The following is a 72,089-nucleotide window of genomic DNA, read 5'->3' on the forward strand; positions in this document are numbered from 1 at the left end:
CAACCCAGAATTAATTATTTATTTATTTCACCCCCCTCCTCTAGTTACTCCACTTACAAAGGCTGAAATTGGGTCAATATTAATATCGGATCATGCTCCGGTTATAATAGATTTGGAATTAATATCTTAGACCTCTAAACCGAATAGATGGTGCTTCAACAATATTGAAAGATAAAGAATTTTTGCAGAATGTTTTCTACAAGAGTTTTTTCTGCATAATATCACACCTGATATTCCATTTCATACAGTCTGGGATGACTTTACAGCTCCTTCTCGAGGACATACAATTAATTATGTCATGGCTAAAAATAAAAAAGCTACTAAAAAATCCTGACTATTGCTTCAATCTATTCAACAATTAGAGCATGATTTTCTTCACAACCGAGAATGATGAGGAGCTCGAACGTTTAATGAATGCCAAATTTGAATTCAATAAAAAGTCAACAGAGCAAGCTATCAGGAATATTGTTAAAAATGAATTCCAAGTTTTTTTTCGGTGGACAAAACGCGGTTGTTAAAAAATTCAGCAATTACCTGAAGGTTATATCTCAAAAGACCAACATAGTAAAGATTATAGATGAAAGCAGGATTCCTCATGTTGAAAACAATGAAATTCTGAAGTGTTTATTGCTTATTATACAAATCTTTACACTCTAGATCACTTTCCCACAGACGAGGCATTAGATTCCTATTTTCACTCCCTCCCACCAAGACAGCAAGTACAGGATCTTTCTCTTCTAAAAGACCCTATTTTAATTTCTGAACTAAAATCCGCTTTTACTGCACTACCCAAAGGTAAAGCACCGGGTCCGGATAGTTTTTCTGTTTAATTTTATTCCCGTTTTTCGCAATGTTTACTCCTGCACTTACTCACCTTATATCAGTGTTTTCTCTCACAAGATGAAGCTAAGTGTACTTTTTTCGAGGCTATGATTTGTTTAATTCCTAAAGGATAAAGATCTTTCCTCATGTGCCAATTATAGACCTATCTCCCTTATTAACTTAGATTGCAAACTTTTTTCTAAGCTTATATCTATTAGGATTTCTTCTCTTATTTCAGATATGGTTGGATTTGAGCAAACTGGATTTGTAAAAAGAAGACACATGACTGATAATTATATGGTGTTTCTGGATATTTTACATGTGGCCTCTGCTAACAAAACGCTTACAGCTGCTGTAACCTTGGTTGCCAGAAAAGACTTTTGACTTTGTCAATTGGAAATTTATGATGTGGGCTCTTAAATGACATGGTTTTAGTACAACTTTTCTCAAATATATATAATATTCCTCTCCGATGACATCTGTTTTTTTAAATGGCATTCAGTCTTCGCATTTTCCTCTCCTATGGGGTCCCAGACAGAGATGCCCTCTATCTTCTTTGCTTTTTATTTTATCTCTAGAACCTTTTTTGCATACACTATGACATTCCTCATCAATGCACGCCTTCCGACATAAAGACACTGAGATTAAATTTACAGCATACGCCGATGATGTGATCCTCTACGTTCCTGAATTGGAAGTATCAATATAGTTTTTACTAAACTTTTTTTTCTTATTCCAAATTATCTAAATATAAATTGCATTTTTCAAAGTATGAGGTACTTCCTCTTAATAAGTATTGTCAGAAGGACATGTTTGATGGTACTGTCTTCAATGGTCTCCAAATGATATTAAATGCATGGGGATTAAATATTCCACCTCCATGGCAAAAACAATTCAGATAAACTTAGATGATGTCCAACATAAACGCCTTCAAAAAATCCTGACTATTGCTTTAAATGAGTGAGGAAATGGTCTCCTTTATATATGTCTTGGTGGGGCAGGGTGGCCACTATAAAGAAGATGTTTTTACCTGTCATTAATTTTTAACTGTCCATGCTGCCTATTAAACTTCCTTTAACAATTTTTAAGTTACTAAAAAAATTGCTTGCCATATTTTTATGGAACAGGACAAAAACAAGCATTTCTTTAACATCTCTCTGTAAACCCAAAGAATGATGATGGGATGATGTAAGTTTTCCAAACTTTCAACAATACCATAACACTTTTGTTCTCAAGCAAGTCCTACCCTGTATTAGAGACACTGATTCTCCACCTAATAATATTTGGCGTAGACTGAAAGATTCACTTATGTCACCTTTTCCCTTTCAGCACATTTTATGAAACCTTCTCGGGCTATTTCCGCTCCATCTATTACATATTCTATTACAGACTCTACCTGTATCCTTACACAACTCATGTCCCCGATACAAGATATCCTGGAATCCTCTATATGGCATAAGAAATCCATAAACATTTAAATTCATACTATTTATTGGAAGCAATGGGTTCCTAAAGGCATAATTCAAATCAAACAATTATTGTGTGATATGACTCATCTTTCTTTTTTGGAACTTCAAACTGAATTTGATCTTTCCTCTGCTTATGCCATCAAATATGAGTCTCTCAAAGGTGCTCCTTTGCATGCTATTTCCATGCTCAATCAATCACAATCTCCTGCTCATTCCTCACCTATTGACTCATTGCTTAACACATCATAACTATATGTAAATAATAACATTACATTACCACTTCCCGTCCCAAATCTAAACCTGAATTAATGTGGGAGTCTGATCTTCAGCATTCCTTTTCTTTAAGGGTTTTGGGTTTAATTTGGAGCCTGATACACCACACCTCGATTAATGTCTGCACTACACACACCCTTTATTTTGTTATGATAGGTTATATATTAGCCAACTCTCTTTGCATGAGTACAACCCAAATCTTTCACCTATGTGATGGTCTTGTAACATCCTCCCCGGCATGTATCTACATATGTTTTTTCAATGTCCTCTGATTACAGCCTTTTAGCTGAAGGTTTGTAGAACTATTTCCACTATTTTCACCATTAACTTCCCTTTTGATATCCAATGCATTTTTCTGGGAATAACGACACCCACACCTTAATTAATCTCAACATGCTCCTCCTTGCCAGCCTGCATCTTCAAACCCAAATGCAATAATTCCAAAGCCAGTGTGACAGGCACCTCCACCCACTTGGCAACAATTTCACTTCATTGGACCCACACCAAGCACAACTTGAGGAAGGAGATGAACTAATGTAAGAAATTAAAAACATGGCTGTAAGCATTTCATTCACGCACCCCAGATCTTTAACATCATCCTGTATTCTTCAGGACTTTTGCAACCCTGTTCCAATTCAGAAAAGAGCTGAAGACAGCTCTTTAAAGAACTCCACAACACAGTAACAGCTAACTTTGTCACTATACCACACTCTGCTGCCTTACATCTAGGCTTATGATATATACATGCCATACACATACATACTGACACAGTGAACAGTTGACTACTATTCAATATAGATTTCGCAGGGAAAAATTATTTTACTAAAATGTTAATATCACCTAAAATATTATACATCTTGTGTACTTTCACCCACATTGTTTTAAGCATGATGAATTCATCAAGAAACTGCTGTGAAATGGTAATAAACCTCTTTTATTATGCCTAACAGGGAATTCATTGTATCTAATTTTACAAGATATTAAAATTCCTCTTTCTAGTATGAAAGCCATAGATAGTTTGAGAAATGAGATGAGGAAGATTTATTATGGGAAGGCATGCATTTCAACCGCTTTGCAGTGTTGGAATGACTTTGACACTTTAGGTACAGCCTACAGCCAGAGGATATATCAGCATGGACCAGCACTCCTGAAAGAAGAGTCCAGGAAGGAAGAAAGAAAGAGGGGCTCATTTAACAGATTCACAGAAAGGTAGTGGCATGGCTTGCCCAGAGTAAATTCTTAACCTATTTTCTTAGGGCAACGGTGGATTACATTGCCCTAATCAATGTTGAATTAGGGAGATGTTTTTTTCTTAAAGAGATGACAGGGAGATATCAAGAACAGCATAGTTCTTGGTGCAGTACGTTTTTTATGATGGTTAAGAGCAAAAACGATAGTAGTTTTCAATGCTAGAGCTAGAGATCGGACTATTCTTGATAAAGCACTAACCAGAGGCAGTGGTAGCTTTGAAGCAAGATTGCCATAACTACCTCTGGCAAAATTGGGGAAAGAGCAAGGCCTAGGAGACTCCCCTGCTGGATCTGTAGCGGTTTAGGGCCTTACTTAAAACACATCTATACACTGCATAGATCCTGGTCTTTGACTGCTGTTTTCCTATTACAGCTTCAGCGCGGGGACACGCCGTGATGGCGTTACTGAGCGCTCTATAAGCTCAATATTATTATTATGTTTGAACCTTCTCTGATGTAGAGTACCGGATGGCCATGTTGTCTGACAAACCACGCCCCCAACCTTGGCATCATCATGGACAGCATACTCACCATGAAATGCCAGGTCAATGCAGTCCACTCTACCTACTTCCACACACTCCGCATGCTCTGAAAGATCTTCAGATGACTCCCCGTCAACAAAAGGAAACCAGCAACTCAAGCCCTAGTCACCAGCCAGCTGGACAACAGCAACAAGCTCTATGCACAAATCAACACTCCTGAAGAGACTACAGATGATACAGAAATCAGCTACCAGACTTATACATGACCTCTCAAATGGACCCACATCACCCCCCCCCATCTCAGGAACCTCCACTGGCTCCTAATTCATAAAAGGTGCCAATCCACTATGCTGATACACTACATGGCCCTCTTCGACTAATGGTAAGCACACATAAATCACTGCCTGAACATCCAACAGCCCTCCAGACATCTGCAATCCACCTACCTTGTCCTGGATCCCCTCTCGAGTGATTAGCCACGCTCTACAAATCCGAGTTGATTGATTGATTGATTGTTGGTGATGTCATTTCAGATGAATTTCTCCAGAAAGAGCTGCTGGATGATCGACTGTACCAGGGCCCCCCTCCCCCTCAGCCCCCATCAATGTGAGAATTATCACCTGAAGAATGAGAAAGCAGGGGACGATTCCAGAAGCTGCTAAGGAGGCTGCTAATGTACACCCTCTTTGGTGCAATCCTCCTTTGCAATACAAAAGTGATTGAACCAAACATGACACTCCTACTCACCTGAGAGAGTGATGGAGGATGGAGGGAGTGCAGACCAAGCCCGGGACCTCATCAGGGACCCTTTTCAGATGATGGTGGGTTCAATATCAGAGACTATACAGCAGGGGAAAAGCAGAAAGGTTCTATCCATCCTGAGATTCTCCAGCCACACCATACCTGCCCCCCAGCAACACTGATCTGTGAGGCCGTTCAGCATTGAGGCACAATTGCACCTGACTATGAGATAAAAAAATAGGTCAGCAGAGTCCTCGCAACCATTCCATATTAGAAGCCTGTGACATGACATGTAAACTGTCCATACTCGAGAAGTGGGCTCATCTGGATTTTTCAGAATTGAAGGACAGAGCTACCGTTCATCTAGGTCTTTTGTGGAGTCCCATGCGAGGTTTTCAATGGTCTGAAGGTAATTCCTTAATGATTGTCTGGGGAACAATTTCAATTGTGAGTGGTGGACAATCAACGCCATGTCCTTCTTGAGCTTGAAACACAATGGAGTGGTGCACTACCAAAGTCAAATGGCATCCAGTAATGAAGCACAGTCAGTTCCTTCATAGGTACCATCTTTATTCCAGTATATCCAGATAAAAAGATAACAACCACATTACAATGCTGACAATAATGATAAAAAGACGCATACGACACAGGATTCTATTTACAAAAATGGGATTGGGGCCACAACTGTGCAACATTCCGTTAAACAAACATTGTTAACAATAAATACAAATCTGGCAGTCACCAAAGGGAAGAGTATCGATCCCATGTGCTGATTAAGTCTGTTTGTAAATAGAACCCTGTGTCGTATGCGTCTTTTTATCATTATTGTCAGCATTGTAATGTGGTTGTTTACTGTAAACTATGAATAGCACTTATGTATGTTATTTATGTTCTTTTTCCAGCCCTGACGAAGTTCCCTCCTGAACGAAACACGTTGGCTGATGTTTGTTAACTTTTTATCTGGATATATTGTAATAAAGATGGTACCTATGAAGGAACTGACTGTGCTTCATTATGAGATGCCATGTGACTTTGGTAGTGCACCACTCCGTTGTGTTTCCAGTTTTGTTTCCCAAACGGGTGGGGTGCATCCCTCAACGGCCGATGCAGGAGTAGATTGTGCACACCATCCATTAAACTGAAACTTACACCACACTTTGGGAGATTATACTGAGGCTTGTGCGGCACTTGGAGTCCACTGTTGGATCCTTCTTTCCTTCTTGAGCTTGTTCACCTTGATTTTTGCCTAGATCTTGTTATCTACATTAATTAGGAAGATAAGACTTCCGGCCCAAAATTCTTGCTCAGATTAGGGATAACGGTTCTCTCAGTTGTGTGTAGATTCCCCCTAGTGTCATGGAGTCTTCCACCTCTCCGAAAGCAGCTTGGAACCTGGGGATAACAAGTGATTTGCATGATTTGTAGAACTCTCCTTCAAACACATCATCTCCAGAGGATCTGCCTATGGGAATATCCTAGATGGCTGTCTCAATCTCCTTGTGTTAGATGCAGCTGGGGTAAACAACCTTCACAATGCGGTCAAAACACTACGGTGCCATTACGACCTGTCTTTTACAACGCAAGTTGTTACCACGACTTGTGCTGGAGGGCGCTCTAGACTAAGGAATAGTAGATTTACTATTCCAACACCTTCCCTAATGTACGTAGGCTGGAGTTGGAATATTAAATCTTACTATTCCTAAGTCCAGCACCCTACAGCGCAAGTGGTGGTAACGACTTGCGTTGTAAAAGATGCGTTGTGATGTACCGTGATCATTTTGATCGCGTTGTAACATCATACATCCTGCTGCTGGTCACAAGGTTCACCCTTCTTTGTTTAGATGCAGCAGCAGGTGTACAGGTGTTAAGAACCTGTCTGTAAGTCTTATTGTGTCATTATTTGAGGAACCATATCATGTCTCGTAGTACGTGTCAATTGTTTTGGTTACTTCTTTTTGGTGGGTAACTAGGTTGCCTTTTGAGCCCAAGCTCATTTAGGGTGCTGAGTGTCCCTAGTTGTCTATTTCTCTGATTTTATGTGAGAGATTGAAAGGAAAATGTGTGTTTCACAGATTTGTTTTTTGCTTATAAACATTCTTAGATTTAGAGAAAAAGGAAAAAAACATCAAAAACAGATTATCTACACAAAATGCATGGTTCTGCACAGGGTCATGGACATCATGGACAAGTAAAATTTTCAGGTAAATAACTAAAGGTTAACAGCAGAAGGGGAACTGAACCTGCCAACTCAGCAGCTATGGAAGGCACTGGAAAAAAAGGTAAGTACTTATGCAAAGAATACGTGGCTTAACCGGTATCATGGAAGTTATGGAAAACTTGCCAGAAGACAGCACAAGGTAGAGGAGAAGAAGGGATCTTAAGGTACAAAACTTTGCAATCAAGAAGGGACTAATATTGAAAATGGGAAGGAATTACAATCAGTTTAGATATAACAGGGAACGTGAGAATGCTTCAGACTAGGACCCTTAACGTTAGCTTCTTTCGGTAGCAAATGACCATCAGTTGGGCAAACTAATAACAAACTATAGAGAACTGTCTATACTGTATGTATCGGGAAGAAACACTGGGCCACATCCTATTTTTTTGCAAAGCATATATTAGACCAGACCCAAGTGGGTAAATCCGCTCTACAAACTTTATAGGACTTTATTATGTTCCATTAAGAATACTTAAGACCGATTCGAATCCCACTGTGGTCTTTGACGTTTCCACATTTTTATACTCGGCTTGGATTGTATGAAGTAAGTCTGTGAATATGGGCTCCAGGGACCTACTTCTACAATAATTGTATGAATAATTTTTTATCATGTGGGATTATATTTTATAGGTGTAGGTGGTGGGGTGCTATTTACCTGGCTTTATTGTTCATTTTTAATATGCTTAAAATCAAAACTCTGTCATCTTGTTTATAAATGACAATGTTGCTCTGTTTTGTCCGGGTATTAACGTCAGGTCAGAAAGGAGGACATATTTTACCGAAGATAATTCTTTTAAATTGATTTTCTGACCTACTTTTTATGTTTCAATGGGACAGATGTACGGTCGATTTTTGCATGCGCAAATTATGTTTTAGACCCGTTTGCGCATGCGAAAATCATGTGAGCCATGTACAAACCCTATTGTGCGACTCACAGAAATTTACGAATCTCACAATTGTGGTTTACGACTTCCTAATAGGAAGGGGCATTCCCTTCCTAATAGCGACCCCAAAAGCCATGTAAGAATGCTTTGCAACTGCAATTGCAGTTGCAAAACACTTGCAGTTTACAACCCTCTTAAAGAGGGTGGTAAAGCACTCGCAAACGGGAAGTGGTCCCCAGGGGACCCCTTCCTCTTTGGGTATGCATGCGCAAACATTTTTTAAGGACAGGCAGTGGTCCCGGGGACCACTACCAGCCCTATAAAATAAAAAATAAAAGTGGCATTTTATTTTTTTAAATGCATCCCATTTTCTTTTAAAGAAAACAGGATGCATTTAAAAAAAAAAAAAACATCCCTGGGAGTGCCCGCCATTCCCAATATGGTCGCAAATTGTGACAGCCTCATTATTATGCATGAGGCATGAAATTTGCAACCCAATTGGGATTTGCAAATAGTGTCTCACGCACTGTTGTGCATCTGAATTACAGAGTCGAAAACTGCTACTCGCAAATGGGACGCAATTTGCAACTCACTAGCAGGTCGTACATCTAACCCTATGTTTTTTAGGTCACTTGTAAATTTGTGACTTTATGTAAATGACAATGGGTGTTTTATCCAAACTGACAATCAATAAATAAATTAAATAGAAAATGGCAAGGGCTATAGTAAGTCACTCATGCTTGGGAAGATTGAGCTATGGGAACTGTTGGAAGGAGGGGGAGGAGAAGTAAGATAATGAGAAATAGAGTGTCACCAGCGCTTAATTTGGAAACGAATAATTGCTGGAGCCCAACATTCTGCTCAGAAGCTTTCAGCCCGTGCTATTGAGTGTTGGGTTGCCAAATACCAAGGCTGCATGGTCTACATTCCACCTCATGACCCTTTCATCCATCTTCAGACATTCCCTGCTCCTTTTTCTCACTATTTCAGTCTTTTTCACCAACTTTTTTTGTCACTGTTTATTTTTGTCTTTCCCTTCTCCTTCTTTCCTAGTTTTGTATTTCTCTCTTTCTTGCTCTGGACCAAAGCTTACTGAGGAAACATTCGTGCTGGTACTCACAAAATAGTTCCAGTGGGCCTGGCTCCCACCACTGGCTCAAATTAAGCGCTGGATCTAACATTTGCTGAATGAGGCGAATGCCATGCCTGTTAGTATTTGAAAATTATCTACTTATCTACATGATTGATTCTGGTTGAATGAAGATAACCTAGTTTATGGAAGGGGAAGTGTATACAAGACAAAGAGCTAAAGAGGGCAGAGAGTAGACTGTAAGAGGGAGGCCGGGTGTGCTGCTGTTACAATGCATGCTTTCAGAGAACCCAGACTTTGGCCTAGATGTACTAGGCCTTTGGGTCCCCCTTGCATCACACAAGGCCTTGTAGGGCACGGCAAAGGGTTATTTTGAATGTACAATGATGTGCAGGCCCTTGCATGGCTTTGTAAAGATTTGTAATGTAATGCAGCTGCTTGTACTACGGCTCGTTACATTTCAACTCGGGAGGCATTCCATAGGTGGAGTGTGGGTCTTCCCATACATCACCCATGGATTTTGGGTTATTTATTTATTTCGTATTGCTATTTATTAAGCGCGAACAAATACCCATAGGCGTCTCAGCGCTAGACTAACTACAGCATTGCCAGATTAACTACAGCTAGTAAACCTGGGAATGCATCAAAAAGCTACACATTTTTCCTGTGAGGCGTAAGGAGGAGAAATATATATATTTCACATTGTTATTTCCTCTTTCCACAAGAAGAATGCCTCTGCAGATTGCTTTTGCGCAGGACGGTGTCCCTCCGGCACAATACAATCCTGCCTGTAACACTATGGTGCAAGGGTGCCTTTCATTGGCAATGAACAGCACACGGTGTGCCAGCGCAAGGAGAGAGCAAAAATGCTCTGTATCTTAGTAAATATGGAGCATTTCTGCTCTCTCCCTTTCAGGCAATGCAGCCCAAAACTCTGCCTGCTGCCCTGCCATCCATGAAAGACTGGTAAATTTACCCCTTTGTGTCTGTATGTTTTGGGTTCAATGCAGGTGCTTGTAGTTGACATTCAAACCCTTGCCTGGAGCGGCCAAAGTGAAGGTCTCCTGCTCTCAGGGATGGTCTTGCTCTTGAGGCAGAGACAGACTCTCATAAACACCACTCTGCTGTCTTCTATATAGTTTTCTCTTTATAAGTACCAACATATAAATACACAGATACATGCCAGAGGAGAGAGTGGGATAGTACAGATAATGTAGGACTTGAGATAAGAGAGATGAGAAGGGGCAACTCTTTGCAGCCTGCGTGACAGTGGGGAGACCAAAAGGGCAGCATATAGTGAAGCACATATGTTAATTCAATCTCTACAGCCAGTATGGCAGAAGTGAGAACTTCAGAGGCAATTCTGCAAATATGAAAGCATAAGATCACTAAAGGTGCATTTAATATAGCCATTGACACAAGGAGGAGTGACCTCTGCACTGAGTGTTAAAAGGGAGGCAATAGGAGAATCTGCAGAAGTCAATCACTGCAGTCAGGCATTCCTTATCACAAGCCAACTCCCTAGATTAGGAGTGGTAAGGATTAGGCTACTGCTTTGCAGTGATTCGTACCACCTACCAACTTAAGACTAGACTGGTATGAATTTAATGGTCTGGTTTCACAAGGGAGCTGTCATCCAGACATTTATGTGAGCATCAGAGGAGAAGGGCATTGGCTAGGTCCATATGTTGGGAGCCAGGAGTACATGTTTTGTATGGGCGGAAGTTGTGCTCTTGCACAAAAAAGCACCTGCCCTCCCCAAGCTGTGATCACTTTGTTTATTTATCCAGCTGCCTGAGGTTGAAATTTCAGGACCAAGCATATGACATTGCAATGCTATTAGTGTGTCTTAATTAACTTGAAAATTGATGGTGTTTTTCTCTGTCAATAGCGCATATAGGAGTAGGGCAGTTATTAACCTACAAGAATTTTTAGGTCTGGCTTGACAGTGCAACTGTCACCTGACATTTTAGTCTACACAAAGTTATTCTACAGTTCTTTGCCTCCACACAAATGCATGTCTATTCTCACGCTATTTACTTGTAATGCGTTTCATTACCATACTTAAAAATCCTTTAAAGCAGATTTATTAGCATTGCTAGAGCCTGATGGCATTGTCAGCATCACTGAGATCATATATGTCATATTAGAATTGCTCAGTGTCTGACCACCTGGTGGCACCTTACAACATGGTCAGAGCACAGTTTCTACTCCACAGAGTTCATGCTACACCAAATCCTCTAAACAACTGAGAAGTGCACTCTGACTGATAAAAGGAAGGGCTCGTACTCAAGAAATACAAAACAAACTACTCCTTGGTGCACCGCAGTATCACTCACTGCACCCACTGCACCCTGGAAGCCTCTTGGCGCTATTGGTGGAGACCAGATCATGGTCTGTCCGCCCTTCTTCTAAGGTGTCTGTGCAGTGATCAGGGCCAGACTTGGAACTGAAACCGGCCCTGGCAAACAGCTCGGCTGCCCTGATTTCGTTACCAGAGACCTATATAGCAGGCTCCCGGTAGCTAAAATGCCTCCCCCCCCAATGTAGCCCAAACAAACCCCCCCACCCCGAAGAGCCACCGGGGAAATGCCCAATGCTATGCTCGCTGCGGCCGGCCTTGGCAGTGATGTTTGTCCACATTTCAGCCTGCACAACAGAGAAACATTTGAATTATTCAGAGCATTCATTATTTCCTTGTCTCTCTTCATTTATCAGGCACTTCTGTCAGTGAAAGGCAAATTAGGAAAGCAGTGGGTTCAATGTTCTTCTGTATGCTGGTGAGAGTCTGCGTCTGCATGTGTTCTGTTTAGAATCAGAGTGATAGTCAAGAAACCAGAGTCCAAGCTCTACCACCAGTCTGATTGTGAAGAAACAAGAGAGGCCAATCTTTGGATCCAGTGTGATAGAATAGTAGCCACATAGGCCAGGCTCTACAGCCAGTCTGATATTGATGAAACCAGAGAGGCCAATATTTGCATCCAGTGTGATAGTGAAGAAACAAGAGAGTCCAGGCTCTACAGACAGTGTGAAAGAGGAAAAACCAGAGAGGCCAGGCACTACAACCCATGTGGCAGAGGATAAACCAGAAAGGCCATGCTCTACAGCCTATGTGACAGAGGGAAAACAGAGAGGACAGGCCCTACAGTCAATGTGACAGAATAGTAGCCACAGAGGTCAGGCTTTAAAGCAAGTGTGACAGAGAGAAACCAGAGAGGACAGGCACTACAACCCATGTGGCAGAGGAGAAACCAGAGTGGCCAGGCTCTCCAGCCTATGTGACAGAGGAGAAACCGGAGAGGCCAGGCTTTACAGCCCGTGTGACAAAGGAGAAACCAGAGAGGCCAGGCTCTACAGCCTATGTGACAGAGGAGAAACCAGAGAGGCCAGGCACTACAACCTATGTGGCAGAGGAGAAACCAGAGTGGCCAGGCTCTCCAGCCCATGTGACAGAGGAGAAACTGGAGAGGCCAGGCTTTACAGCCCGTGTGACAGAGGAGAAACCAGAGAGACCAGGCTCTACAGCCTATGTGACAGAGGAGAAACCGGAGAGGCAAGGCTTTACAGCCCGTGTGACAGAGGAGAAACCAGAGAGGCCAAGCTCTACAGCCTATGTGACAGAGGAGAAACCGGAGAGGCCAGGCTTTACAGCCCGTGTGACAGAGGAGAAACCAGAGAGGCCAGGCTCTACAGCCTATGTGACAGAGGAGAAACCGGAGAGGCCAGGCTTTACAGCCCGTGTGACAGAGGAGAAACCAGAGAGGCCAGGCTCTACAGCCTATGTGACAGAGGTAAACTAGAGAGGACAGGCCCTACAATCAGTGTGATAAATAGTAGCCACAGAGGCCAGGCTATAAAACCAGTGTGAGAGAGAGAAACCAGAGAGGCCAGGCTCCACAGCCAGTGTGACAGAGGAGAAACCAGAGAGTCCAGGCTCTACAGCCAGTGTCGCAGAGAGAATCCAGAGAGCGAATCTCTTCGGCAAGTGTGATAGAATAGTAACAACAGAGTCCAGGCTTTGCAGCCAGTGTCGACGGGGGTGGGCACACTCTGCCTCCCACTCCAGCACTCAGTTTGCCCTGATGCGTCATAATAAATGCAGTGCATGACAACACTTTCTTCAGTGTCAGGCTTTAGTTTTTCACCCTTGTTGGTGCAGCCAGTGCTGTGTATCCCTAGCCACGTGTTTCAAGATAATTGTCCTTCTTCAGTAGAGAGCAACACTTTTTTCTGGGGGTGCAGGAGATGCTGCCCAACATCTTCTCAGGTCTCAGTACCACTCGCTGGGCGCAGGTGCATCAGCCAGAGCTTATCAGCTCCTTAGCTCAAGGTAGCCTTTTTCAAATAGGAGGGGGATGGGCGCACACTGTCTCACACTTCAGCACTCACTTTGCCCTGTTGCATCATAATAAATGCAGTGCATGATAACACTTTCCTTTGAGCTGACGAGCTTATGGAGATGCCCCTGTGTGCCTGTGAGAGGTACTGAGACCTGAAAGGATTGTGGCAGCCTGCTCAGCAACCCCAGATTAAATGTGTTTTTATCTCTACTGATGATGGACGATATCCAGAAACACGTGTCTAGAGATTTACAGCACTAACCTGCACGGACTTTGGTGGAATACTCCAGTAAATAATAAAGTATGCATGTACAATGAACTGCATTTAGCATAATGCTAAGGGGAGAACTGTGCTGGGAGGTAAATCAGTGTGCTCCCACCCTTTTCTGTTTGCAGCCAGTGTGATAGAATAGAAACTAGAAGGCCAGGCTCTGCCACCCGCATCATCAGGAGTCATCAGAGTCCAGGCTCTGCCTCCAGTGTGATGGTGGAGAAACTAGAGAGTCTAAGATCAAAAGCCAATGTGACAGTGAATAAACTAGAGTCCAGGCTCTGTAGCCAATGTGATAGAATATAAACCATAGAGGCCAGGATCCACAGCCAGGGTGACAGTTAATAAACCAGAGAGACAAGGGTCTGCAGCAGAATGTGACTGATGAAAATCTTGCAGGGTCAGGAGCTGCAGTGAGTATGATTGGGATTGAAGACTTTTCGAACTCAGAAATGAGGCATAAAAATAAATTATTAGATACCACCCTCTGACGGACGTGTATATCGTAGACACAGGACCATAAACCAGCAGGACAACTTTGTAAAAGAAAACATGCCATGGAATGCAGACTGCTTTTGGCATCAGTGCTGGAAATATGGGCACTTCTTGAACGAGAAAAGAACAAATAACTGTGTATTATGTTGTACTTTGTGCCAAGATTTTTATTTATATAGAAGTATCTATGCCAGCAGGTGATGTGGAATGTACGTCAGTACAGCACTCAGATAACCTCAACAGGCAGCTGCTGTTGAAAAGAGCGGAGAGACAAAGACAAAACACACAGAAAAAGTTTGGCCCACTCCTGCATGAAGCATATTCCCATAAACACACCTAGGGCCTCATTTATGAGGCCATGCGCCACTTTTACGCCGCCAGTGCGTCACTTTTTGTGATGTACCAGTGGCGTAAAAAATGCGCCTTGTTGCGCCATATTTACAAAGTGACGCATCTAGGTAGATGCGTCACTTTGTAAAGCCCTGCGCCACATTATACCTGCGCCAGGTATAATGTATGCAAGGGGGGCGTATTGACGCAAAGAAGGGTCGTAGAAGTAACGCTGTGAAATCTATGAGATGTCACCTCACAGCAGGCGCAAGACTGATGCAGGCCCTTTCACATGGGCTTGCCCCATGTGAAAGGACGCATTGCTGGAGTTGCGTCACTTTTGTGACACACTCCAGCAATGCGTCACTTTTGCGCCATACAGATACGTCAAAAATACTGATGTATCTGTAACTCCTTGCGCCATGATGCGTCATACTGTAAATAGGATGCATCAGGAATGTCGCAATGAGTGCGCACTGAAAAGTGACGCATCATTGCTTTCACGCAGCGATGCGTCATTTTTCATAAATGAGGCCCATGATGTTCACACGAAATAGCATGTTGTGCGTCATCTACAGACATTAGTTTAAAAGAGACAGAAATTTTAAAAAAGTGACCGAAGCACAGGACTTTCTGTTTTCGCCATCCACCTCATTCATCTTTACACTTTCTCCACCCACCTCATACATTTACACAGACCCGCAGCACACAAGGGTACCCTCACGAGATGTCCCCACAGACTTGCTTTGTTTAGTGCATATGGGATATGTTTACTTACTGCCAGGAGTCTAAGAGATAAGCTGGTAGAGTCTGACTGTGGGAGTGCATAAGAGAAAAGACAGAGAAAGTAGTTCCTTCTCTGATGAGGGGGAGTAGAATCAGAAATAAGACTGGCTGGATTTGCAATAATTCAGTGAGTGTGCAGGCCTGTCAGCAAGGTTTAAATTAGGGATGAAGCAGTAAGGCATCCCAGAAAAACTGGATCTTCAGACATAGAGTTGAAGGAGTAACGGTTGCAAAGCACAGAAATGAACCTGAAAGAATAAAATGTGTGCATGAAAAGTCTCTGACACAATAGAGTCTGCTCCTTCTGCTCCTTATTTCAGCGGGTTGACAGGTCCAGTAAGTGTCCTTCAAAGGGGTCACAAGGCCCTAGATAGGTGCTCTATATTTTGTAATTTCTCCCTAACCAAGCTCTGGATTCAGCTGGAATCTCAAGGTCAATCCAAAGAGGAACTCCTTTTAACATAAATAACTACAATCCCCATGACCAAGCCATGACAGAACCAATGGTTCATGTTTGCTTACGAATATTCATGTAAACAGCTCCGGTAAGTGAAACTATCCTTGAGTCTGCATTTAGTCTTCATGACAAATTAATTCCACCAAGAACCATGTCAATCTTGATCCCTCCTTGGCAACAGAAATCCCTTCCTTGTACTCCTGCATTGGCATATGGAGAACAGACATAAAACCATTTGAGATCAACCACCACCTTTGTGTTGGCCTGTTGGCTTTTCCTCCAGCATTTCTGCCCAATACATGTCTACATCTGGCTGTAGGCTGGCAAGTGTGAAGGTCATTCTAATGCTGTCATGATGTGGCAAAACCATCTCTCAATACACTATATACCTCTGCAATGGAACACGCTTTGTTTAAGCTAAAACTCCAACACATGAGTGGAGAAAAACAGGTGGATTGTAAGCTTTGCAGCCCCAACAAAGTATTCTCAGCCCAAAATGGGACTCACGATGCAACCTGGTTACCCATCACCAAAAAATAACTGAGATTTGCACCTTGTGCTATAGGACCACATATGATTTCACACCCAATGATGCTGTGAGGCTTCTTCACAGGTTGCTGGCATCTTTACTCCTATCACACAGAATCAGAGAATTTCCTGAGTAGTAACATCTAACATTGACCAGATCTCAGATTGAATTGTTGATGTGCAGATACCCAGGGGATGATGGGCTTTCAGGCCAGTTCTATAGATCATGCAAATCACACTACATAATGACGGTCTTACTTATCATTCCATATAGGGTTCTTGATTAAAGCAGCACTCATAAAAAAATAGACAGCAAAAGTCTGCATGTTGTTAAAAAATAATCATATTTTAGTTGACATTACCATTTTTGTTAACATAATTTTCCATGCACAAATCTAAACTGAATTCTAGTCTACTGTCCACCTTATCAGCTTATGTTTTATTTATTTATTATTTTTATTTAGAAAGTTTTGTATAAGGCGAACATGACATTAGAGGGAATCAGAGCACTTTACAGAGGGATGCGACACATATGAGAGGGGGCAATCGTCGCAGAATCATAGCAGTAGACAAAAATAACAATAGTTACGTGATGGCATGACGCACAAAAATAGCAATAGTTACGTGACAACATGATAGACAAAAATAGCTACAGTTACATCACAACCTAATAGTGGGTAAAATAATTAGTCAGTAGGATAAGGCGAGAAACTCATCAGCGTGATAGTATATGAGGTGACTCAGGACCCCTACTAAACTTTAGGACAGGCAAGTATTCATCAGTAGCACTTTAATTTCCTTTTTGAAGGACACTGTTGAGGGAATCAGTCTCATTTCCGTTGGAAGGGCTTTTCAGATTCCTGGGGCAATTCCTGAAAAGAAGAAACAGTTGTAAGTGTTAGTTTTTTTAAATTTCTTTAGTTTAAGTAGGAAGGTGCTAGAGCTCCTGGAGGTATGGCACCACCCAACAGCTCAAGGTTCTTTGCGAGGTAGAGAGGTGTGTTGAAGTTAAAGGCTTTGTGGGTCATGCAGGCAAGTTTAAGGTGTACCCTTGCTTCAAAGGGTAGCCAGTTGAGTGTTTTCAGGTTCGGGGTGATTGTACTTCTTGGAGCCTCTGATGAGCTTGGCGGCCTAATTCAATGAGGCTCTGAAGGGGGCCAGTCTGAGCAGTCTGGCCCAATCACCGCTACGGTGGCTGGCGGTCCAAAGTCTGCACGCCATCGTAATGAGCGCCCATGTTTTATATTATGTACTTTTTAAATATTTTTATATATGTTTTCTTTTTTTTTTAAAATCTTTTGTGTTGTATTTCATATTTTGTTTGTTTTAAATTTTGAACCGACTGCAATGGGAATATTAATTTTTACCTCTCCACTATCCAACACTTTCCATACTGTTGCACTCACTGGAGTGGGAATAATAATGTTGACCCCTCCCCTATCCAACACTTTCCCTACTGTTGCACTCACTGAAGTGGAAATATTAATTGTTACCCTTCACTATCCAGCACTTTATCTACTTTTGCACTCACTGGAGTGGGAATAGTATTTTTTACCCCTTCGCTATCCAACATTTTCCCTACTGTTAAACTCACTGGAGTGAACAACTTAAGTCTAAAGACTATTACATATTTTAATGTTTTAATTTATAATATAATGTTTTTATTAGATTTTATGTTATAGGTGTATGCATCTATAAATATTTTCTTGTACATTTTTATATATTTATAAAATGTAAAACTACATTAAAATTAAGAGTTTATTAATTGTTTTAAAGTAAAAAGAAATATGTATATATATATATTACATTTTATATATGTATGTTTATTTTTTTAAATGACAGTTATTTCCTATATTTGTAAAATGTGTATTAAATCCAAATATTTTTTTAAGTTCATTTTAATATATTTAACATTATTGTTTACAAATTCAAAAAAATCGATATTTAGTATTTATTTATTTATTTTATTTATTTATTTAATTTGTATGGCGCGTTATAACCACAGGGGTCTCTAAGCGCTGTCTGTCCAGATTTACGTGAAAGATGTTGCGTGATGAGATGTTACATTCACTTGAAACCAGCTGTGCACCTAAGAGCTACTCCATGCTTGTTTAAACAACACAGTTTTTAGTTTTTTTCTGAAGAGAAGTAAGTTACTTTCCTTCCTAAGATCTGAATCCAATTTGTTCCATAAAGCTGGGAGCATGTTGGAGAATGCACGGCCCCCCACCGTTAGTACATCTATATTTTTTACATCGATATATTTTTTCAGATGTTTTTGTACTTACCATTATAAATATTGGATGTCGATATTTTTTACATCAAATTTTATGTGTTGATAATTGTGTATGGGGATATTTTGGGCATCGATTTTCAATTAACCAGATTCAACAGCCCCTCTTGCTGGCCATCCAAATTCTCCGCCTTCACCATAAGCTCCTCATCCTGCCCACTAGCATTTCTGGATTCCAACCAGGCCCTCGGCGCCTTTTGGTATTCCTCTATTCTAGGGAGGCCTTTTACAGAGATTTTAAATTTCTTGCAGATGACTTTTACTTAATAAAAACAGTGTAGGCTTCCATCCAATCTTTTCAAAATAGCTGTAAATAGATGCAATAAATGCTGGCTTGGTCATGGTGAGAAAATCTAAAAAGAAAAGTTCACCAATAGTATCTGGTTGCGTAATGGTCTACACTATACTAGTAGTGTAAACTAATTACTGTATGTAAGCCACAAATAGAAGTCCAGATCCTCACAGCTGACCATCAATGTTAGAAATGAGGGTCTCTAGTTGGCAGAATTAGGGACCTTTCTCCAAGTAGAGACCCTTCTTTCTAGTCAGGGTAAGGGGAATACACTTCCAAAATAACCCCTGCTCACTACCTGGGTAGCTTGGCACGAGCAGACAGGCTTATCTCAGAGGCAGTGTGTGAAGCATTTGTGCATGTATAGAGTAGCACAGTGAAAACAGTACAAATGGACACCACTCCAGGATAGAAAAGTAAGCAAAACTTTATTTAACCAACAAGAAAAAATGCAACAAAAATCCAACATACAATACTGTACAAATTGTTACTTTGTGCAAAAACTTTAAAATTGCAGAAATATCTCAAAACCACAGTTCTTCTGAGTCGGTAGCTCTGTCTGAGACTACTGTGATGCTGAAAACGACAGACTCGTAGTCAGTACCTTTCTCGTAGCGGCTGATCACGTTGGTACAAGTCGGTCACGGCACCTGTCGCTGTTGCAGTGAACTAAAGCAGTGCAGCGGGCAGTGCCCTCATGGTGCGGTGCAGGCATCGGCTAGGTGACAGTCATCCACACCATTGGTGAGGCCAAGGCTGGCGATGCGGAGTGAGGCAGTGCTGGATGTGGTGCCTGCAGGTCACGGAGCAGGCGACAAAGCCTGTTGAAATTTAGGACAGGCTGCGACCGTGTCAGTGAAATCCGGGCAGGGTAAAATGAGGCGGTGCGGAGTGCGATGCCCACAGGGCGCAGTGCAAGCCACGGCTCAGTGATGGTCGCCCAGCAGCATCAGTGTGACCAGGGATGCAGTGCGAAGTGCAGCAGTGCCCTCTGCAGTCTCTTCAAGACATGGAAACGTGATGGACTCGGTGATAGAGTCCGCTGCACTTTTCTTTTGCGGCAACTGAAACTAGCGGCTCCAGAGACGGTGCCCAGAAGGATGGTGAAGTTTCTGCTGTTCTTGGGACTTCTTGAACAGGGAGAAAGCTCTACCTCAAGCCCTTGGAGATACCTTGTCAAGCAGGATACACACAGTTCCTCTCCTTGACAGAAACAACTCCTGCAGGCCAACGCCCGATATCAAACAGCAAAGGTGCAGTACTTCTCCTCCAGCTTCTTCCAGCTCTTCTCCTTGGCAAAGGTCCCTCTTGAAGTCCAAAAAGTGATCCAAAAGTCTGGTGTCTGGGCCCCACTTTTTATGGTAAAATGTCCTTTGTACTCCGGTGGCAGAGAAGCTGTTTGTCCAGCCAAGACCAGTTATGTCCTATCTGGTACAGCTGCCCGGTAGGAGGTGGAACCAGCATTTTCCATGGCAAACCAGGCCCATTCAGGCATCAAATAAATCTCCTCCCCAACTCATAATGCAGCCCAGGTCTATTCAGCCTAGCCCTGACTCCCCTATAAAGGCACGACACACCTCAGCCCCCCAAGTTGCTGTCTGAACAAAATGCATGTCCCCAGCCCATGTCACTCCAAAGCCAGACAGTAAATACACAAACATAGTAGAGGCACACAGGATGGCTAAGCAAGAAAATACCTACTTTATAAAAGTGATATACCAATCCCAGAATTTAAAAATCATCCTTCCTAAAAGATGCATCTTTAGATTCTGAGTTCAAGCATAATAACCGTTATCTTCCTATCTTGTCCCCATGGAAAATTATATTTGGAAGACGTTATAAATAAACTCCCATTCTATCCTAAGGGACAGATAGCCTTTCAATAGTGACAAACAAAATTGGCAGTATTTAGCTATCTGGACATGCCAAACACATCCTGCCTTTCACATACACAGCACCCTGCTCACCGGGGTAGCTTAGGCCTACTGTAGGGGTGACTCACATGGAAGAAAAGGGAAGGTTAGGGTCTGGCAAAAGGGCACACTTACCAGGCCGACATGGCAGTTCTACTCTACACATACAATGCAATGGCAGGTCTGAGAACCTTTTGTAAGTCTGCTTGCGTGGGTAGCACAATCAGTGCTGCATGCCAACTAGCAGTAATTGGTTTTCAGGCGCTGGGGACACACAGTGCACTGTACTAGGACTTATCAGTAAACCAAAAAGGCCAATTCAGGAAACACAAATCCATGACAGAAATTTACAGAGGGAGTGTTAGACCTGGCACCATTGGTGTGGGTCTCGCTTCCATTTTTGCTGTTGCCTCAAGCATTTTTGCTGGTGTTATATGCTTGGGGCACTGTGCCACTGCTATTCAGTGCCACAGTGCAAGTGCTCCCTATTGTAAATTGATGTATTAATCAGTGGTTCCATGTTTGGCTATTTGGTTTACTTGTCAGACCCTAGTCTAGTGCACTGAGTGTGCCCAGGGTGTGAAAGTCCAAATGCTGCTGGTGGGCCTGCAGCACTGGTTGTGCCACCCACAGAAGCAGCCTTGTAAAATGTGTCTAAGGTCTGTCATTGCAGAGCCTATGTGCAGTCTGGTACTGTCTCACTGATTGGGCAGGTGCACCCACTTGTCAGTGCCCAAACCTTGCCTTTTCTTCATACCAGTCACCCCTATGGTAGGCCCAAGGGCAGGGTGCATTGTAAGGATAAGATAAGACAAGCCCTGGTATTTGTGGCATGCCCTAATAATGAATAACAGCCATTTTGTCTTTCTCTATTGCAGGGCTACCTGTTCTCCATAGGCCAGAATGGGCTATTAGAATTAATGCATTTTATAATCCTTGCTGTCTCAGAGAACATGGCAGAAATTCGGTTTTAGTATGCCTGAACTCAGAATGATAAAATACATTGTTTAGTGAAGTTGGTTTTAACATTCTGTGTTTGCAAATACCTATTTTAGAAAGTAGGTACTTCCTTGTCGAACTATCCAAAGCCTGCCTCTGCTAAGCTGTGTATTCCTTTGTCTGGTTTTGTGAGTGACAGGGCTGGAGGATTCCAAGAGACAGGATGAGTCAGCCCAGTGGTGAATATAGAAATCTGAATCTAGAGGAGGGAGGAGCTGCACCTGAACCTTGAATAGGGCTGTGCCTGCCTTCAACAAAGCTGGCTCCACCTCCTGGGAAGCGGCTGATGTCTCTGCCCTGCACACTGAAAGAAGAGAAGGAGTCCTGTAAACAAAGTGCTCCAGGACTTTACTTGCCTTCCACAATGCTGGCTCCACCTTCTGTGGGGCATCTGATGTGCCTGTCCTGCACTGTGTAAGGAAAGGAGAGGTCTGGCAAACAGAGTACTTCAGAACTGGTTTGGACTGGGCAAAGGCCCCTCTCCCCTCAGAGAACAAAGGATTTTGGGGTATAAATATTGGGACCCTGATACCATGAAATTATATCACTTTGGACTACAAGAACAAACCTTTACTGAGGAGAGGAACCTGAAGAAACTGAGGAGATACTATTCCCAAGTTGAAGTTCTGCTTGAGGGATTGGCCTGCAGTGGTTGCCTTACTGCCAAGGGAAGGAGAAAGGAACTTTGTGTACTTTGCTTTCAACTTGTGCAGGATCTCCAAAGGCTTGAAAAGGAGCTTGCCTCCTGCTGAAGTTTCAGGGACAACAGACTACACCCCTCAGCTCTCCAGAGTTCTTTTGGAAGTGCCTGCTGCTGTTTTGGGCCTTCTGAGGAACTGCATGTCGTAAGGAGCTGGAAGCGCGACTCATTGAGGAAGAAGAGTGTCGCCATTGCTGTGCCTGCCGCCGCAACTCCGCCGCGGTAACTGTCGCATTGCACCGCATTGATAGAATAGTCTCGAAACGAGGTCTGAGCATGTCGCGGTCGTTGTGCCTGCCGTCGCAACTCCAAGGGAGGGTGTCGCCGCTGGAACTGTCGCACTGCACTGCATCGAAGAAAAGCGCATCGCATCCCCGAGAAGCGCATCGCCGTCAGAGCTGCTGCCGTTCATTGTGGATGTCGCTGTTGTAGTTGTCGCATCGTGCAGAAGCTTCACGCATCGTGTGAGAATACTGTCGCAAGTGGATCTGCTGCCGTCGCATCACGGAACAAGGGTGTCGCCGCTGCAGTCCACGCATCGAACCGAGAACCTCTCTCATCCCCGGAGAAAAAATCAGGAAGATCTTTAATTGACAATCAAACAAATTTTGGTTACATCTTGCATAACATTTGTCTCTAAGTAATTGGATGACTGGAAGGTGGAATACAATTTTGATAAAACAAAGGTGGTGTGATACAAGACAAGATACAAGGCATTTACATCTAGATGTAGAATCTGTGGTGGATATGCTTGCAACATTACAAGATTTGACTCAGAACATTTTGGACATTATAATAAATAAAGCTATTAATATTTTTGGAATCAGATGTGTGTTTGATATGTGAACAGGATGTGGGAGCCTATATACATATATTAGTGTTCTGTGAGTGTTTGATTTTTTGCTTTAGAGATCTGTAGAATTTTGCTTGCTAACTGAAAGTGGGATAGAAGTTTCCCATAAAAATATATTTTCAAACACTAGTGCATTGTCATTTGATTGCAATTATGAACATGCAATTGTGTTAAAGCAAAATGTAGAAGTTTTGTCAAAATTGGCGATTAGTGAATGAGATTACAAAATTAGTCACTCTAGAAATAAAAAATGATTTTCAGAAGTATGAGAAAATATTTAGGGGTCCATTAGGATGTCGGGCGGTGGCACCACCGCGGTGGTGGCGGGGCGCAAAAACAGCTTTTTCCGCCCGCGAGCAGCGGTACTCATGTCCACCACATTAGGAAAGCAAAACATAGGTAATTTCCCGTCCGCCACGGAGTGCCGCACACCGCCATCAAAGTGCGCCCGCCACCGCGGCGGTGGGAGCCAATCGAGACTCACTGCCGTGCCGAATGACGTTCCCCCGCTTGACAAATAAGGATGGCAGACACAGGGTCCAATCCCCACACAGACACCCTGCTGGGGGTCACAACACATCCACAAGGGCACCAATACATGACCCACCTGACAACAAGGCACCCCTCAGCATTCGGGACACACATCGTCCGCCAACCAGCAGCAAAGTCCGGGTCTCGGTCACGTCACCACCACGGTCAACACATGTGCACTATGCACAAGGCAGGGCCCCTCCAAGGCAAGGCAGGGCACAAACAGCATAGGGACACACCACCCCCAACCACGCATCAACACACCTAATCAAGTCACAGGTCAGGTGCCCATCCCGTGCACCCCCATGCACACCAACAAGCACTGCAACAACAAGCACAATACATACTCTCTGCACCACACAACACGCAACCAGGGAGACAGCCACTGCAGGAGTAGCTGACAAGGAACACACAACACCAGTGCCACACACACTGAAGGCTCACAATCCTTGCCAGCACATACACACACAAACAAACACACACCCTGGGAGTGGCCACAAACACAACACACACACATGGATGCCTCAACAAATGCCTGCACAAGAACAACACACAAACACTACAGCAACACATACTGAACTCCAACAGAAACAGATATACCCTGTCAGCCAAACTGGGGAAAAGCAATGGGAGCACAGACACAACAGGAGTACACAACATCATCACTAAGGAACAAAACACACACACCATAACACAAATCATTTAAGAAGTGTATCTGTACAAACACACACTGCCACATTAAACCGACCACAGATGCACATGAAACCCTAATCAACAAACACCACAAGGCATCAGGGGATGCACATCAGGCAATGCCAAGGCCACATACACACAGCACTGCATGCACAACAAGCAGTGTGTGCATAACAAACACAACAGCCACACACACACATGATTGACACAACCTTTTCACACACGCCACAAATCAGCACTGCACAAATACAACAGCACACCCAGGAACTGAAGCAATACCACAGCCAACACCCACACATCCAACACAAGAACTACACATGCACCACTCTGGGATACAAGAGCCAAGCCATCTCCACCAGAGCACTGGGAAGCACACACAGCTGAAGTACACATGACCACTGAAGAATGACTAATAGCACAAGGACAGCACACATAAACCATTGTGGCAATGTCCAGAGTGGAAGAACTGCACCACAAAGCACAAGCTCACAAATGAAGTGATGGGGAGGCACACACACATGGAAACCAAGGGAACAGCTGACATCAGAGTGAAATAGCCTGCATGTCAGTAGCAGGCATGTAAGGGGTGTACCACACACAAATAGAGGGAGGGAAGACCCACAATGGCAAGGCACAAGTGGCACACTTAGGGGATGGCGTAACACCACACAGACCATGCCATACAGGAGGAGAAAAACCATCATGTACCCGCAATGTATGACAAACACAAACACAATGCCAGTGTGGAGCAGCAGGGCCACACAGTCTACACAAACACACCCAAGACACAATGAGTATCAATCAAACACAGCACTGATGTGCAACTCACACACTTTGCACACTTCAAACTTACCATCACAATAAGGAGGAGTCACACACAACAGCATGGACACACCAACACACAGCACAGTCCACTACAAACAGCTCACACAAGTGCATACAATCTTCTACACAGGAAAATACAAAACAAGCAACAGGCATACAACTCCTGTGTGACACATGTGTGTCTCTCACAATACAGGGGTACACATACATCCACTACAAAATTACACCCTTCACACTGCACACCTCTGCTACACCCAAGACCACACATCTCATGTAGGCCATGGTACCAGGACTAAGGTCCAACACAAGATGACCATACACATACACGGCTGGGTACACATAAAGGAATCCACACACATACATCATGACATATCCCAGCCTGGTTCAAAACCTTTGCACAGGGGTGTATGACATTACAACGCATGCTTTTACCACGCATGCCTTTACAACGCGGTTTTTACAACGCATGCCTTTACAACACATAGTGCTGTGGGGCGCTGGATAGTGAATAGTTTAATTTACTATTCCAACTTCAGTCCCCGTGGATAGTAGGGAAGGTGTTGGATAGTACATTAAACCTATTTCCTATCCTAGAGCGCCCCCCAGCGCAATGCGTTGTAATGGTTTGCGTTGTAAAAGTTGCATCGTAAAGGCACTGCGTGGTAAAAGTTGCATTGTAAAGGATGTTCCCCTTTGCACAGCATCACACCCTGTGCTGGCAGTGTCCCCCAAACTGACATGTGAACAGTGTAGCCAAATCATTAAGAAGATAACTGCATGGCAGGTAAAATAGCCATCACATATTACACTATTATCAGGGTCATAATGGACTGAAGACCCTGTCACCCCTGTCTAAAAATCTGATGCCTTCAAAGAGCCTTGCAATGTTGAAGTGATACATAGAGTTTGGGGCACAGGCAATCAAATGCAAACAGAAAAATAACTTTAATCAGCAAGGACACTGACAAAACACACAACAGGAGTAACTGTATTTATTCATATATTGCTCAGATGTAGCAGTAGAACAATAGTAGACAAAAGCAAGGCACAAATTGATGTACAAATGCAAGATACTATGCACAGGTGAAACACAAACAGGAAGGGCAGTGTCCATAGCACAGGTGAGAGGCCAACACAGCAGACTAACAGGGCCTGTGTCCATGGCAGGTGAGACAGCAAGTGCATGAGAGGCTACACAGGGGAGAGTACAGCACAGCAGAGCAACAGGGCCAGTGTCCATGGCAGGTGAGACAGCAAGTACATGAGAGGTTGAACAGGGGAGAGTACAGCACAGCAGAGCAACAGGGCAAGTGTCCATGACAGGTGAGAGGCCAACATAGCATAGCAACAGGGCCAATGTCATGGCAGGTGAGAGGCCAACACAGCAGAGCAACACGGCCAGTGTCCATGGCAGGTGAGAGGCCAACACAGCAGAGCAACAGAGCCAGTGTCCATGGCAGGTGAGAGGCCAACGCAGCAGAGCAACAGGGCCTGTGTCCATGGCAGGTGAGACAGCAAGTACAAGAGAGGCTGCACAGGGGAGAGTACAGCACAGCAGAGCAACAGGGCAAGTGTCCATGGCAGGTGAGAGGCCAACATAGCAGAGCAACAGGGCCAGTGTCATGGCAGGTGAGAGGCCAACACAGCAGAGCAATACGGCCAGTGTCCTTGGCAGGTGGGAGGCCAACACAGCAGAGCAACAGAGCCAGTGTCCATGGCAGGTGAGAGGCCAACAAAGCAGAGCAACAGGGCCAGTGTCCATGGCAGGTGAGAGGCCAACACAGCAGAGCAACAGGGCCACTGTCCATGGCAGGTGAGAGGCCAACACAGCAGAGCAACAGGGCCAGTGTCCATGGCAGGTGAGAGGCCAACACAGTTGAGCAACAGAGCCAGTGTCCATGGCAGGTGAGAGGCCAACAAAGCAGAGCAACAGGGCCAGTGTCCATGGCAGGTGAGAGGCCAACACAGCAGAGCAACAGGGCCAGTGTCCATGGCAGGTGAGAGGCCAACACAGCAGACCAACACGGCCAGTGTCCATAGCAGGTGAGAGGCCAACACAGCAGAGCAACACGGCCAGCAAAACACCAATGCTCTAAACTAAGCATGGGCGAATTTTGCGAATTGGCAATTCGCGGATTTGCGAATTGGCAATCCGCAAAATTCGCGAATTGGCGTGAATTTGCGGATTTTTCTATTTTGCGTGTTCACAGGTGTACGTGAGGCGCTTTGCGTGTTCGCGGGTGTTCGTGAGTCGCTTTGCAATTTCGCGGGGTTTTTTTTTTGCCTGCTTAATCACTGCCACCCTCTCAATTTTTATGCCCATCTGCCCTCTCTACCACTCGTTTCTGTGCCCTTCTGCCCTCTGCCCCACTCATTTTTTGTCCCCTTCTGCCCTCTGTCCCACTTTTGTGCCCTTCTGCCCTCAGCCCCACTTAGAATGGCGCCGGCAAGCTGCCACGCCATTCTAAAATAGCTAGAAATAGCTTTAACAGGAAGCACTAATAGATAAAGTAAAGCAGGTGCTCCAGCTGAAGGTCAAATTAAGTTACACAATCATTAATCACCCCAGGTTTGGGGTGATTAATGATTGTGTAACTGAATTTGAGCAGCACCTGCTTTACTTTATCTATTAGAGCTTCCTGTTGAAGCTGACTTTTGTAACTATTTAGAATGGCTCTGGCTGCTTTGCGGCGCCATTCTAAAAGAGTTACAAAAGTCAGCTTGAATTTTTGACCCAATCCATTCCGCGGATTTTGCAGGAAATTCGCAAATCTCACGGATTGCGAACTTACCAAAAATCTGCGAAATCCGTGAGTGGAACGGATTTTACGCCCATGCTTACTCTAAACAATGTTTAGGACTAGCACACCTGTATGAGGCACAGGCGTATGAGGGTGATGTCAACTCACTCCTGGCTCCCATGCGGACTTGTACCTGGCTGTGTGTCAGGGACAGCAGGCCCACTTGACTGTGGTGACAGAGCCCCAGGTGATGTGGGGCTAACAGTGTTTTGGCAAGCTGGAGGGCTGTGTGGACCAGGTGGCATAGCTGCACATGGAGGTGGAGTCATGCAGACCTCTGAAACAGTGTGGGTGGGAGAGGTTGGAGGGGGTGCCCTTCCCCTTTTTGGGAATTTGAAATGGCTTCCCTGTCTTGGGGTTGATGAGAAGTGGTGATGACGCAACAGGCACACACCCCAACTGTCCCACATCAGGTGCAAACACTGTCACTACCTCTGGAGATGTGCTGGATCCCGCGGAACGCTTGGTCTGGCTACGTCTCTGGATCACCTTCCCCTCTTTGCTAGGTGTACCCCCTACAGTGCCCTCCTTTGACTTCTTGCCAGGGCTGGTCACTACAGTCCCCTCCTTTGACTTCTTGCCAGGTGTACCCCATACAGTGCCCTCCTCTGCCTTCTTGCCAGGGGTGGTCTCTACAGTGCCCTCCTCCACCTGCATCAATGGTCGTGGAATTGGGGTGGATGTGGTGGGTGGATGTGTCCCTGTGCTCTTCCTAGGTGTACCCCGGATATGCAACACCTCCTCAGTGGGCACAGACACTGCATGGGTAGGTTTGTGTGATGTTTTAGTGACAGGATAGTCTTTTGCTGGTGATGCCTCTGCGGCATGTGAGCCTGATGTCTGCCTGATTGCTCTTCTGGCCTTGCTCTTCCCTGACTGGCTCTTGTCTGTGCATCCTGGGGTGGCTATGCTCTTCAGTGGGGATGGTGTCTATGGTCGGGAGTGTCTGGCTTGTGTCTGTTGTGTGCTCCTTGTGCTGTACCTTTTCGTTGACGCAGGTGAACTATGCACACTGTCATCTGATGTGGCCACTGACTTGGGGTGGACAAAGGCACCTGAGCTGCAATGGGTGCATGTGTCTGTTGAAGGGCTGACATGACTGTGGATGACAATGCCTGGACTGTACGGTGTAGCCCACCCACGTCAGAGTGTATGCCCTCCATGTATGCAATTACCTGGCCTAATTTCTTGTCATGGTCACTGAAGGCATTGAGCCGAGCGGTCTGGCCCACAAAAAGCTGGCGCAGGAGCTCTACACACTCTGCACTGAGGGCAGCAGGGGGACAGGTGCAGGGGCAGCAGTGCCAGGTGTGAATGTGACTCATCCCCTCTTAGTGATACCTATACGGGCAACCCCAGAGGAAGTGGATGGGAGGCTGGGCACTGGCCGCTGGGTGGTAGATGATGATGCAGACTCCCCATCCCCTGTGCCTGCCAACATGGATGCAACCCCGCTGGCATCAGATGATGTGGTACTCTGTGTCTCAACCACGGATTCTGTCTCCCTCAGATGCGCTGGTGGGCTCTGTGTCACTGGGCTCCGTTGCAGCCGTAGTGCTACTCTCGCCACCACTGGTTTCTGGCACATGTTCCTCCATGGTCTCTTGCAAATCTGCATTAGAGAGAGATACAGGGTTGTGTAAGTGTCATCATCTGGTCACACAATTTCAAATCAATGCAGTACAGGAGAGCCCCAAACCAACATGGTAACCACCACACCCTGCAATCACAGTGCAGCAACACACTACATAGACCACAACAGTGCCTGTAACGCAGAATAACAGCCACGAATGAGCCATGTTGATGCCACAGAGCACTACAGCATGGAGTGCCCCCCCCCCCCCAACTTGCCCTGCCCTAGGGACATGATGTGGGTACAACACTTATTACCACTGATAGACCTTCAGGGAACAGGAGGGGACAACACACACACCTATTATGACATTACATGCCACAATTTTATTTATTTATTTTATTTTAATTTCTTATATCGCGCAGGAATCAATCCCATAAGGGTATCTCCGCGCTTTGCCAGCCAAGACGTTGTCGTAATCTTCAGGTGCATTAATGGGACTGAAATGCTTCCTGAAAGAGGAGTGTTTTCAGGGCCTTTCTAAAGGCCAGATGATTGGTGTTCAGCCTCATTTCTGTGGGAAGTTTATTCCATAGGACAGGCCCAACCGACGAAAATGCTCGGTCTCCCTGTCTCGCTCTTTTTGTTGCAGGGGGTTTCAGGAGTGCTTGGTTGCTTGAACGAAGTGAACGGCTAGGTTGGTACAGATCAACAGATTGGGAGAGATATTTAGGGCCATCCCCATATAAGCATTTGTGGACCGTGCAGCATATTTTGAAACTGATACGCTGCCGTATCGGGACCCAGTGTAGCTCCATCAACAAAGGCTTAGAAGGAGTCCTAGCTGGCGCACCCATGACCAGCCTAGCCGCCGTATTCTGGACCACCTGCAAACGACCTACTGCGTCAGCGTTTGCTAGCGTCAGCAGGCCGTTGCAGTAGTCTAGGCGGCTAGTAACCAGAGCCTGCACGAGTGTCTTCCTGTAAGTATCAGGAAGATAAGGAAATACTCGTCTTAGGAGGCCTATGGTGTAAAAGCATAGTCCTGCAATATGATTGGTATGCTCCTTGAGCGTCAATTTTTGGTCAATCTTAACCCCTAGATTTTTGACATGAGGCTTAGGTGTAGGGACTGGGCCCAAGTCTAGCGGCCACCATTCAGGAGACCAGAGAAGGCTCGCTCTGCCGAAGAGCATAACCTCAGTTTTTGCAACGTTACATTGGAGGCAATTTGCAGCCATCCAATGTGACACTGCCCTCATACCCTCAGCAAAATTTGCCTTGACCGTAGGATCAAGGGAGCTGAAAGGGTAGAGGAGCTGGGTGTCATCAGCGTAAGAAACTGGAGTGAACCCATACTTCCGCACAATCTCAGCAAGGAGGGCCACATATACATTAAACAATGTAGGGCTGAGACATGAGCCTTGTGGCACCCCCTTTGTGAGCGCCTTCGAGGTGGAACAATAGGGGCCCAAGCTGACAGATTGCGATCTCCCGGAAAGGAAACTCACCAGCCAAGACAGTGCTGAGCCTCCAATTCCCACTCCCTGCAAGCGGCTGAGAAGGATGTTGTGGGACACGGTATCTAAGGCCGCAGACAGGTCCAACAGCACTAATATCATAGACCCTCCTCTATCCTGTGACATTTTGATCTTATCAGTCACAGATAGGAGGGCTGATTCAGTGCTGTGGTTGGGCCTGAACCCAGATTGTGATTGGTCCAGGCCCCCTGTCGCCTCGATAAATTTGGAAAGGATGGTATTGACGTGTTTCTCAGCCAGCTTGCTAATGAAAGTGAGAAGGGAGATAGGGCGAAGGTTGGAGAGTTCTGACCAGGGAAGAGTGGTGTTTTTTCGTATAGGGTTCACTACCGCTTCTTTCCAAGGTTGTGGAAGTTGTCCCTCGGCAAAGGAGAGGTTTATAAGTTTCTGAATAGTGGGGCCTAGTGATTCCACCAAAGGGGAAATCATTTTTGCAGGGATCAGGTCAGTGGGGGAGCCTGTTTTCATGTTACCAATAAGGGTAGTTAGATCTTTTAAGGTAACTTCTGGAATTACATGGAACGTTTTGTCAGGGGTTGTTGGGGGGAGAATCCTAGGGGCCAAGATCTCAGAAGGACCTGTGACTTTCATAATTTTCTTATGTATCCCCTCGATTTTTTCTTCAAAGAACTGGGAGATATTATTGAAGAGTTCTTGGGTAAAAGCATCCGGACTCTCACATATAGCAGGATTGGTAAAAGTCTGTATGATTTTAAATAACTCTCGAGTGGAGTTACCTGCCTCAGTTACTTGGGAGGTAAGACTGACTTTCCTTGCTCTTTTAATATTTTTATAGTAGATGTTCATAGCTGTTAGATAACGATCGTTGTCTTCCTCCTTATGTGAGCGTCTCCATAGTTTCTCCAGCTTCCTGCATCCCTGTTTTTCTATTTTAAGGGCCTCTGTGTACCATGCTTCCCTTTTAGCTATGGTAGGTTGTTTGACTGCTTTCTGGGGAGCCAAAACATTAATGGTTTCCATCAGTGAGGAGTCAAATTTTTTGAGAGCTGTCTCAATGTCATCAGAATCTGTAAAGACTGGCTGTTTCCAGACCTGAATAAACCTATCTGGAGTGACTTTGTGCCATGGCCTGCGTTTGATAGTTTGCATGATGGGGCGGTTAATGGGTTCAGGTAGATGGAGGAAAGAAAAATCTAACATTTTGTGGTCCGACCAATAGATATATTTAGGAGGGTGGCAATAGACATTAGGGAGAGTGGTAAAAATTAGGTCCAGAGTATGGCCACCTGTATGAGTGGGGCCATTATTACGAAGATGAAGGCCCAGCAAGGCAAGATCTGCCAGAAATGTGATAGTGTCAGGATGGTCTGCAATATCAGTATGAAAATTAAAGTCTCCCAGTAGGATAAAATTTTCATTCGTTTTCATGTGTGGGGCTAAAAATTCAGTCAAAGCTAGGGAAAACCCAGCATTAGATCCGGGCGGGCGATACACTAGTGCTCCTTTCCAGTGAACCTTAGGGCTAACTTTTAAATGAAAAATAATTATTTCCATAGTGGGTAACATTGCTTGTTCTAAAACCCTAATGGTCAGACTGTCTTTATAAACAATGGCGATCCCGCCTCCTACTTTCTCCAGTCGATCTTGGCGGAGAATTTTATACCCCATAGGTATTCCCAAGGTGATAGTAGGAGTAGTGTGGGGTTTGAGCCATGTTTCAGTAATGAAACAGATCTCAGGCTTTATACTATGTATGCAGTCCCAAAGTTGCATATGATGCTTTGGGAGGGACCTCACATTAAGTAAAAAGCTTTTCCAGCCATTTGGAGTGACTTTATCATTAATAGGCTTCCCAATAATGATGTTACAGTGAGTAGCCTGAAAACCACACAGTAAACAAGAAAACGGCCCTTCAGGGCAGACAGACAATCTGTTGGTACATCTATGTATGTCCTGGGGTTGTAAGGCACGGAGAGTATGCGCAGAATACCTTATAATGGGGGCAGCCGTGTCCATATTGTAGGGGCAAAGTAGCGGGCCCCTGGCCTCGTCCTGCCGCGGACGGGCGCAGACGGGCAGCTCTTTGGCGGGTCTTCGGCGGGGCTGCGCGCGATCGCTGCGCGCTCAGGGAGGTGCGAGGGCTAAGTAGCCCTGCGTACAACCACTAGAGCGCTAACCGCTCCTAGTGGGACCGGAAGTGGTGTTAAAGCCTGCTTCCCCCTTGCCAGAACGGGAGGTGGTAGGCGGAAACTAGCGCTTGGATTGCTCTGAGGAAGGAGCCCTGACACTAGTGCTTGATGCAGTGAAGGTGTAAGGCAATGCGGAATTTCTGTCGATCAATTTTAAAAACACACAATGTTATTCACAATCAATTTTAAAATCAAGTAGTAGTATAGCTATATCTCGCTATGTCTACACACAGCAGCTTACGAGCAATTTCCAGCCAGCAAGCGGTATGGAGACTCTGCCACCGTCTCCACCCGCAGCGAACTCCTCCGGTGCTCCGCCTAAGTAGCCCTGCGTACAACCACTAGAGCGCTAACCGCTCCTAGTGGGACCGGAAGTGGTTTTAAAGCCTGATTCCCCCTTGCCAGAACGGGAGGTGGTAGGCGGAAACTAGCGCTTGGATTGCGCTGAGGAAGGAGCCCTGACACTAGTGCTTGATGCAGTGAAGGTGTAAGGCAATGCGGAATTTCTGTCGATCAATTTTAAAAACACACAATGTTATTCACAATCAATTTTAAAATCAAATAGTAGTATAGCTATATCTCGCTATGTCTACACACAGCAGCTTACGAGCAATTTCCAGCCAGCAAGCGGTATGGAGACTCTGCCACCGTCTCCAATGCCAAGTAGGCCACAGCAAGCACCATCTGGTAATCTGGGGCACATTGTTGTCAGATGTGTGGGCCTCAACTATCATGGTGCATGCAAAATAGGCATACATGAAGTAACACTCAGAAAGTTGACGCTGCAGTTCACCTTATTATAGATTCCGCACACTATCCCAATGATGAATGACCATGTGGAGCCTAACCCATCTGGCAATGTGAAAGTATAGCAGGGAGTTTCAGCTTAGTAAGGCCAGGGTGGGCCAATGCCTGATACAACCACACATCACAGCAGCCACTCACATTACACAGCACATCACAGCAACACACGCACATCACATGGGTCACCGGTGCCACAGGCCCTGCACACATGCATCCACTCCTAGCAAAAGTCACCCTCCGCAGATACTAACCACCCCTGCCTTGCTGCTGATGCTCCTTCAGACGTGCATCCAGGTCTGGATGAGTCACTGCCAAGATGGGGCCCATCAGTGGAGTCATGCTGTGCCTTGCCAAATGCCCTGTGCGTGGTAGCATCCCCACGGTCATCTCTGCCCCTTGCTTTGCCAGCCGGCTGATGTCGTCCCACCTCTTGTGACAGTGGGTGCGTTGTCTGTTGGAAACGCCCAGGGCTGGCACCTTTTCTGCAATGGCCCTCCACAGGGCCTTACGCTGGTGTACCTTGAGCTGCAGGTATGAGAGAAAATAAGGGTAAATGACCAGTTACACAATGTCAGATACCAACATCTATCAGTACAGTAGCAAGACACAGACTCAGGACTAATTGTAACCTCCCTCCCTCCAAAACTGGGGGACCCCTCACAAGGGCACTCTGCATGGCCCAAACATTTGTGATTGCATGCATACATTGCGGCGTATAGGCTCCATTATAATCTCACAAATGCAGGATGCCTCTACACAATATGCATCGACAGAAGTGTGTAAGTCTGAAATTATACAGGGCACAGATGGGGCATATCTACTATTCAGTGTGAAAGAACTGGAGCAATGAGCATGTAAGTCTGGTGATGTTTTATCGTTTGGGTGGGCAGGCACTGAACCTACTCTCTGGGTCACACTGACTCAGACTACAGGGGCACACTGAAATATTCATACAAGCAAGTACTGGCCTGGCACCTACATGGCTAACATCCGTTGGCTCTGTATGGCTAACAATGTAACACACCGCACTCACACATACAAGTACAGGCATGGAAAAGAGTGACATTGGAACACACACTCCCTCGACCTGGAGACAGCTTGTCTCTCAGCGTTTGACACAAACTCACACCCTCAGGCATATACTTCAGCTGCACAACTACACGTCTGACACCCCCCTGCCCTACAGCTACCTTCATGGAGACTTACCACTGCATTGGGACCACCAAACAGCCTTAGGTCCTGTGCCAGCACCTCGTCCACAAGAAACTCCAGCCCCTCACTTGTGAATGGACTGGCACGGATCTTCTCTGTCCTTGCCATATTAATTTATGCAATTTGTTGAGCGCAGGATTACCCAAGGGTGTCTTGGCGCTTTGATAGACAGAAATTGAAGGCAGTCAGGGGATTAATAATTGAACAACCACATCTTCAACTGCTTCCTGAAGGATAGTAATGTTGGAGCATTTTTTATATGTTTTGGCATGGTGTTCCATAATTTAGCCGTAGCTACTGCAAAAGATCTATTTCCCCAGGTTGCTTTTTTAGTTTTAATTACTTCCAGGAGATTAGCAGCAGCAGATCTAAGATTGCGTGAAGGTCAATAGGGATGGGGGGCATCTTTAAGAAAGGCTGGTGATTTTTCATGAATGCTCTTGAAGGCAATGCAGAGGGCTTAGAATGTAATGCGTTGTCTGATCGGCAACCAATGGAGATTACGGATGGTATTGGAAATCGGCTTGAATTTTGGTGTACCTGTGACGAGTCGTGCGGCCGCGTTTTGGACCAGCTGAAGTTTGTTGACTACTTGTTCTTGGGCGTTAAGCATGAGTGCATTGCAGTAGTCGACTCAGGACATTAGTAAGGTAGAAATCAAGGTATTTATGGTATTTAGTGGGAGATAGGGCTGATTTTTTTAAATCATTTTAAGTATGAAAAAAGAGGACGAAACTATAGAGTTGGCTTGTTGATTAAATGAGAGTTTGTTATCAAAGATAACACCAAGATTTGTGACCTTGGTGACAGGATTGGGCGGGGGGGGCAAGATCTTGCGGCCACCATATAGAGGACCATGCAGGGGTGAGTTTCCCAAACACCATCACCTCGGTTTTATCCGAGTTGAGTTTCAGACAATTTGAGTGCATCCAACTACATATGGCAATCATTCCTTTTTGGAAGTTGTTGGCAACCTCCATTCCATTGTTGTTGATAGCCAGGACAAGCTGTGTATTGTCTGCGTACGATGTAACTGCTAGACAATGGGCTTTGATGATCCTCGCTAAATCCGTCACATAAATGTTAAAAAGTTTTGGGCTTAGCGAGGATCCCTGGGGGACTCCAAAAGGTAGTGTAAAGGAGTCAAAAGAGAATGTGCCCATGGAGACTGATTGCTCTCGGTCTGTCAGGAAGGACACAGGAGTGAGAGAGCATCAGATGATATTCCAACTTTTCCGACACGGTCGATCAGAATGGAATGATCGACTGTGTCGGAAGCCGCGGACAGGTCGAGTAGTATGAGCACCTCGGTGCCTCCTTTGTCAAGGATCATTCGTATCTCGTCTGAGGCTTTTATTAATGCTGTCTCCGTCCTGTGTCCCCTCCTGAAGCCAAATTGGGAGGCATCTAAACAGTTGTTAGAGTCTATATATTCGGATAGTTGAATGTTCATGATTTTCTAAATTATCTTAGATGGATAGGGAATGCATGCTATTGGTCTGTAACTGGTTACTTTGGAAGGGTCCAAAGTAGTTTTCTTAAGAGAAAAGGGCCATCCCTGTGGACATGGAACACCTGTGGTGGAAGTGAGTGGTGAGGTGTCCCAGGCAGCAGTCTCTTCAGGCAGCAGCAGCAGAGGGTCCCAGGCAGCAGCAGGAGAGGGTCCCAGGCAGCAGGCTTTTCAGGCAGCAGAAGGAAAGGGTCCCAGGCAGCAGGCTCTTCAGGCAGCTACAGGAGAGGGTCCCAGGCAGCAGGCTCTTCAGGCAGCAGCAGGAGAGGGTCCCAGGCCGCAGGCTCTTCAGGCAGCAGCAGGACAGGGTCCCAGGCAGCAGGCGGAAATGTGATGCTCACTGCCACAGATGTATAGCCCCCTGGGATAGTTTGGAAGCTGCAAAGCAGCAACAATTGGTTGTCCAGGCCTGCCTCTTTCAAAAAGTATCCAATGACCGCCTCCGTGGTGGCGGAGCACACCTTCCGCGATTTTCAAATTTGCATCATGCCACCGCAATCATCGCTCCCATTGGCTGTAGGCAATACTCCATGGCGGTGATGCACCGCAGGTGCCCGGGGTGCGCTACCGCGATGGTGCATCATTCAAAAGTATCCAATGACCGCCTCCGTGGTGGCGGAGCATGCCCACCCCCATCTACACATGTCCATATGTCAATGGCTACCACACTTGTGAAGGGGGTGGTGCTAGTGTCACACCGCCGGGGCCAGGCGGTAGGTACGGCGAATCATGCGGCGGAGCATGGCCACCGCAATCTACACATGTCCATATGCCATTGGCTACTGCAATTGTGAAGGGGGTGGTGCTGGTGTCACACCGCCGGGGCCAGGCGGTAGGTACTGCCATTTTCGCAACATTTAATGGCTATGTCCATCGTGAACACTGTATCAGTACCCAGCAGCAACATGGGCACATCATTGTACACATAATGCCATTCTTCCAGGTCATCCACAGGTGGACGCACGTTCTGTGTGACACACTTTGGTCTGTAGTCCCTGCCGTGTTAGTTATGCATTTGGTGGTTGATGATACTTGACACTCTTGAGCTGGTGTCGATGATGTTGAAGAAATCAATGTGTTGTGGGTCAGTGCTGACCTTGACAAGGCTTGTGTCACTGTATGGTATCGTACCAGACTGGTGCTTTCACATCAGCTCATGCACACAACTGAAAGTTTTCCTGCTACTGTGATCATTGTGTTGATGGATGTGTGCAGACTTTACATGATGCATTGAGGTGTGACAGGTACAGCAGATGGGTATGATACAGTCATGGTAATTTCAGACACATTGGCAGATGTTACAGCACCTGGCGTGCACATGTGAAATGTGTGGTTCAGTATGCGTGCATTCACATTCACCGATGTGTTTGTGGCACTTGTGTATTGTTAGTGGAGAGGTGTGCCCTCTGTGTGTATCAAATGGCCACCCATGTAACCTGGTGTGCCATGCATCTCTCTTTGTATTTCCATGACATCGTTGATGGTATGTGCTGTGGCCATCTCATGATGGTTGTCACTGACATTTTCAAATTTACATCTCAACTAGGAAGAGGCCAAATCTCCTACATCACCTGACAGTGCTGGAGGACATGGAAAATGTTGCAATAATTCGGAAATTCCGCCTTGACAGACAAAAACTGAAGATCCTATGTGATCTTTTAGAGCCCAACCTGCAGCCTCGCCGTCACTATCCAACTGCATTCACACCCACATACAAGGTGATGGAAGCCCTCCACTTTTTTGCAACTGGTTCCTTCCAGGAGACCGTGGCTAGTGCTGGAGGGATGTTGCAGCCCATGTTCAGCCAGGTGCTGATGGATGTTCTTGCAGCCATGATGCTCTACAGGAATCGCTACATTCATTTCCCTAGGGGAGCAGAATTGGCCGATGTGAAGGGTGACTTCTATCCCCTTGGGTGTATCTCACATGTTGTTGGTGCCATCGATTGCACCCATGTAGGTCTGGTGCCACCACAGGCCACAGAGCACATTTATAGAAACTGTAAACATTATCATTCTATCAATGTGCAATCGGTGTGCCTTGCAGACATGACCATTTCTCATGTGTGTGCAAGATTTCCTGGCTCTGCACATGATTCGTATATCATGAGGAACAACATGGTGCCACAGATGATGGAAAATCTGCATCCCGAGCGTGCTTGGATTGTGGGTGAGTATGCCTACTGATATGGCGGGCTGTGTGTTACCTGCTGCACTCTGGCTGTGCAACATTGTAATGGGTGTTTGTCATTCACAGGTGACTCTGCATATCCCAGTAGGCCATGGCTGTTGAGCCTGCTAAGGAATCCCAGGACCCCGGCTGACATCCGGTACAATGAGGCCCCAAGCAGGACCCGACATGTAATTGAGCAGACTTTTGGCGTGCTGAAGTCAAGATTCTGCTGCCTTCTCAGGACAGGAGGAGCACTGGCATACTCACCTGGGAAGGTCTGCAAGATCGTTGTGGCATGCGGTATGCTGCACAACCTGGCCATCCACAAGGGGAACCCCCTGCTCCTGGACGATGGTGAGGAACCAAGGCCTCCACCTTCTCAAGGACCTGAGTCCAGTGATGATGAAAGTGGAGAAGAGGAAGGAGTTGACCTGTGCCAACAGCTCATCGACCGCTACTTTACTTGAAGGTGGGTGACGAGGTACGACGTGTACATTGTCTGGTGTGGTTGCTGTAGTTGTGAAGGTCTATGCGCGTAACAGACAGCCACACGTTCAGTCACCTGTGTGTGGTAAATGTGACATTGATGTGGGGACGTATGGTGGACTCTATTTATTCACGCCTGCAGCCCATTGTCTTGTATGCCAGTAGTGTCTTGTGTATGTTTTGTCTAGTGTTCTGCCTGTGATGCAACAATGACACCAGTGACTGTTGTTCTGTTGTGTCAGCCTAGGTGCTTCAATATAATCCTGCCCTACATACAGTACATCATTTGGACACATCATGGACATTGTCAGCACTGTAAATATTGCACTAAAAACGATACTGCACAAAATCTGGTGCGTCAGGTATTTTATTTTGAAAGTGGACATGTGATTTCTGCGTGAATATTTACATGAAGGTGGGGAATGAGCAGTGAGTTGGCAGTCATGGTAGATGAGATGCAAGAGTAGACACCACATGGATTTGGTGACCTAGTCCAACAGACAAGTGCCATTGCCAAGGAAATGTTGGGAAAGACAGTCCAAACAGTCAATGCAGTGGAGAAAAGGGTTGCCATCGTGAGGTAATATACATTGTTATAGTCAATTGTGTCCCCTAACGTGAACCCCACCGTCTCCATGTACGAGCTTAAAGTGCATGTAACTTCCCTCCTCGACCTGCTATGAAGACGCAAATACATTTGCGTCCAACGTTAACATGTCCTCTTTCAGATCCACCATGAATGGATCGATAATTCAGTTTCTAAGTATGCCTTGCCAACGTCTTTTCATGGTGCACTCTCACGTTTTTCCTAGTCCTGCAGAGCTAGGCCCTGATTTCTGCCATCGAGCCCTTTCTGTTCTCTGCCTCCTGAAAGCTGCAACGTGGGATGCCTCCCTGACCTCTGTCCTACTCCCTGCGCGGCGAGCGGTGCCCGGCTCGGCCTGCTTGCCTGCCAAAGACAGTATTTTGCCTTCAAGTTATCAGTATAGCCGAGTTCAGCTCCTCGAAAACACATTCCAGTCTAGCAGAATAGATAAACATTTCCCCGGCTGCAGAGCAAAGGGCCCGGCCTCTCTGTCTCCATGCAAGTAATTCATTGCTCCTGTTACCATGGTAGGCCCATGGCCCCTCGCATTTCACGCAGACACGTAGTCACATATGCATGCATTAATAGTCAGTATAGAGTAGCCTCTGCCCGAGAGACCTTTCCTTCTAGATAATATAGTTCCCCAAACACAAGATATCAGATATGATTTAGGAACGAGTTGATCTGACATGCCAGATTTCTGTCTCTTTCCTCTAGTGCTAAATGTCAAGCCCCCTGCACCCTCCAGCCTCACGTCAGTCACACGTCATGCTGCTGCGCGCGCATCCTTGCTACAGATTTCTGCTGACACTGCAAGATTCCACTATGTATCCACCCACTTGTGTCACTTTCATGAGACGTTTCTAGCACACACCTCTGTGTACGCCCTAGTGCACGCCCTCTGATTACGTATTGTTACGCACATGTGTTCTTATCTCGTTTCTCTCAGCTGTTACGCCTTCTGTATTCATCACCATTCTGTACATTAACTATAAAAGTTATACTCTGTCAATAAAGTATGCTCTATCCCTTCCTGATCCTTTATGGTGAAAGGAACATGATACCCTGGTTCGAACCATTCAATTATATGGAATAAAACCCTTCATAACCCAGCTGCCACGGACTTTGTCTCTTTATTTTCGATTGAGTTATTTTATTGAACTTTACTGCATAGAAATTCAGCCGGTAAATATTTATTTACCACAATCTGCTGGCTCCGTGACTGGCGTGTGGCAGGTGCTTTGCCTCCGGAGACTGCCAGGGTCTTCTTTGGGTGCCCCTTGATCTTTTTGGCGGTGGGGGTCTACTGACTGGCCAGCGGCATCAGGGGACTCGCCCCTCTCTGTTGGCGCAGGGGAGGATGGTGCACTGTCATCCTGCAGCACAACAGGAGGTGCCGGAGGTGTTGGTTGAGACACAGGCCTGTCCCTCTGCAACGCCACTTGCTGGCCCATGAGGTCCACCATCTGTCCAAGGCGGTTGTCGATGGACCTCAGCAGCAGGATGAGCTCCCTTAATAGTTCATCAGACCAGCCACTTTGTCCCTGGACCTCTTGGTATGCCTCCACAACTCTGGTGAAGTGATCCAGGGATGGTGTTCACTCCTCCCGAGGTCTGGTGGTGACCCTGGCCCTCCCACCCACCCTGCTGCCACAGACCTGTTGCCTCGCCACTGTGGGTCCACGCACACTCTCTCTGCCCTGTACAGTTGTTGGTGTGGACTGGTCATCCCCTGGGACAAGGAGGGTGCTGCAGGTGATACTGGTGGTAGTGGTGGTGGTGGTGGAAGAGGTGGTGGAGGCACAGGCCGTGATGGCAGGGGTCTGCTGTGCTGTTGTTGTTGCAGCAGACATGGTGGTGGGGAGGATGGGGTCTTGGGACCTGTGGGTCTGAGGCACACCGGATGGGCCGGCCTGGAGCTCATCGTCCAAACTGTCCTGGGAGTCAACATCTGAGAGTCCATGTACCGGGGTGGAGACTGGCTCTGCTGTTCCTTGTTGTGGTCCTAAGCAGTGAGTTCTTCATCACCTGTGGATTAGATGGGGAATGGTCACTGTTGGGCACTGTGCAATTATTGTATCATCTGTGTATCATCGACTGTCTGTAAACTACACAATTAAGAAATCTCCACTAGTATTATTGATTGCAACACTGTGTGTCATAGTTAAGCATGGGCGGAAAATCCGTTCAGCTCGCGGATTTTGCGGATTTTCGGTAAATTCGCAATCCGCGAACGCTCGCGAATTTACAGAAAATCCGCAAATTAACCCGCAGCGGATTTTTTTTTCTTGGTGATACAATTTTGGGGCGTGCGGTGTAAGTTGGCAATTGCGAACATGTAGGTGCAAAGGGCAGCAACAACCTCGCACTCGAGAAATTACAAAAATTGCAATTCTGCACAAGAAATCTACTAGCAAGCAGCATAGACCTTCTCAAAATGATGATTTTTATCAGAATAACTCCTCAGGTTGACATTTGCCTGCACTTTTTTGGATTTGAGGCCTTTTGACTTTCTTTGGATCACTTTTGTATTAGAAATCAACTTTCTCAAGTAAGCTTGTTTGGGCCATTACAGTTGCTGTAATGCTGTTCTGCAGAAAAACGAGTTTTGCAAAAGTGAAAGCATTCAGCAGGTTCAAAAGTTCAAACTCATCATTAGTAACCATTCCCTGTAGTGCTTCCAGACAAGGGCCCCTCCAGAGTTCAGTTGCTAGTTGCAACAATTGTATGACCCTGCTCTGACCCTCACAGCAGGCTCATAGAATAGCTACAAGTAGGCCACAAAGGTCCTGGAGAAAAAAAATTGCACTGCAACAGAAAACAAATTACAGATAAGGAAGCAGGTGCCAGACTGGAATTTTAAAACAGTGACACATTAATAAATCAACCCCAAATTAATTCATGTCAGTTGAAGCAGGGCAGGTGTGCTTGCTTTTTCCCCCCCATAATCTACAGTGATGATGAACCAGAGGGTGGCATTGATGTACCAGAGGGTGGCATGGGTGAAACAGAGGGTGGCAGGGGTGAAACAGAGGGTGCTGGGAACCTGTGTTGATGAACCAGACGTAGAAACAACATAATCGCGACCGTTGCGAGCCAACATGTAAGTTTGCAATTGCGAACTGGTACAAAACCCTCGCGAACTGGCAGAAATCCTTGCGAACTCGCAGAAATCCTTGCGAACACAAAAAAAAAATCCGCAAATTCGCGAGAATTCGTGGATTTTGCAGATTGCGAGTTCGCAAATTCGCAAAATTCGTGAACGCCAGATTCGCAAAATTTGCCCATGCTTAGTCATAGTGCAGAGGAACATCATTTACTCATACATGTCAGGTGTCGATGCATTGCATGCAATTGTTGCTGTGTGTAGGGATGCAGGTCTCACACACACACACACACATCAGGAAGAGTTAAGATGGCTACCTACCTGTAGGTCTGTTTGTTGAACAGTGCAATGGCTAACATATGCTCCTGGGTGGAGGTGGCCTACTTGCTGCTGGAGTGTGGGACAGGGGACATGCTGGGAGTAGTGATACTGGCCTCCCACCCCCAAACAGTGCTCCAATACAAGATGGCTACCTACCTGTAAGTCTGTTTGTTGAACAGTGCAATTGCTGACACATGCTCCTGGGTGTGGGAGGCCTTCATGCTGCTGGAGTGTGGGACAGGGGGCATGCTGTGATTAGTGATACTGGCCTCCCACTCCCAAACAGTGCTCCAAAACAAGATGGCTACCTACCTGTAAGTCTGTTTGTTGAACAGTGCAATGGATGACACATGCTCCTGGGTGGGGGAGGCCTACATGCTGATGGAGTTTGGGACAGGGGGCATGCTGGGAGTAGTGATACTGGCCTCCCACCCCCAAACAGTGCTCCAATACAAGATGGCTACCTACCTGTAAGTCTATTTGTTGAACAGTGCTTTGGCTGACACATGCTCCTGGGTGGGGAGGCCTACATGCTGCTGGAGTGTGGGACGGAGCATGCTAGGAGTGGTAGTGCAGGCCTCCCTCCAACAGATAGACATCATAAGCAAGATAGCTACCTACCAGTTAGGTGAGGGTGAAGAGTGCAATGGCTGACACATGCTCCTGGGTGGGGGAGGTCTCCATGCTGCTGGAGTGTGGGACAGGGGGCATGCTGGGAGTAGTGATACTGGCCTCCCACCCCCAAACAGTGCTCCAAAACAAGATGGCTACCTACCTGTGAGTCTTTTTGTTGAACAGTGCAATGGCTGACACATGCTCCAGGGTGCGGGAGGCCTAAATGCTGCTGGGGTGTGAACCAGGGGGCATGCTTGGAGTAGTGATACTGGCCTCCCACCCCTAAACAGTGCTCCAATACAAGATGGCTACCTATCTGTAAGTCTGTTTGTTGAACAGTGCAATGGCTGACACATGCTCCTGGGTGGGGGAGGCCTCCATGCTGCTGGAGTGTGGGACAGGGGGCATGCTGGGAGTTGTGATACTAGCCTCCCGTCCCCAAACAGTGCTCTAATACAAGATGGCTACCTACCTGTAAGTCTGTTTGTTGAACAGTGCAATGGCTGACACATGCTCCTGGGTGGGGGAGGCCTACATGCTGCTGGAGTGTGGGGCAGGGGGCATGCCGGGAGTGGTAGTGCAGGCCTCCCTCCAACAGATGGGAGGGCCACTGCCAGTCACGTTCGCCAGCTCCCAGTTCTTTCTCCTCTTCTCTTAGACAACTCTCTTGAGATCATGCCACCGCTTCATGATCTCCTTCTTGGATCTTGGTCCCTACTGCATTGACCCTTTGTACTCTCCTTTCCCACATTTGTGACCTCATGGCTAATGGTGTCTGTTGGACCAGACTACCAAACAGTTGTGGCTCTACTCTCACTATCTCATTGACCATGACTGTCAACTCACTCTCTGTGAATTTGTGCATTTTCTGTGAAGTTAAGGTGTATGGTTGTTGAAGTTTTTGTGGGTGCAGGTGTGTGGGTGGCGGTTGTGGAGTTGGTGTGTGAGGTGTGTTGTGTGCTGGGGGATTGTTGGTGCTGGTGTGATGGTGGTAGTGATGGTGGTGGTGGATGTGTGTGTGCTGTGCTCTTTTGCCTCTCCTGTCAGATGTGGTGTATGGCCTTCTCTTCTGGAGTGTTGCACAGTGCTTTGGTCAGTGAAGGTGGTGGTTTTATACTCAGCTGTATGGATGTGTCCAAGTGGAATTTGGCTGTCAGGTGTGTTGTGGAAGTTGTCCTGTGATTTTATATATATTTTTTGCATTATTGTGTTTTATTTGTAGGTGTTTTATGTATTTGGGGGGCATGGCTACTTTGATTTGTGCAATGTTTGGCATCACTGCGGTGTTATGGAATCGTCCGCCATGTTTTTCATGTTCTGTCTTCTGTGGTGGCTATGCTACCGTTCTTCCGCTATCTCTCTCATTTACTCCTGTGTGCAACCGCGAGCGGTCGGTAACAGCGGTTCCAACCGCGACACCTTCGGGGATATCCTAATTTCCATTGCGGTGTCTCCGCTTTCCTTGCGGCAAGTTGTTGCTTTTCTGCTGCTTTTCCGCCCGCCGCAGTCATTTTTTTGCCGTCACAGCCCGCGTCGGACGGTTTTGCTTGGGCCGCTACCGCCGCGGTCGGTCTTTGTTGGCGGTTTGTTGGCAGTTTATCCTAATTTGGCCGCCGGTTTATCCGCAGCCCCGGCGGCCGGTCGTTTCCCGCCTGCATGGCGGTCGGGATGGTTTCCCGCCCGCTATCCTAATGAGGCCCTTAGTGTTTTAGTGTTTTATATTTGAAATAACTGCCCCCTACTTTATAATGGAAATTTGTTATAAATCCTTTGTTTGAGACTGTTCTCATATATTATTGAAATTATTCTATTTTGTTACTTGTTAGTTGATGATCTTCCAGAAAAAACTCAAAAGAGAAATACAAGAGCCAGCAGGAGTTTCCTCAACTTGTCACTGCTTGTAAGCATACACCAGTACCAAACAATGTGCCATACAAGCCACACCATCCAGCAAGGGTGCACAGACAAAATATTGACTCCAAAATATCGACTGGACATAATATCGACTTTTAAATGTAGACTGGACAAAATATCGACTGGACATAATATCGACTACAAAAATATCGTTTTTAAGGTAAGTGAAGTAATATCGACTGTATGAAATATAGATAGCAAAAATATCGAATTTGTAATAATATATAATATTTTATAGTGTATTTTTATGTAATAATATGTGTGAAAAGTGTGTATTAATGTTATAAATAATTTTATTAAACGAATTTTGTTTTTATAATAATTGCGTAATGTAATTCTGTAGCGGGTTGTGGGTTTATAGGGGAATAGGCTGGGAAGTAATTTAATAATAATTAATTAAATATGTAAATTAATTAATTGATATTAATTTAAAATTAATTGTAAATTAAATTATATGTGTTAATTAATTTAATAGTAATTGCAAATTGATTAATAATAATTGATTAATTGGTAAATATGTACATTTTACTAATTTAATGCAGTAGCGGGTTGTGGGATTATAGGGGAATAAGGTGGGAAGTAATTTAATTATTAATAATTAAATATGTTAATATATTTATTGATAGTAATTAGTAAATAATTGATAATTAATTTATATGTGTTAATTAATTAAATAGTAATTGTTAATAATTTTATATTAATTGAATAATTTGTTAATATGTGATTTTTACAAATTTAATTATTACAACTATGCTTTCCAACGCTTTCCCTACTGTTGCACCCACTGGAGTGGGAATAGTAATTTTAACCCTTACGCTATCCAACGCTTTCCCTACTGTTGCACCCACTGGAGTGGGAATAGTAATTTTAACCCCTACGCTATCCAACACTTTCCCTACTGTTGCACCCACTGGAGTTGGAATAGTAATTTTAACCCCTACACTATCCAACGCTTTCCCTACTGTTGCACCCACTGGAGTTGGAATAGTAATTTTAACCCCTACGCTATCCAACGCTTTCCCTACTGTTGCACCCACTGGAGTTGGAATAGTAATTTTAACCCCTACGCTATCCAACGCTTTCCCTACTGTTGCACCCACTGGATTTGGAATAGTAATTTTAACCCCTACGCTATCCAACGCTTTCCCTACTGTTGCACCCACTGGAGTTGGAATAGTAATTTTAACCCCTACGCTATCCAACGCTTTCCCTACTGTTGCACCCACTGGAGTTGGAATAGGAATTTTAACCCCTACGCTATCCAACGCTTTCCCTACTGTTGCACCCACTGGAGTTGGAATAGTAATTTTAACCCCTACGCTATCCAACGCTTTCCCTACTGTTGCACCCACTGGAGTGGGAATAGTAATTTTAACCCCTACGCTATCCAACGCTTTCCCTACTGTTGCACCCACTGGAGTTGGAATAGTAATTTTAACCCCTACGCTATCCAACGCTTTCCCTACTGTTGCACCCACTGGAGTGGGAATAGTAATTTTAACCCCTACGCTATCCAATGCTTTCCCTATGCTTGCACTCTTTGGAGTGGGAATAGTATTTTTTACACTTCTGGTATTGTACGGTAATGATATAGTATCTTATTTAATTATAGTATGTTACTATATATATATATGTTTTAACAAATATGATTGTAAAAAAATATTTTTATTAATTTTATTTATTATTTAATTATTATAAGTTAATTTAAGTATTTTTAAGTATATTTTAGTAATTAAAATTTAATATTAATTTAATTTAACATTGTTTTTAATAAAGTCGATATTTTTTACAACTATATTATTGTGAACGATATTTTGTACTCAATATTTTTGTACTTACCTGTTTGTAGATACAAACTCGATATTTTGACTGTCGATATTTTGTCCACGATATTTTTGCAAGTCGATATTTTGTCCCTCGATATTATTTCAGTGATCCTCCAGCAAGACCTTCCTGAATCCATCATGTCCCATTGCCATGTGTCCACATTTGCCAAAGGAACCACTGAAAACCATGTGGTCTTGCATAGACAAAATCTCCTTGTCAAAATGCCATCAGAACACATACGTATACCTAAATGTTTGCATAAGTGCTGAACTTAATGAAATGTAACAGCATATGGAGTGTCTATTCTGCACTGAAATATTTGAATGTGCAGATGACCCTTCTTTTTCTTGATATGTCTGTATGTGGAAGACTGTTGCAATTAGGGTCTACCCATTCAGTACGCTTAGATTTTTCTCTTTGGATCACCCGGTTTTGGACTTTTTACTGTGGGGGAATCTCCGTAGATGTTTCTTAACCGTGAAAAACATATAGCAAATGGACTGTGCATGTTTACTGCCAGTGTCAGTCTTGTAAGATGAGGCAAATGCAATGCAGCAAGGGTAAGGGGCAGTGCTTTAAATGGGTCAGTACTGTCCGGTACTGAGTACCAGTACTTTTTTATTTTGAGACGGGGCGTACTGGCACTTCCCAAGAGTGAGGCAAAACTTTTAATTTGAGAGTACCGGCAGTTCTCAGAAACAAGCAGGAACTCTGGAACAGGCAGAAACTCCGGAACAGGGTACCTGCACTTCTATTTTTCCATTTAAAGCACTGGCAAGGGGCACTTAGCCTGGTACACATAAACATGTGTGTACATGTGTGTGGGCTGCGCGGGGAGACTACTGTTGTGCCCAGCCCGGTAACTGCTTAGAGGGAGCCTGGCACAAAGGGGACTCTGCAGAATTAGCTATTGACCTTGGTTAGGCCTGATAAAGGGCAATTGACCTGGGATAGGCCTTCCAAAGTTAGTGTACACTAATACGGAAAGCCAGAGTATTTTACTTGTCTGTAGTGACACATTATTATTATACACATAGGGAGAGAACTGCCATAGAGTGCAGTTTCACTTCCCTTTAGCCTACAGAGGCAATTTACATATTGAATTGGAGCATAACCTGTGGGGAAAATTCTGTATTTTCCAAACTGATATCTGTACAGATTATGGGTCATCCAGAATATTCATCCTTCACTGGTTCAGCTCAGGATCAGAGCCCAGGCCATTTTTCACCCTGCTGCTGCTAGGTAATTACATTTCTCTACAGCAACAGGAATAAAGGCCTACCCACACAAAGGGAGCAATTAACAGTAGTTCATCCAGCTCCGTATGAGGAACGGGTGGGGCAGAAATATCTGCATCAATCAATCAGCTGTCACACCGTACCAGGGAATGGGCCTACCCCAGCCCACTGAACAAAAGAGTGAGCCTGGACAGCTGGGGCCAATTCAAGAGGATCGATCACTTTGAAGTGCAGAAATGCAAGGCGGGGGCAGTGATGTCATTGAGGTGTGGAGTTAAGACCTCAGAAGCAGATGTGACCGGTGACTCCTCGATGATGCTATTTTGAACTGTCTGTTACAAAGTTTGAGGGGAGGGGAACAGAGGCACTCTAAAGGGGTGGAAACTAAACCCTTATGTCCTGTGTATAATACGAAAACACTGACTGTTTTTGAGGTCTTAAAGCAATATTAGCGCAAACTCAATAAATGAATATTACTCCATTCGAATTTCATTCAATCTTTATTGAATATAATGACCAACAATCTATGATGTGTTCTTCATATGTTTCATGAATATTCTTTGTAAAATGTGTTCTCTATTTCTGATGTTCCAGTGTTCATTTTAAGTATAACACATTTTGCAAAGAGTGACATATGAAAAACACATCATAGCACCTGTATTTACAATATACCTCATGGCCATGATGAAGAGACATGTTGTTGTGAACCACATATTAGCCTACCCAAACAATATTTCTTGATCTGAGAATATTGAATGCAATTTGAATGAATTAATACTCATTTATTGAGTTTGCACTAATTTTGCTTTAGAACCTTAAAAACAGTCAGTGCCATTTTGAACTGCCCCAGCATGCTGTGCAAGGTGGTTGGGACAGGGGTTGAGGGGTGACGTGGCAGCTTAGGATTGGTCAGGGGTGCCTGGCTTCTGGAACCTTTCTCTCACCTTTAAAAACTCCTGCACAAGGGGGAGAGTCACTCTTACTTAGTGATTTCTCTGCCCTTTGCTCCTGGACCCTGGGACTACCATTGAGAAATGGAAGGAGGAACCAACCCACTGATGCCCGCAAGGACTAAGTTCTATACCCAGTTGGCCCCAGGACCAGTGGGTATCCCCCAGGGCCAGTGAGGCAACCCCCTTTAAATCCCACCAGGACCAGTTGGCGCAAAGCCCTGGACCTTTGCTCCAAGAAACCATGCCCCAGAGGAAGGCTGGTGCAGGGGGCAAAAATAATCAGCTTCCTGATGACTGCATCGCTTAGGAGGTGAGGAGGTCTGCTGCAACTGTCCTTGATAGCTAGAGAATATCACCAGGAGTAAAATGAGCAAAGATAATCAAAATTAGACTTTAATGTTACATTTTGGTGACCTTTGACCCTTTGTTTGATGAGGGGCTTATGGCTCCACCGCCGTTTCTCTACTTACCCTCGGGGTGGGCCAGGGCCCGGGGATCAGCACAGAAGTCTACATAATTTTTTTTGCAGGGATGGGCCATGTGTGAGGTGACCTCCTCCGAGTCCCTACTGTCCCCCATAGTCACATCCCCCTGGCCATTTCTACAAAAAGGGTGCCCGGACCCCATCCCAGGCCCCTGAGGCAAAGGGAGGATGGGGGAGTATTGTGGTGTCCCACAAATGGTGATGGCTTTGCTCCCTCTTTCTGTACCCGTGACTGTGGAGAGCCTGAAAGCCATTGCAGAACAATGGACAGAAATGCTGCCAACCCTCAGGGCAGCTCAGGGAGGGTGGGCTCCGCCCTGAGCTGCCCCGACAAAAGAGACATAAGGGGGTTGCTCGGATGGGACTCAGTGCCCCCAAGATACAAAAAATGGAAAGAGACGTGGGCTTCTGCCAAAGCGAGATGCCCGCTGTTATAATATTCACTGCTCCTGAAGGAGGGCCTCATAGTGCCTTAAGGGGCATTTCATTATTTGGATAGCTTGCTGCTTGTGCTGGCCCCAAAAAAGGACAGGGGTGCATCACCAACATTTAATAGAAGGCATGGGCGGCTGCAGGAGCATAGCAGGTCCCCTAAAGTAACGATTATTAAAGTACTGACCTTAAGTTTGCTGGGTTAATAAATCCATGACCCCTTAAGAATTTCTTTAATGTTTTCATGCATTCCCAAGTCTGCAGCTTTAGTTCTACAGCTGGGATTGCTATGCACTTTAGGAGTTGTGTTTATGGTTGCAGTTGTTGTGGTCTGAAAGGCCGGAAAGTGATTAAAGGAGATGCAAGTTCTGAAGTGCTTTCTAGGGGCCACATTTGTGGTTGCAGGGCATAGTAAATGAAATGTGGTGCTATCGAGGGAATGCATTTATAATTGCATTTTTATGGTTAGAAATTGTACAAAAAATACACCAACATATTTTCCTCATTTTAAATGGTTTATTAAGGAAATAATGCATGCAGTGGATATTAATCAAAGTAAAAACGCTTTAACAACATTAATGAGTGCATTTACACAAGATTCTTTTTTTGATGTTCGCATTTCAGTATGCAGTTATGATTTTAACGTGTTGTTTGTTGCTCATGAACCTTGACCAAGGCAATAGACTTACCTGATGTGTTTGTATGAATCCTTTAGGGGGTTAATGGTGAATATGCGATGCCATATATGGTATTTTCCATCTGCCTATGTACATATTTGTGTATTAATGTGTAGTAATTAGTAGTGTGTGCAATAAATATCCTTCTCCTTTTTCTAAAGAAAAAGTACCGACTGGATAATTATTTATTGAGTGTTAATATTGTGTGACAATGAAGGGTGATTGATTACTAGTCCACTTCACCTCCCTGAGTAGGCTTCGGACTGCTCTGCCTCACTCCACTGGGAGAGTCAAGTGCTACAATGGTGTGCTTTCTTTCCAGGAAGGACAATTGAGGACCTATTACTTGTGCAGGCCACACAACGAATAACCCAATTTCCTACAACGACACTACCATCAGTCTCTACCATAGATTCACTGCAGTGATGGTGATTTTATTGCACCTCATCGAAATGTCAGGACTACCTCTCTGTAAACCAGGAAGAAAAACGAGGGCCTTCATGTCATGGCACATTGCAGGTATGACCCTTAATCTAATATAATATTAAACATAAACCTACTCTATACGGAGCGGCTGCAACAAAAAAAACTCTTCTCCAGTAGAGCCCAATACTCATATCCTATATACATGCTATGTTTTGACTGGTATCAGACAATGGTTCCTTCCTTTTTATTTCTTCTTTTTGTACTTTCTTTGCAGGTTTCACCTTAAAGTTGAGATGATCTCCAGAAATTGCAGTCAGTAGTTCAGCCTCTAGGAATGTCATATATATAAGATGTCAGGAGCATAAACAGGTCAGTGGTGTGGTTTCAACAGAACCACATCCAAGGTGGGAGTACGATCTGATGGTGTTACACACATATCAAGGGCTACCTCGCAGAGTGCACTGAATGTGCTGGGGAACAGTAAAGCTACCCTCGAGGGGTTAAAAAGAGCTGAACCCTTATGCGGAATTGGTGAGATCTCTTTGTTTCATTCACTGCAGGAAAGGTGGAACGCGAAGGAGGTGTTGAACGCTGAGGAAAGGAGAACTGTAATTCAATCCTTTTCTTCCATACAGGAAGAGGAAATGTGTCAAGGGGCAAGATACGACCAGGAAGAGATATAAACTGCTTCCGCGGCCATGGCGGAACAGATATTTCTGGATCACTGTTTGGTTCCTTAAGATTCTTCCTCTGCCACGAATCCCTGGTGAAGTAAGGGTGCTTGCAACAGCAAGTTTTCTTAAGCGCATTTATTAGTAACAATTTGAATTATTTGCGAACTCTGCTTGCAACCGCATTACGGAGTTGGATTCCTAGATAATTACTGAGTACAACTCTCTGCTCCCTGTGTTAATTGTATTGTTACCTGTAGAAGCTGCTTATTCTCCAAATAAAGTGAAGAGGGCGGTGAGATTGTCAAAAACAAAACCTTTACTTTGGATGAAATGAAGGACTCAGAGCTCAAAATGAACCGCCAGATCAACTCAGTCATGTCCTCCTGCTTCCACACCCTCCGCCTCCTATGTAAGACGTTCAAATGGAACCTCCCCTGAACACAGGAAAACCGTCACGCACGCCTTGGTCACCAGGAGACTAGACTACGGCATCGCACTCTACGCCGGAATATACAAAAACCTCACCCGCAAGCTACAGAGCATCCAAAACGCCGCCGCAAGACTGGTCCTCAACCTGCCAAAACACAGTCACATCTCCCAGCACCTTCACATAATGCACGGGTTCGCCGTTAAAGCAAGAGTCACCTTCAAGATGCTTACCCACGCACACAGGTCCCTTCACGACACCGGACCAGCATACATGAACAGCAGACTCAAATTCCACGCACCCCAAAGAGCTCTGCATTCAGCCCAGCTACACTACGCCGTGGTCCCACGCACCCGAAAAACCAGATCAGGAGGCCACTCCTTCTCCTTCCTTGCAGCCAAGTCCTAGAACACCCTTCCGCTCCACCTCAGACAGACAGCAGCGCTCCCCACCTGGGTAAAAAAACCTCAAAACCTGGCTTTTGGATGAACCCTCCCGAGGCACTGGAGCCTGCGGAGAAGTGTGGCTCAAGTGGTTGGAGCAGCAGACCCTGATGCAGAGGTCTGGCCCGGACCAGGGTTCAATTCCCCGCCTCGGCGGGTCTTGGGCTCAAATTTCCCCGGACCTGACAATTCTCGCCTCAGTGCCTATTCCAATCATGGAGTCCCACTCTGCAACTCTGGGCAATAGCTTGCTTAATCTCCACAACGGCCCCTCGCATCGGGATGCCTGGCTTTCACCTTGGGGATGCCCAGTAATGGGTTATCTCGCAGGGGAATACAGGATGGGTTCCCTTAGCAAGCGCTGGGACGCTTTCGGGCAGCCATGCGCTCTACAAATCTAATTTCATTTCATTTCATTCATTCATTCATTTCATTTCATTTCCTGCAGCCCCCTACCCCCAGCACCTTGAGACCCTCACGGGTGAGTAGTCGCGCATAATAAACGCCTGATTGATTAAAGGCACTTTTTCCTGACGTTTGTTAACCTCCAAGATAAAAAGGCCGTACCTTTCTCATTTGGTTCCTTGGATCTAATCTGGACAATTAGTCACTTCATGACAAGTGTATTGAATTCCAAAGTACTTCAGGTGCATGAAGTAATACACCCCTCTCTTCAGTATTGTGAATAAGTACAATCACTTATTAGGTGGTATCATTCTAAATAGTTTTTTTTGTTATTCTACTGCCAATTATAACAGGGGTTATTCCTGAGTCCTAAGACATAATTGGTCCACACCTTGTGACGCAAGGCACATATTGAGTTAGGTGGGGATTTGTATGAACATGTGATATCCTTGTAGGAGGGAGGTAAGGAAAGAGAGTCACAGAGAAATGCATATTAAAAGTCCTGCCATCTTTTATTTTCAGTAACAAGTGATATCCACCAAACTGACTCTTTACTCGCTAGTGAAGAGAGAATTAAGTCAGATACCCTATCTGCAACCAGGTACCTAGAAATGACTTTATTTTTATATAGTGAAACATGGTTTACTTCTTCACGGCTATAATCAGTTCTTCCTACAACTATATTGCATAATCCAGAGACTATCCACAGTGTAACACAGATTGTTATTTATATTACAGGTCTCCTTCCATGCTGTTCCCTCCCTTTCTTCCCACGCTTGATCACCTTAAAATTCTGGGCTATTACAGCAATCACACTGAGGCTGTCAAGAGGTGGACCTATTGAGCAACGAGCCAATCCAGAGGACTACAAAAAGTAACATGTTAAAGAATAATCAGCCCAAGCTAAAAGGGTCCTCTTGGTTGGTTCAGTTTCTCAATTTTGCCACTTTAGAGGATGTACTGGCAGCATTGGTGATGGGTTGACAGGAGGTAGCTACCTCTAGAGCGGAAACTGCAGTACTTCAGGATAGACTCTGTAGAATGCAGAGAAATCCGTTTACTGCTCAGTCCGGGAGACCATCGTGGGGATTCTCATGATCAGATCTCATGATCAGTGGCGTCCCTACACAAACCTCTCCTTTCACTCTTGAGGTACCCACTCCCATACCATTAGTTGCACCTGAGTGACGCCATAGATATGTCACAAAGGTAAAGCCTTCCATAACTCAGGTGTTATTACATTTCTTCTGCAGACCTAAGGCATTTCCTACAAATCCGGCCCGGGTGGCATTCACGATATCTTACTTGGGTGGGGATGCTGCTCAATGGACGGTTCTGTTAGTAAGAAGAGATGATCCCCTTATTTAAGATTGAGATGAATTCCGAACATAATTTGAGAAGGTATTTGATCATGGGGCTACATCCTTTTTGGCAGACCGAGAACTCTTTGAGCTAAAACAATATTGTTTCTAAGGATTTAGTAGTATATCACAATGCCTTGCAAAGATTCGTATCTGAAACACACTGGCCAAAAAAGAAAAGAGATGCTGTGTTTGATTAGGGATTACGAGATAAACTAAAGATGTCTTGGCCCAAATAAAATCACAACCCACCAATTGTACTGATGTAATCTTCTTGCCTTTAGACTATAGGATAAACAAACGAAAAGGAGATAGGAAGCGATTTGACAGAACACAAACCAGATTTGAGAGCAATCAAATCAAGGGAGGAGGAGTTAGTCCTGCTTCTAAACACATGGATATCGGTTCTGTTAGAGCTTCCTTAATGTCCAAAGAAAGAGATCAAATACATAAAAATGGGTGATACATCTATTGTGGAAAAAAGGGGCATTATGTGAAAGCCTGTTTAGTAAAGCTCAAAACACATATTGGTGGATTTAAGGCACTAGCTGTGAAGAAAAGTGGAAAATGACTCACTCTCCCCACCAGGGATCTATCCAGCAGTTTGCATAATAAAGCAGCATAGGAATTGACAGCCAATCTGTAAAATTAAAAGACATCTTTATTATAATTAATTATGAGGCTTCGTCGTCCAACCGTAGTTTTACAATTGAAAGAGGGAGCCTGCCTGAGCTTTCTCAGGCAGGCTTTTTATACAAAAAGTTTGCCCCTAGGCTCACATTCTTGCTGTGTCACACATCATTGTAGGTCGCTCCCATGGTACCATAACAAAGCAGGTTATAATTATGAATTCCATTCTACTTGCCCAAACTGACCAACCCATCTTCCATCATGAACATATGTCAAGCTTCACATATTTTCCTGTGCAGGCCGAAGAAGCTCACAATAGAACTGGTTTCCTCCCCATCATATAAACAGTCACCTCCCCATTGTAAAAGCCCAGAAGCAGAGAAACAGAGCCAGGTGTGGAAGATTGAAATGTAGGATAAGGGATGCTTGTGGGTCATAAACAGGCATGGCTACTGTATTCGGCCTTCTAATCTTGCTCAGGCCAATGTACACAACAAGTTGCTCAGATCTTTAATATAGATTGACTAGAGGGCATGGACTGGTTTGGTGAGGCCAACATCACATAGGCAGATTCAGCCTGTTCAGGTCAAATGGGAGTCAGGAAGAACTCAAGCTAAGGAATACGTGTCCTTTAAGAATCATTGGCTCATGTATATGCCTATGTAAAGGGCAACAACTAAAATGGACGCTTGTTCACAACCTGGGGCCTGTGGGCTCAGAATGAATTTGCCAATAACTCCTGCATGCATCATTGTATTGTGATGAAAATACACACACATATTAAACTTGCCATTTTCGTTTCTCTGATATCAAAATCATAGCAGAATAATGATATTTTAAACACAGGTTCAGATTTCACAGAACCTCAGACGCCCCTTTTGCCCTTACATAGGCAATTACTCAGTCTATGTTAGCAGCTGTGTCCAAAATCCGTTATAAGCCTCTTGGAAGGCTTCTATTGTCCATCAAATCCGCTTCCATCATCTTCTTCCGCGTTGGGCCTCTCGATCCAGGCCTTTTCATGCTCAGTAGGAGTGCCCTCCTGGAACACCCACAGTTCATTCAAAGTCTCAATGTCTCAAAACAAATGCACCAGTGTCTCTTCTCTGTGACACCTCAGGAAATGTGCTCTTCATAGATCAAGGGCACAAAACATCTCGTGCAGAAACAAGCACCACTGAGAAACAACCTCTTCAAGATCAGCAGCACTTTCCAGACTCCAACACTCGTCATTTAGTGTCAGAAGACGCTCAAGCTGCTCTCTCATGGGCACCAGAAGGTAGTGCCTTTTTCCAAACGTGGATCCTTGGGTGCACTGCCATTCCGCTGGTGCAAAGGGAAAAGAGGTGTGTGTGGGGAAAGGCCAAAAACTCAGGCCAAGGGGGTCAGGGGACCGCGCGCTGCCAGAGGTTCAAGCACATGACAGTTTGAACAAATTGCACAAAGTGGATGACAGTCCTGCCATCAAAAGCAGGGATCCTTCGCCTCTTTGCACTGAACTTCTGAGGCAAAACAGAAAATCAGCTCCTTTTTTCTTTTCTTTTCACAACGCCTTCTGATGAAACAAATGGCTTGCTTAGGAGGTACCACTGGAGGCATGCTGATGATCGCTGTCCATGCTGATGACCGCTGCCCACGCTGCGGATTGCTGTTCACGCTGCTGATTGCTGTCAGGAATTGCAGGGCCAAGAAGTCTGTAGTCGTCTGCCATGTTTACTGATGGGGACCAGGCTTTTTTGATCACCGGTCTGCAGGGTAACATTCTTCCTTTTTGACTCTGGAAGATTCCCGCAGAACCTAGTGATATAGGAAGTGTAACACAATTGTTAGTTTCCTTCAAGTCAGATATAAAAACAGTTCATGGGTTGGCTTTTTGACAAGAGAGCTGCAAGCAAGTGGCCTGCAATCTGCAAAGGAGTGGCAATTCGTCATGGGAACCTAAATGGATGCCCTCACACAGTGGCATTATCTAATGGGATACATTATTTAATGGGGTAAATACATATTCTCCTTAATGATGAAGCCTAGGTGTTCCTAAACTCCTTATCTAGAACATCTCAAATAGAGAAATGACATAATACACATTATCAAGGACATGAAGAAGTCCCTTCTTTAAACAATGTGCATCAAATGCGCTATGTAATACAAAGGCTAATGATCAACTGTGCAGGAAAGAGGACAAGAACTAGAGAGTCCTGGTATCTGCATGATTAGAACACATCTTATAAAAAAATTGAAACAGCAGAAACAAAAGGGAACTGAAAAATTAAAAATAGACATAAAAATATGCCGTACTAAAAAGAATGTAAACTTGAGATATCTCCTATTGAGATGGAAAATCTCCTATTGAGATGGAAAACTTGTATTGGGTCAATTAACCAGGCTATCACTATCCTGACAGTCAGTCTGAAAAAGACATTTGAAGTGGGCCTAAAGAAAATTCTCGAAAACTAGTCTGGTCACACAAAAGGGAATGGTATGTAGCATAAGGGGGGTTCCTAATACATCACTGCAGTCTAAAAGTGTGAACATGAACAATACACCCATAATAATAAATGGGCTGACTGGTGAAAGGAAGATGGAGAAGGGAAAATGGAAGTAGGACACAACTAAAATCTTCAATAACTAAACATGATGCAACATTGGTCAGGGAAGGAGCAAAAAAGGAAAATCTATAGGAAGGACAAGAGTTTGCTTGGGTGGCCTAAGGCATGTGACACAGCACCAAGAGCACAGGGATACATGAAAGACCAATGTTACACCAATTTAACTCTACCGCTGACAATCTATACCCTACACGGTAATTCTAACTAATGTTCAGTTGTCTCTTCAGGGAAAAAAATGAATCCATAGGCTTATTCAGGAATCAAAAAATGCGATAAAAAAATGCGATATCAAAATTAGGCCACCTTTAGTCACGGATCTATAATTCCATCCTTAGGCCCAATCAAGGATACATAAATGCAGAGCTGCCTGTCCTTAAGGAAAAAGGCAGTAAGTGACTAAGAACGGATAGCACACTTTAATCCAGTATATCATTTTAGTTTTCTTAAAAAAATCATTACAGCCAAATTTAGGCATGCACTGGAAAAACTGCTGCCTTACTCGCTCACAGTATGAGGTCCATATCTGTGAAATTTATCTTAATACAAATTCATCCAATTTATTGTGAAACAATGCATATCGTCATATGCGTTCCTTCACAACACAGGGGAACTTGTAATTCAAAGTAGCACCATAGAACAGAACATACACACAAAAAATTAAAAAATAAATACACATATCAAGCCATCTCAAGCCATAAGATATACTTGCTGTATATCAAGCACAAGGAAAAAATAGCCCAGACAAACAAACAGCATATATGAATAAACGGTCATGCACAATATTATGGCATATGTACTTTTCACTATAAACCTGCAGCTCAATCTCAATTGTCAAGTATTCCCTTCTTTTGACAGCAGGGCATCAGGTAATTGATACTCTGCTGTAAAATATAATGTCGCTGTGTCAAATAACGCGTTTCAGTGGACCAAATGTATAAATGAAACATAAACGCACACATTTTTTTCTTAAAGAAATTACGCAAAAAAAATATTTCTCTTCAACCAGCCAACTCACGTGTCTTGTGAATTAATCCATGAATTATCTGTAGGAAGAAGCAGAAAAGATACACAACACACACATTTCTCATAATACAACATCAATTATAACTCTTTTTATCAGACTACAAAACATGGCACAACGTGACATACAAAAACTTTTCATTACTTACCTGTAACCTATTTTCCATGTACCTTGCAAAAACGCCCATTCTCGCTCAGGCCTAAGGCCTTTAAGTTGCAGAATTTTGGGGAAGGGCTTCTACTTATTGCCTATCTAAAACTCAATGTAACACTTCGTTTTTCATTTTGTCAAATAAACTTAACTTAAAAAAATGTGTTCCTAGCATGGAGACACACATATACCAGTTCTACAGATCATTTAGCAGAATGTTTGATTTTTTTTTCAAAGAAATCACTTTTGCATTTGCCCTTTTTAAATCATGTTCCCTCATTTCACACAGTGCTTAATTTGTAAGACATGAAGTGCAGGTGCTACAATTTTGCATGAGGAATACCTTTCCTATATGTTTATTATCTCAGATGTGCGCTTTTAACGCAGATGTAATGTGAATGCGGCAAATGAGAACAAGCCAGCCTGCAATGAATGAAGGTTACATATTTAAATCATATACAATCAACTACATCTCATATAAAGCGCGTGTGTGCAACATTTTGAAAGCAAATGGGAGCTATGCAAACCACGTGTGGGCTCTACAATCCTTCAGGGTATTGAAAAATGAGGCTGCAGTTTTACAAATTAAATAGTGTTCCTTTTATTATTATTAGCGGGATGCAATGCTGTGTCAGCCCTGCCGTATTTCTAATTTGAGATAAATGTGTTGATGACATAATTTACCGAACAACAAGCGTTTTGTAGGAACATGCTGGAGCTATTATTTATTCTTTGGCTAAAATGCAATCATCATTGCTGTACATGGCCCTGCATTCTTTGCTCATTTTAGTTCCCAAAAACGAAAATCCCATCCCAGCTAATGTCATATTTGTAACGCTCTAAGAAGATACTTTTAAATTATGAACATGAGCAGGAATTAAATTTATCGGAGCAACGTAATTGAAACGGCGACGCAATTAGCTATCAAACATAATAACTTCATGATACTTGGCGACCTTAATCTTCATTTTGAAGATTTACATGCCAAGGAAGCTCAACTTCTAAAGACAGCCTTGTATGCGTTAGGGATAACTCTGCTCTCCACTGTATCTACACACAAACAGGGCCACCTTCTCGACCCCATTTTCGCGACCTGGACAGACATCAACATACAACCTCCGGTCCCTATCATATGGTCAGATCACCATATGATTATGTTCAATATACCCAAGACCAGATCTAAGATTAATGCCCATAAACCCTTACATGTCAAACGTCGCAATTGGAAAAACTACACTCCGGAGCGCCTCTCTGACGCTTTAAAAATTGACCCTCCCCCCCAAGGTCAATCCCTCCAAGACACCTGGAATTCTTACGAACTCTGGCTGAGTAAGGCACTTGACAAAATCGCCCCTTGGACTTGTAAGCCCCCAGCTAGGCGAACTAAATCCGAACCGTGGTTTTCAGAAAAACTTAAGGCAGCTAAAACCCGATGCAAAGTGATTGAAAGGAAATGGAGAAAGAACTACTCCATGGAACTGAAGGAGAAATACAAACGTGAATTAAAGGTCTATCAGAGACTCATAAAAGAGGAAAAAAGTCTCTTCTACCAAAGTAGAATTGAACAGGCTACAAACCCCTCCAAAGAACTGTTTCGGATCTATAAAGAACTTACAGACGCATCGAGCCTGGACACGCAAGACACATACTCCGATGAGTTATGCGAAGAAATTGCGGATTTCGTTGTCAACAAGGTAGAAAAGATTCACGCCTCATTCCTCGCTCCCTCCACACCCGGCACGATATCTCCCTCTCTCCATAAGACCACTCTCACCCACTTCCTCACTCCTGACAAAGCAAAATTGTCCAGCATAATTAATAGTATTCATTCTGGCTCCCCTAACGATGTATGTCCATTAGACAAATGTAAAGATATCATGGACAACACTCTCCTGGATCAAATAAGCCATCTCATCTCTCTCTCCTTCAAAGAATGTTACGTCCCGGAGGCTTGGAAAAACGCCCAAGTCATCCCTCTGAAAAAAAAACCTAACATTCCAATCACTCAATTTCAAAACTTACGGCCAATTTCCCTACTGCCCCAATGCGCCAAAATAATAGAAAAAATTGTGAACATTCAACTCATGGCGTATTTAGAGGCAGAAAACATCCTCCATCCCACCCAATCTGGCTTTAGACCCAAATACTCCACAGAAACTGCTGTCTTGTACTCTACGGAATTTATCCGCAATATGGTGGACGAGGGTGAAACCGCAGCGTTGGTCATGCTAGACTTAAGCGCCGCTTTCGATACGGTGCTACATGCCACGCTGTTGTCCCGGCTTTATGACATTGGAGTAAAAGATGACGCGCTGGAGTGGATTAAATCATTCCTCTCCAACAGAACCTTCCAGCTCCATTGCCCGCCTTTCAAATCATCCTCTCGGATTGTGAGCTATGGGGTTCCACAGGGCTCTAGTCTGAGCCCTACTTTGTTCAACATCTATATGGAACCCCTGGCTCAAATCATAGAGAATTTTGGTGTGGGCATAGTGAGCTATGCCGATGATACGCAGCTCATGTTTAAGCTTACCCCGGATACTGATAAGAATGCTTCTAATTTCTCGGAGTGCATGACTGCTGTCGCCGGATGGATGGACAGTAACTGCCTCCGGCTGAATGGTGATAAAACTGAGGTGTTAGTAATAGGAAATAAAACCTCCTTTGGTCCCAAGCATGGTGGCCCACATTGCTTGGTGAATGCCCTCAACCGGTCGAGAAAGTCAAAAACCTCGGGATCATGATCGACTCTGACCTTTCAGGTAAATCCCAAGTCCACAAGATCATTGGCAAATGCATCGGCACACTAAGAATTCTTAGGAAAATCATCGACCTAATACCGATTACAGCCAGGAAAACCATCGTTCATGCTCTTGTCACACCTCACCTGGACTACGGGAATGCCCTTCTGTTAGGCATTAACCAAAAACTCCTTTACCAGCTGCAATGTGTACAGAATGCAGCCGCCCGATTGGTATTAGGCCTTTCGAAAAGAACCTCGGCCAAGACAGCATTGTCCAAGCTGCACTGGCTTCCCGTAAGGGAAAGAATAAAATTCAAGAGTCTCTGCCATGTCCACAGGATAGCCCACAACAAAGGCCCCTCATATCTAAAAAGCCTCATGACCATTCATCGTCCTATTCGCCATTTGAGGTCTTCAGGAATGTCCCTCTTCAAACTGCCCCGCGTTCATAAAGCAAAAATCGGTGGCCGTTCCTTTTGTTATCTAGGAGCGAAACTCTGGAACGCTCTTCCGATTCATTTAAGAATGGAACCCTCTGAAACTCTTTTCAGAGCGAATTTAAAAACCCACCTTTTTCCTCAATAACTTCGGTCCCTGTTTCCCTCCGACATAACCTTCGGATGAGAGTTTTCAGCATTTAGCGCGGGGATACACAGTTGTGCAGCCATGCGCTCAATAAATGTTTTTATTATTATTTTATTTAAGTCAGGCTATTCAAGTGACCTCAGGTCAGGACCGTGGCAGGGGCAGGGATTTAAACACAAAGAGGCAGCTGAAGTTAGCACCAGATGCACGTTTAACCATGTCATGCTGCATTCCACAGGCGAGGCCCTAATTAAAAGGTCACAAATGTCAACAAGACAGCCTTACAAGATAACATCTCAGCCGCTACTGCTGGAAACACCTGGAAACACGTTATACAGGTTCTGCCAGTCCCCTGCTCCTGGTAACTGAAGCTGACAAGGCCAGTAGGTTTAACCACTTCCACATAACCTGCAATATTTCACTATATTTAAAACAATAATTTCTCTCTTTTTTCTTCCAATTCTATGACACATTGACTCGCTGAATCATAGGAAGGCACAACCTGCAAACATATATATTAAGGTCTAAATGTATGCATTTACTAAAGAGACGCTTTAAAAAGGGGCCCTGAAACCATTCAAAACAGTCTATTTGTCTGAAAATCGACTTTTGCATTCTAGATACTATAAAATAAAAAATCCTACAATTTATTGCATAATGGGTATTACTAGAATGTCTAATACCTAATTTATGAATCATACTTTTGAAAATATTAAGTTATACCTTATAGAAATGAGCTTATTTGCGCCTAGGGTAAGGGAAATTGCGCGCAGACGTGTTTGGTCATTTTCGTGGTACAACATAACTTAAATCAAACATTTTAATGCTAGGGGGTCATAGTATGAGTGTTAAGCTTCACAAATATTAAAAAACGATTTTTGTAGCACTTGTTTTTTAATAATTATTTTTCATAATTAATAATTATTTTCTCCTAATGAAGCCTAATTATTGCTATTTGTGACTGTTCTACATATAAAAATGCTCACTACATCCCTTGCCTCTTATTTAGATGCATTAACTCACAAACCTGAGCGCATATACCTAACTTAAAAAGCGTCACATTCTGCGTCATTTTTTTTTGGGCCTCTTTTATGTAAAAGGGCCTTCATGCAAAATTCGACCTGTGTTTAACTGTAAAAAAAAGTGCTGGCTGAAGAAACATTCCTATCAAATATACTGTGGCTAAAAACGTTTGCCTGTGAACATCTAACACAGTGCATTTAAGTGAAAATGCTGTACATTAATTTATTTTTGCAGAAACATGTAATTTCGTTTTTTCAATTTTGTTTTCTTTGGAGCCTTATTTACATCTACTGAACGTGACCCATACACATACATACATTGAGCTCATTCCAGACACAAAACAGAAGGGGGGTCAAACACTCAGGACACACAAAACAGCGCGCTATAACCATTTCTTGTACATAGCGCCGTTCTTGTACATAGCGCCGTCGCAATGTACAAGAAAACCTTCAAACAACATAGACATTTAAACACACATTTTAACCCATAGGTCAACACTTAGGACAGGAACAAGGAACAGCCTACAGACTGTGTTCAAAAATAACCTGCCAAAACTAGTTGTAAACCATATTTACAACAAAAACGTTTTAGTTCCTATTTTTTTTGTTTTTCTTAAATTCTTCAACAGATTTCCAGAAGGCTGCAAAAGGGACAGCCTCACAGACCTTTTAGAGAGAGCTCATAAATTGGAGTTCCAACCGGAGGTATCAGACGCGAATCCTCCAACTGGGAATCCTTTGTTGCAACCTAGTCAATACTAATACAAAACAAAATACCGCGACCAGGCATCTGCGCTCACTAGTCGGGTTTCAAACTTCATGGGGCTATCTCCAACGATATACACGCAAATGTACGTGACCCACGGTTTTTGAATACTGCAGTGTTCAAATAAAACTAAGGAACCAATACTGAGGAAGATTATCCAACGATAATCTGAACCACAGCAACCAAAGGCCTACCAACTGAACCAAATGTACCGGTACCCAAACCAAAGCGTCACATTTCTGCGACCAATAAATAACTAAGGACTGCGTCACATTTCTGCGACCAATAAATAACTAAGGACTCAGAACCAAAGGACTGGGAGCGACCCATTTTTATTCTTCAACTAAAACAGATGGAGAAAATATCTCTTCAACTGCCTATACAAATTGCAATTTGCATATACACAAATATTTGTCCAGATTATAACTGTCAATTCCCCACTGCACTAACAGTCTGTTAAAAAATACTTACAGCAAAAAAAGAATGGGTTCCTTAGTCAGGAGTGACATCTTTAGGAGAGTTTTAAGTCAGAAAAATCGAAAAACATACTGGGCCACAGAGACAGATAATCCCCCAGAAAACCCTGTGCCCAGAGTACCTCTTTTTGGTAGAATTCTGTCTTGTCTTCCCCAGCGGTTTTTCCATCCTTTGACAAAACACTCCTGCAGATAACCACTCCATGATAAGGCCCCGAGTTGGGCAGCCAACTGAAGAAAAGTGGAAAATGACTCACTCTCCCCACCAGGGATCTATCCAGCAGTTTGCATAATAAAGCAGCATAGGAATTGACAGCCAATCTGTAAAATTAAAAGACATCTTTATTATAATTAATTATGAGGCTTCGTCGTCCAACCGTAGTTTTACAATTGAAAGAGGGAGCCTGCCTGAGCTTTCTCAGGCAGGCTTTTTATACAAAAAGTTTGCCCCTAGGCTCACATTCTTGCTGTGTCACACATCATTGTAGGTCGCTCCCATGGTACCATAACAAAGCAGGTTATAATTATGAATTCCATTCTACTTGCCCAAACTGACCAACCCATCTTCCATCATGAACATATGTCAAGCTTCACATATTTTCCTGTGCAGGCCGAAGAAGCTCACAATAGAACTGGTTTCCTCCCCATCATATAAACAGTCACCTCCCCATTGTAAAAGCCCAGAAGCAGAGAAACAGAGCCAGGTGTGGAAGATAGAAATGTAGGATAAGGGATGCTTGTGGGTCATAAACAGGCATGGCTACTGTATTCGGCCTTCTAATCTTGCTCAGGCCAATGTACACAACAAGTTGCTCAGATCTTTAATATAGATTGACTAGAGGGCATGGACTGGTTTGGTGAGGCCAACATCACGTAGGCAGATTCAGCCTGTTCAGGTCAAATGGGAGTCAGGAAGAACTCAAGCTAAGGAATACGTGTCCTTTAAGAATCATTGGCTCGTGTATATGCCTATGTAAAGGGCAACAACTAAAATGGACGCTTGTTCACAACCTGGGGCCTGTGGGCTCAGAATGAATTTGCCAATAACTCCTGCATGCATCATTGTATTGTGATGAAAATACACACACATATTAAACTTGCCATTTTCGTTTCTCTGATATCAAAATCATAGCAGAATAATGATATTTTAAACACAGGTTCAGATTTCACAGAACCTCAGCTGCTAATCTTGATAAAAAGTCAGAAAACTAAACGGCTCAAGAGTTGTACGGGGGGATCACTGACAAAATATCGATGGACCGAATATTGAGGTAGCAAAATATCGACACAAAAATATTGAAGTCAAGAATATCGACATCCTATCTACATCATGGTGAGTACAAAAATATCGGAACAATATATCACTGTCAAAAATATAGTTGTAAAAAATATCATTTTTTTATGTTAAAAAAATAATGTAAAATAAAGTAAATAATACATATAATTAAATGAAGAATAGTTACAAATATGAAAACATTTTTAAAAATAATAATTAATACATATAATGTTAAAAGAAATTAACCATATAGATATATAAAATAATACATATACTTATGCCACGGATTGCAACAGTAGGGAAAGTGTTGGATAGCGTATGGGTAAAAATTACTATTCCCACTCCAGTGAGTGCAACAATAGAGAAAGTGCTGGATAGCGGAGGGGTAAAATTACTATTCCCCCTCCAGTGAGTGCAACAGTAGGGAAAGTGTTGGATAGTGAAGGGGTAAACATTACTATTCCCACTCCAGTGAGTGCAACAGTAGAGAAAGTGCTGGATAGTGGAGGGGTAAAATTACTATTCCCCCTCCAGTGAGTGCAAGAGTAGGGAAAGTGTTGGATAGTGTACAGGGAAAATTACTATTACCACTCCAGAGAGTGCAACAGTAGGGAAATTGTTGGATAGCATAGGGCTAAAAATTAGTATTCCCAATTCAAAGAGTGCAACAGTAGGGAAAGTGTTGGATAGCGTAGGGGTATACATTACTATTCCCAATCCAAAGAGTGCAACAGTAAGGAAAGTATTGGATAGCGTAGGGGTAAAAATGACTATTCCCACTCCAAAGAGTGCAACAGTAGGGAAAGTGTTGGATAGCATAGGGGTAAAAATGACTATTCCCACTCCAGTGAGTGCAACAGTAGTGAAAAGTAGTGAAAGTGTTAGATAGTGTACAGGTAAAAGTTACTCTTCCCACTCCAGTGGGTGCAACAGTAGAGAAAGTGTTGGATACCTTAGGGGTAAAAATTAATATTCCCACTCCAAAGAGTGCAACAGTAGGGAAAGTATTGGATGGCGTAGGGGTTAAAAAGAAAATACTTATAAATGAATTAATCTTTGTAATTAACTAATGATTTATTAATAAATTAACAATGAATTAATTAAAAATACCAATAAATAAAAATTAATAATGACTTTAATAACAATTAAATTACTTCCCACCCTATTCCCCAATTAACACACAGCCCACTCGGCATAATATCTCACATAGTTAATTTAACTATCAATTAATACACTAATCAAAATGTATCACCAATTAATAATTATTTAACAATACATTAATTATCAATACCGTTAAATAATCATTATTAAAGATTCAAGTACAAATAATAATTAACTAACAATTACTTTATTATCAATACCCAAAAACAAACATTTATGATTACTTAATTACAATCAAATTACTTCCTGCCCTATTCCCCTATAAACACACAACCGCTCCAATAATGAATTAATACAATTAAAATATTTATCGATACATCAATTAATACAATTAATTATCAATTAATAATTAATTAACAATAAATTAATAAACAATACACATTAATATTTACTTAATTACAATGAAATGACTTCCCACCCTATTCCCCTATATACCCACCACCCGATACAGAACTAGGGGCCCGATGTAGGAGCCCTAATACCGGTCGGAAACGCCCGATTTCGGCCGTTTCCGACCGGTATTAGGGTTTTCTAATGTAGGAGCATGCGTTACAGAATTGGTATTTTACCGAATCTGTATTTACAGATTCGGTAAAATTTCCGAATCGGTAAATACAGACTCGGTAAAAATACCGATTCTGTAAAAGCACATGTAGGTAGCACATCTTTGAGTGCCGCAGGCCTTTCAGATTCGGTATTTTACCACCCAATCCAATTGGGTGGTAAAATTGTGAATCCAGGTGTGCATGCACATCTGTGCATGCACACCTGTGCAATGTGACACACAGGCATGTCTGTGTGCCACATGGCACACCAGTCCGGAATTGGGGTGCCAGAGGGTGTCAAAGTGACACCCCCTGCACCCTTGAAAAAATCGGAATTTACCGAATCGGTAAATACCGATTCGGTATTCACCATTGATTCCTATGGGCTTCGAGGCCCATAGGAATCAATGGGGGATACCGATTCTGTATTTACCGAATTGGTAAATACCGAATCTTACAGATTCTGTATTTACCGATTCTGAAATACCTACATGTGCCCCCTTCTGTTTTACCACTTCTTAAATACTGAATCGGTAAAATTCGGTATTTTAGAAGTGGTAAAATAGAATCACCTACATCTAGCCCTAAAACACAAAATGTAATTAAAAATATTTAATAATTCCTAAGAATTATCATTCAATTTACTATAATTAAAATACTTCCCACCCTATTCCCCCATAAACCCACAACCCGCTAGAGTACTAAAACGCATAATTTACTTTAAAAAAATAACTAACTTCTAAAAAATGTATACATATACTTTAAAAAACAGTAGAATATTTAATAAATATAAAACACATACATGTAAAATACATACTAAAATACTAATCAACCTGAAAGTACTTTTCTTTAATCCTGGTGCAACTAGAATATCTTTGTTTATAAAATACCTATGTATTCAGTGGCATATTCTATTCTGCTTGATATAATGAGGTGTTGGCTTTTTCCCTAAAATGTTTTAATTTGCTTTATTCTCATTGTAAATTATTATATTAATAATGTTAAATTGCAAATATTTTGCACACCCATGGATCTTTTATGGTGCAGATCTTTCTAATAATTTATCCAGTAACAAATACTCTTACCTGAATCCAAAGACCGATGAGGTTGAAGCGTGGGACATAACAGTGGGAGAATAGAAGAAGGAGATAGGAGTTGGGGAAGGGAGGATACTAGGAGGGGACTGGGAAAGGCGGTAGAGGAGGTATAAAATATCAGGGGTTGTCACCCAGGGAGCATAGTCTCTCTCGCTAGAATTAGCTCTTTCACAATGTATTCTGTGTCAGCAGGCTGGGCCTTTTAGTGCATCGTACTCACTGTGGTCAGTCTTTGTCTTGCTGGTCAGGTGTGTCCTCTCGTCCTGTAAGCAGGAAGCTGGTGTACTTATAATTAAAGAGGATTAGTAAGTACTCAAACGTCCTGTGCCAGAGATTAGATGCATGGGCACCTCATTTTGTCAAGGTCTAGTAACTTGTTCTGCAGGGAAGCAGTAAGCTTTTCCATCCCTGTGAGGTCCCACAGATTATGCAGCCAGTCAAAGTGAGACGGCAATGTATCTCTGCCCCATTTTCCTTTGATGTCATGTCTAGCCTCACACAATGCCAAAGCCATTATCATTGCCTTTCCTTTGTTAGAGTGTAGAGGTAGTTTCAGCATTGGGGATTGTCAGTAGGAAATAGCTAAAATAGATAGGGTATGGCTGTTGCAAACATTTCATTGATATCTTTCAGCACTGCCTACCAATAGCGTTTGAGTTTGAGACAGAGCTAGAGGAGATGAGTCAGTGTGTCTGGGTGGCTGAAGTTGCATTAACAGCAATTAGGATTGGTACGTTTTCATTTCACCTTTTGGCTAGGGTATAGTACCAATAGTGTGTAATCTTAAACATTGCTTCTTTTCCCGAGGCACTGAATGAGGAGGTGTGACCATTTCTTTTGGATGAAGTGAAAGTCCAGCTCAGCTTCTGAGCAGCAGGGCTATAATAGTTCCACAATCCCCAGACCTGCCTTATCCAGTATTTTCCACTGAAAAAAGCCAGTGCAACTGATCAAATGCCTTGTCTCTGTCAATTACCAAGAGAAGAGCTGAGACTCAGTCTACAGTGAATGTGTGTCTCGCTGACAGTCTCTCAGATACCCAGGAAGAGAAAGCTTCACAGTGTAAAAGGTTATGTTCGTGACTGGTTGTCTTTGTCTTTATCGATTTGGAGAAATTTGGGGAAGATACCTTGGATTGTTTCTTTGGGACAGGTTGGTCTTAGTTTTTGGCTAAGAATCAATAAGTCAGGAGTTGAGGAACTTTCACACTAATGAGTTTTGATTAGCAGCATCACATGTTGGAAGGTTGGGTGTTGGCTGGAGATCCCAGAGTTGTTCTCTGAACAGTAGCAGGTTGGATGGATTGTGATGTGCTATAGGAAGTCTGTTTCAAGAGCTGTTGTTAAACATTAAATGGATCAGCCCTCTGAGGAATATTTTAAGGTGAGTTCAATGGGAAGACAGTGTGGGGTTGGAACACATCTTATTTTTTGGGGTGATTATGTCCTTGATCGATGGTGGTGCTTATCAGTAAATGGCTTCGTGAGGTAGTAGCATGGAAGTTGAAAAAGAAGCAAGAGTTTTTAGCATCCAGGAAATATAACAATGGACTGTTTAAATACATCTGTCCAGGAATGGTAACAAAAAATCAATGGGGAAGGAATTACTAGTCCTGAGTAACTAGAGTTATTTTTTACTTGTTGTTCCTGTACCGATAAAAAACCCTCATTCACGTACTTAGGCTCGATTGGCGGTTTATCTTGTTTCTCCGCCTTCCCTGCTACGTGATCGCATCATTATATGGTCATTCGTTGTGCTTCCTCCAGCCGAAGGTCAACCACTGGTTAGTACAGTAGCGATATGGAAATGAAGTTGGTGCAATTAAAGAAAAGATAATTGATAAAAAGCCTTGATAACCATAGAAATAATAAATGTATTGGGTCTTGGTGTCAAGGCTGGTTAAGATTATATTGGCGCGCCTTGGAAGAGTTATTAGGGATCCTCAACACTATTTTTTGTCCAGTAAAAAGGTCGACATGTTTCAGCCCTTGTCTGCCCAGGGGGGTCAAGTGGGCTTTCTTCAGGACATGGAAGAAAGTAAAATCGTGGTTTGTGCTATATTGAGCAGGATAGGTCTAGGTATTGTTCCTGACCAGTTTAGATGTCTATTAGTACCTGTATGTAAGAAAAGAGAGAATCCTACGTGACTCTTGCCTGGGTCTGCTACGTGACTCTTGCCTTCCTGCATCTTCCCGTGGCCGGGCTTGGCTTCCCACCCCCCCCCCGACTTTACTTTTCACTGCCGTGACCAGCCGGGCTTGGCTCCGCCGGTCACGCTGATCACAGGCTGCTGGGGACTACACTAACCAGGATCCCTAGGGGCAAGGAGGCACATCAC

The sequence above is a fragment of the Lissotriton vulgaris genome, chromosome 7 (genome assembly GCF_964263255.1).
Source record: "Lissotriton vulgaris chromosome 7, aLisVul1.2, whole genome shotgun sequence".
NCBI lineage: Eukaryota > Metazoa > Chordata > Amphibia > Caudata > Salamandridae > Lissotriton > Lissotriton vulgaris.